The sequence below is a fragment of the Salvelinus alpinus genome, chromosome 7, assembly GCF_045679555.1.
Source record: "Salvelinus alpinus chromosome 7, SLU_Salpinus.1, whole genome shotgun sequence".
NCBI classification, from domain to species: domain Eukaryota; kingdom Metazoa; phylum Chordata; class Actinopteri; order Salmoniformes; family Salmonidae; genus Salvelinus; species Salvelinus alpinus.
Window position 1 is genome coordinate 29,190,852 of NC_092092.1, and position 72,089 is coordinate 29,262,940.

Below are 72,089 nucleotides of genomic sequence, written 5' to 3' on the forward strand. Positions count from 1 at the left end.
TTGTCACGGTCCCAATACTTTTGGAGCTCACTGTATGTCATACATTTATCCCAACAGAACATAAAGCAAAGTATTCTCTGTACTTTTTTATAATAAAAAATCCAGGTAAGTTGACTGATAACACATTCTCATTCATAGCAATGACCTGGGGAATAGTTACAGGGAAGAGAAGGGGGATGGATGAGCAAATTGGAAGCTGGGTGTAACGATCGTCGTAATGTGGAAGAGAGGAGGACCAAATCGCAGCGTGGTATGTATCCATATTTATTTGAATACTCTTCAATACGAACAAAACAATAAACAGAACGAAACCAACGACGCTACAGTCCTGAACTAGTGAACATAGAAAAAACAATGAACGCACGAACAGGAACAATCACCCACCAACAAACAGTGAAAACAGGCAACCTTAATATGGTTCCTAATCAGAGACAATGACAAACACCTGCCTGCCTCTGATTGAGAACCATATTAGGCCAAACAACAAACCCAACATAGAAACACAAAACATAGAATGCCCACCCAGCTCACGTCCTGACCAACTAAACAAAGACTAAACAAAGGAAATAAGGTCAGGAATGTGACACTGGGGATCATTAGGTGGCCATGATGGTATGAGGGCCAGATTGGTAATTTAGCCTGGACACCAGGGGTTAACACCCCTACTCTTACGGTAAGTACAAGGGTTGGAAAAATGCATGGTGTCATAATGGAAAAGGTTAGAAGCACTTCATTCAACGGTAAAAACATTAACTTAACTACTGAAATATGAATAACTATTTATATTGCTTCAACCTCTCTAGTCCCTCTTGACTACCCTCACCAGTGTGTGCTGCTTGCACAGTTTTTGCCTCTGTGTGTCACTCATGTTGTGTTATGTTGCATGGTAACACTTTACTTGACACCCAGCCTCATTACACGGTCATAACCATGTCATAATATGTCATAACGTTTGACATAACCTGTCATAATATGATCATAACACTGTCATGACACATGTTTAAACCTGTTGTGACATTGCGTTTTTTTACTGCTGGTTATGACACCTACATAAGAGTGTGAAAACCCACAAAACCTACCACGGTAGTTATTTTATGGCTGGTTATGATGCGTACAGAAGTGTCAAAACCCACAAAACCTACACACAAAGCAAAACATTCCATTACTCCATAGCCTACGTGTCAACAGTAGGTTTATGTTATATACAGTTGAAGTCGGAAGTTTACATACACCTTAGACAACTACATTTAAATTCAGCTTTTCACAATTCCTGACATTTAATCCTAGTAAAAATTCCCTGTCTTAGGTCAGTTAGGATCACCACTTTATTTTAAGAATGTGAAATTTCAGAATAATAGTTGGGAGAATGATTTATTTCATCTTTTATTTCTTTCATCACATTCCCAGTGGGTCAGAAGTTTACATACACTCAATTAGTATTTGGTAGCATTGCCTTTAAATTGTTTAACTTGGGTCAAACGTTTCGGGTAGCCTTCCACAAGCTTCCCACAATAAGTTGGGTGTATTTTGGCCCATTCCTCCTGACAGAGCTGGTGTAACTCAGACAGGTTTGTAGGCCTCCTTGCTCGCACACGCTTTTTCAGTTCTGCCCACAAATTTTCTATAGGATTGAGGTCAGGACTTTGTGATGGCCACTCCAATACCTTGACTTTGTTGTCCTAAAGCCGTTTGGCCACAACTTTGGAAGTATGCTTGGGGTCATTGTCCATTTGGAAGACCCATTTGCGACCAAGCTTTAACTTCCTGTCTGATGTCTTGAGATGTTGCTTCAATATATCCAGATACTTTTCTTTCCTAATGATGCCATCTATCATGTGAAGTGCACCAGTCCCTCCTGCAGCAATGCACCCCCACAACATGATGCTGCCTCCACCGTGCATCACGGTTGGGATGGTGTTCTTCGGCTTGCAAGGCTCCCCCTTTTTCCTCCAAACATAACGACAGTCATTATGGCCACACAGTTCTATTTTTGTTTCATCAGACCAGAGGACATTTCTCCAAAATGTACGATCTTTGTCCCCATGTGCAGTTGCAAACCGTAGTCTGGCTTTTTTATGGCGGTTTTAGAGCAGTGGCTTCTTCCTTGCTGAGCGGCCTTTCAAGTTATGTCGATATATGACGTAATTTACTGTTGATATTGATACTTTTGTACCTGTTTCTTCCAGCATCTTTACAAGGTCCTTTGCTGTTGTTCTGTGATTGATTTGCCCTTTTCGCACCAAAGTACGTTCATCTCTAGGACACAGAACGTGTCTCCTTCCTGAGCGGTATGACAGCTGCGTGGTCCCATGGTGTTTATACTTGCGTACTATTGTTTGTACAGACGAACGTGGTACCTTCAGGCATTTGCAAATTGCTCCCAAGGATGAACCAGACTTGTGGAGGTCTACAATTTTTTTCTGAGGTCTTGGCTGATTTCTTTTGATTTTCCCATGATGTCAAGCAAAGAGGCATTGAGTTTGAAGTTAGGCCTTGAAATACATCCACAGGTACACCTCCAATTGACTCAAATTATGTCAATTAGCCTATCAGAAGCTTCTAAAGCCATGACATAATTTTCTGGAATTTTCCAAGCTGTTTAAAGGCACAGTCAACTTAGTGTATATACACTTCTGACCCATTGGAATTGTGATACAGTGAATTATAAGTGAAATCATCTGTCTGTAAATAATTGTTGGAAAAGTTACTTGTGTCATGCACAAAGTAGATGTCCTAACCGAGTTACCAAAACTATAGTTTGTTAATAAGACATTTGTGGAGTGGTTGAAAAACAAGTTTTAATGACTCCAACCTAAGTGTATGTAAACTTCCAACTTCAACTGTATATATACAGTACCAGTCAAAAGTTTGGACACACCTACTCATTCCAGGGTTTTTCTTTATTTTTACTATTTTCTACATTCTAGAATAATAGTGAAGACATCAATACTATGAAATAACACATATGGAATCATGTAGTAACCAAAAAAGTGTTAAACAAATCAAAATATATTTTATATTTGAGATTCTTCAAAGTAGCCACCCTTTGCCTTGATGGTTCTATCCCGTTGAGTAAAGATGTTTACGCAAGGAGGAGCATGGGTTCTGTGTTCCTACTTTCTTTAGTAGTTGTTTTAGTCTTCTTTAAAAGGCTCTTTTGCTTTTGACTCTTGGCATTATGTATTTTCTTAGTCCAAGTAAAGTGACACAGGGTGGCCAGAATGCTTCATGACAGTTTCATAAAGTGTATCTTCTACAAGTTATTTAAAAATATTTTTTTTAAACATGACTGTAGTGAATACATTACAACAACAAAGGATTTTTAAAAGCATTTTAAGAATTTGAAAAAAAAATGGGTTTTGACACTTATGTAGGTGTCATAACCAGCCATAAAATAACACAATATATATCACAACAGGTGAAAATATATGGGTCATGACAGTGTTATGACCATTATGACAGGTTATGACAAGTTATGTCAGCTGTTATGACATGGTTATGACCAGTTGCGGTAGTCATTGTGGTGGTGGTATCTTACGATTTGTTGTGAGGGTGTAATGCTAGCGTATTGATGTTGATACAGTGTTACAGGTTTGGCATTGCATAGGCTGTGTTTGTTTTTCACTTGAGGACAGGAAGCATTCAGTGGAAAACTTAGCTGAAAATGGGTCTGTTTTCTGTTCTTGTCATCAAAACATTTGTTTTAAAAGCTGCTATTGGCGCTGGAGTCATTTAAACAGTGTCTGGTAGTTTCAATCATGTTCATGTGAGAGTACACATGCCCTTGTCTCAGCCCACTGCCCTGAAACACATACATACACACGCAAGTAAACCTGCATTCTGGGGCTGTGGGACGTGGGGTGATGGGACTGGGAAACAGAGCAGGGGGCCAAAGGACTATCAGTTACACCGCTTGGAGCCAGAGAACAGAGGGAACATGAGCGAGTGATAGGGAGGGAATGAGAGAGAAAATAGCTCTCCAAAAGAAGGGGTGAATAGAGACTTGATGAGAGAGCCGAGAGAAGGAAGAGATGAAAGAAGGCTATGATTACAACTGAAGAGGAGCTGATTAGAAAACGGTAGAGGAGGAATAGAGAGAAGATAAGGAGGAATAGAGAGAAGATAAGGAGGAATAGAGAGAAGATGAGGAGGAATAGAGAGAAGATGAGGAGTAATAGAGAGAAGATGAGGAGGAATAGAGAGAAGATGAGGAGGAATAGAGAGAAGATTACGTTAGTCATTTATTCAGAGTGACTTATAGGCGCAATTAGGGTTAAGTGCCTTGCTCAAGGGCACATTGACATATTTTTCATCTAGTCGGCTTGGGGATTCGAACCAGCGACCTTTCGGTTACTGGCGCATACTCTCTTAAACGTTAGACTACTTGTCGAAAAGGAGGAAGGGTAGGGATGTGCGAGGTGTAGTAATGCATCATGATCATGACTCATGTAAAGAGTTTAGTTGTATTCATTGCCTTCATTAGCAATCCACTTCTGGAAGTGGATTAATCTGAAGTGTGCAGCTAGTACGTTGGCCATGTGTGTTAGCCTCGTATGGCCATCCTGATCTTGCTTGCTCGCGAGATCAGGATGGTCCTACAAGGCTACATGTGTGTACCTTGTTAGAGTGAGTTTGTGTTCAACCCAATACTTCCGAGAGACCGTAGCGTCGATTAGACTTCATTGGTCCTTACACATTTCTGCACCATTGTTTGGGTTTTAGAACTACTGCAACTGACCAAAGGTGCTGCTATCACTAGTCCCCTGCCTGTTATGTGTCATTTAGTCATGTACAAGTATCCTACTTTTCAACAACAGTTTTGTTTCTTTATTCTCCTTCAGTGGTTAATCATTGTCCTGGTAAACAAATAGATGCACCACTTGTAGAATAGGGTACATCCCTTGCCATTTAAAGAGAGTCTGGTAGCCTTAGCAACACCTCTAGAGCTCTTGTCTGTGCCCTTTACTGTCCGTGCATCGGGGGAAAACACGGAAGACCTCCTCTGGGGTCTGAGATGCCGCAACGAATTCCCTTACACTGACAGCCCAGTGTGTCCTCACATACTCACACGCACTCATAAACACTCCATCAAGACCCAGTCTCTAGCCTGGTCTCAGATCTGTTTGTGCCATTGCCTACTCCATTGTCATTGTCAAGCCGTAACAATTCCATAAGGAGCTGGCAAGAGAGCAGAAACAGACTGGCACCCAGGCTAGACAGTCTCCAGATCCACAATGACTCCTTCATTTCACCCCCAGGGAAGAAAAATCTGTACATATATACTTTGTCCTCTCCTGTCATCCGGCTTTCCTCTAAAGATCTCTAGAGTGATTTCCCACTCTCTTCCTACCTGTCTCTCTCCCTTTCTCTCCCTCTGTCTTGCGCTGGGGCGGAGGCTGATTGGAGCTGACGTGAGGATGGCATTGTCCCTGTCGAGTTAATGTGGCCCCGGGGGTGCCATCATCCCTCTAATGGCCTGAACACAGCGCTTCTAAGGGCTGAGAGAGTGGGGAGCTGTGGGAGTGGGAAATAGAGGATATAGGCGAAAGAACAAGACCAGAGAAGAATGCATGGAGAGATGTAGTAGAGTTAAAGAAAGGTTTTGAGCAACAAGGAGTTGTGGTAGACATAGAGACCGAGAGGGTCCAGGTTCTGAGGCTCAGAGGTGTTCAGAGAGCGACAGTGTTTCTCTTGCACATTATCAATGTCTTGGTGATCTTTGTGGTTCAGTTATTGTACTTGAGTCATGGTGGTGGGTGGCGATGCTGATGCATTGTTGCCCTATCTTTTAACCCCACTTCATCCAGTATCTTTGAAACACTCCGACACTCCTCTGTATCCTGTACATTTTTGTATCTGTTTCTGTATCATTGTAGGTACAGAGGAACTCAGAGCTCCATTCTCAGACAGTGACCTCTGTCTTGCTGTTGGTGGAGTAGCTCTTATGCCTGGTGTGGTGGTAGGAGGATGGGTGGCCGTATGACACAGGGTGGTTGAACATCTCCGGGAAATTCTCTACGCTGTGCTGTCTCCTGGTGGAATAGGCATGCTGGTGGGCTGAGATGTGCCCAGGCTGGGAGGTCTGCCTCTGGACATGGCGTCCACTGGTGTCCCAGGCTTTCAAGGCCGAGCTAGAGAACAGGGGGTGGCTGGTGGTCTTGGACAGGCGGGACCTCTCCGGGTGGCTCTGGGGGATGGAGATGGAGAGGGGGGCGTGGAGGTTGTGGTGGGTGGGGAGCTGGTGGTGGTCCTGGTGAAGGTAGGACTTGTCTTTGGGGTGCAGGGAGATGGGCTGGAAGGCTGGAGGGGCTGCCTGGTACTGGGAGAAGTCCATCAAAGGGTAGCTCTTATAGTATCCCCGAGAGGCAGTGTCCGCTGCAGCAGACAAGAGAGAAGAGAGTTAGTGGCCTGAAATTAACTGTCAACTGTCTAAGAAGAGGCCCTGATTTCAGAAAAAAACGAAAATCCTCAACTGTAAAAATTCTGGAAGTTTGTGTTATAAATAGGGTGGGCACTGGGAGTCCAGTGTGTCAGATAGCTTCAGCTCAGGGGGACGGGGACAGCCTCGGTCTCATCAGTGAGGCCAGTGTGTCAGATAGCTTCAGCTCAGGGGGACGGGGACAGCCTCTGTCTCAGCAGTGAGGCCAGTGTGTCAGATAGCTTCAGCTCAGGGGGACGGGGACAGCCTCTGTCTCAGCAGTGAGGCCAGTGTGTCAGATAGCTTCAGCTCAGGGGGACGGGGACAGCCTCGGTCTCATCAGTGAGGCCAGTGTGTCAGATAGCTTCAGCTCAGGGGGACGGGGACAGCCTCTGTCTCAGCAGTGAGGTCAGTGCTTCCAGAACCCCGATCCCTCAGGCACACACACTCCTAACCCTGTTCTGCTCGCTTTGTGTGTATGCTCTCGTGTATTTATTGTTCTGTTTCTCTCCATGAACACGTCAATGACGTTCTGTTCTCTCTGAGCTGTGGGTTGAAGTCATAATGCCTCTTTCACACAGATGATGCTTTTGGTTTTGAATGAAGCACCAGAGTTGGTGTCAATTCCATTTCAGTTCAGGAAGGATTTTCATAAAAAATATATACTTCAATTCACTTCCTGAATTTAGAGAATTTAAATGGAATTGATCCCAACCCAACATGAGAAACACGTTTGCTGCTGCTGCGTGTGTCTGTCTGTATGTACAGTATGCGTGCATGTGTGTTTGGATGTGTGTTCCTACATACGTTTATATACGTGTGTGTGTGTCTACATATGTGTGTGTGTGTGTCTACATGTGTGTGTTTGTGTAAGTCGTCTCCAGGTCTCTGTCAGGTCGGATCAGCATTGTCTGCCAGGCAATGGTATGTGTGTGATGCCTGGATACTCATTAGAGCCGCGGAGAGACAAATCTAAGAGAGAAAGAGCGAATGTTTCTGAGAGGAATTCAGAGTGCAATACTTTCCATTCCACTCTAGTCAGTGAATCATCCCTCTATGCCTGAAAAGTAGATTGTGGAGTGACAGAGATTCCGTTCCCTGTCCATTGCTGTATTTCTCTTCAGTCTGTCGGTGTGAATGGTGTGTTCTGTCCCAACACACTGCCATAATGTTGCTCCAGACACAAAATAATACATTACTGTGAATAGTATAGAGTGTGCGACTTTAATCTTTTTTTCTCCCAAGTTTATGATCTGCCAGTCTGTACCACAACATCACTGTAGCTCCTGGGTGCATGTTTTGGTTTTTGCCCTAGCATTACACAGCTGATTCAAATAACTTACTCAACATCAAGCTTTGATGATTTGAATCAGCTGTGTAGTCCTAAGGAAATAAACTAAACGTGCACCCAGGACCGGGTTTGGGAAACCCTGGTTGACATGAGCTTCACCAGAACCATATACTGTGTATATACACTCAGTGGCCAGTTTATTGGGTACACCATCTACTACCGGGCTGGACCCCTTTTTTGCCTCCAGAACAGCCTGAATTATTCGAGGCATGGATTCTACAAGGTGTGCCATTCAAATGTTTCTCAATTGGTATCAAGGGACCAAACGTGCCAGGGAAAAATTTCCCACACCTTTACACCATCACCACCAGCCTGTAACCATTGACACCAGGCAGGATGGGGCCATGGACTCATGCTGCCTATGTCAAATCCTGACTGGCATCAGCATGACGCAACAGGAACCGGGATTCGTCGGACCAGATTGTTTTTCCACTCAATTGTCCAGTGTTGGTGATCGCATGCCCACTGGAGCCGCTTCTTGTTTTTAGCTGATAGGAGTGGAACCCGGTGTGGCCGTCTGCTACAATAGCCCATCTGTGACAAGGACTGACGAGTTGTGCTTTCCGAGATGCTGTTCTGCACACCACTGTTGCACTCCGCCATTATTTGTCTGTTTGTGGCCTGCCTGTTAATTTACACGATTCTTGCCATTCTACTTCAACCGTTCTCATAAACAAGATGTTTTCGCTGGACTTCACTGACTGGTTGTTTTTTGTTTGTCGCACCATTCTCTGTAACCTTAGACACAGTGATGTAAAGTACTTAAATAAAAATACTTTAAAGTACCACTTAAGTAGTTTTTTGGGGCATCTGTACTATTTATATTTATGACAACTTTTACTTCACTACATTCGTAAAAAGAAAATAATGTACTTTTGATAATTAAGTATATATTAGCAATTACATGTACTTTTGATACTTAAGTATATTTAAAACCAGTAATATTTGATTGGGTGACTTTTATTGAGTAATTTTATATTAAAGAGTATCATCTTTACTTTTACTTTTTCCACCACTGCCTAGACACTGTCACGCGTGAAAAGACCAGGGGGCTGGACGTTTGAGATACTGGAACCGGTACGCCTGGCACCGCCGATCATGCCACGCTCAGTCGCTAAGGTCACTCATTTTGCCCATTCTAACGTGCAATCGATGTCACGTTGTATAATGATAGGAGACAGGCACAGGAATATGAAATGAGGGCTTTTATTTCTCTACCCAAAATAGCGTATGTCATCAACATTACGGGGACGAAGCCCAAAACAAATACGTATACATATAACACAGGGCTGTAACCCAAACAAAGAGCAAGGTGTAAACCTCTAATAAATACACGAGACCCATAATAACAAGTGCACACTAACATGGTAACACGCAAGCGAATACAACACAGCACAGGTACACACAAGACCAACGGACACGGAACAATAATCAACAAGGACAAAGGGGAACAGAGGGCACATATATACAAATACTAATCAGGGGGAATGGGAACCAGGTGTGCGTAATGAGACAAGACAGTCCGGGGTTGGTGGTAATGAATCCAGTTCAGTGACGCCTAGAAGGCCCGTGAGGGCCCGAGCAAACCATTTTTGTGAACCTAATAAACTGCCACTGAGTGTATATGGATCTGACCTACACTTTCCAGAAAAGCGCTGAGACTGTATTGGCAGTAGGATATCTCCTTTCATTCATGATATGTCTTTTCCATGAACGGAGCCTGAACCACATCAGATGCCAGCTTAAAAACCTTACGATGGTTTGAAAAGGTTACAGTGCCAGTCTGGATTATGATCAGCATGTCCTGGAGTGCACAATGGGGGGGGGGGGGGTGTGTGTGTGTGTGTGTGTGTGTGTGTGTGTGTGTGTGTGTGTGTGTGTGTGTGTGTGTGTGTGTGTGTGTGTGTGTGTGTGTGTGTGTGTGTGTGTGTGTGTGTGTGTGTGTGTGCGTGCATGTGTGTCCGGATGTGTGTGTCCATATGTTTATACAGTATGTGTGTTTATGCATGTGTGTGTGTGCGCGCATGTTTGTGTCCATTATGCTTGTGCGTGTGTCTGTGTGTGTGTGTGTGTGGCCTTACCCACAGCCCTGAGGGAGTTGTACTTGTTGAGGCCCAGTCCACTGAGGTTGCTGTGAGGGTGTGGCATTCCTGGGTATAAGGCTGAATTGTTCAGGTGGTAGTGCTCTGTAGGGAGAAAGAAGGATAGAGAGTAAGAGAGAGCGAGATGGAGAGAAAAAAAGAGAAAAGTTAGTAATAAGATTAATATCACTTTATTTGTCAATTGTACGGACAGCAAACTATTTAAATGCTCCTAACATTTGTGACTGGGATTGAGAATTCTTCTTCCCTAGTCCAGATCTGTCACAGCCCAACATTGTCTGTTGCAAAGTGCTGTTTTGCCAAGGGGGAATGTGGCCCCTAGTGCTAAATGAGGTGTGACTAATTAACAATGGAACAAACAAACTAGGTAGAAAAAAACTGCATCAATGACCGCTGCTGGCCCAGCCTCTGTCATGCTGTCAGGGGGAACAAGAAAAGTGGGACACTGGGGTTGCATAGGGGCAGAGCCATCTCACACCCTGCATGACCAGTGGCCATAGAACTGGGGTCCGTTAGTAGCCTATATGAGCACATACAGTAGGCTCACATGATTATTCCTACATACCGGTACACCGCCATAAAAATCCCCAAGTGTTTTTCCCTATGATGTACTGTTACACCAACATTGCCATGGCATGGCAGCGCAGTTTGCAATATATACAGTGCCTTTGGAAAGTATTCAGACCCCTTGAATTTGTCCACATTTTGTGACGTTACAGCGTTATTCTAAAATAGATTAATTTAAAAAATCCTTAGCAATCTACACACAATACCCCATAACGACAAAGCATAACAGGTTTTTAGAAAATTTTGCAAATGTACGAAAAAAACAAAACAGAAATACCTTATTTATATAAGTATTCAGACTCTTTCCAATGAGACTCGAAATTGAGCTCAGGTGCATCCTGTTTCCATTGATCATCCTTGAGATGTTTCTACAACTTGATTGGAGTCCAACGGTGGTAAATTCATGGCGGTGGCAGCTACATGCTGTGGAGATGCTTTTCAGAGACAGGGACTGGGAGACTAGTCAGCAAAGATTAACGGAGCAAAGTACAGAGAGATCCTTGATGAAAACCTGCTCCAAAGCGCTCAGACTGTGGCAAAGGTTCACCTTCCAACAGGACAATGACCCTAAGCACACAGCCAAGACAACGCAGGAGTGGCTTCGGGACAAGTCTCTGAATGCCCTTGAGTGGCCCAGCCAGAGCCCGGAATTGAACCCAATCAAACATCTCTGGAGAGACCTGAAAATAGCTGTGCAACGACGCTCAACCCTCCAACCTGACAGAGCTTGAGAGGATCTGCAGAGAAGAATGGGAGAAACTCCCCAAATACAGGTGTGCCAAGCTTGTAGCGTCCTACCCAAGAAGACTTAAGGCTGTAATCGCTGCATAGGTGCTTCAACAAAGTACTGAGTAAAAGGTCTGAATACTGATTTAAATATGATATTGAATTTTCTTTTCTTCTTAAAACCTGTTTTTGCTTTGTCATTATGTGGTCTTGTGTGTAGATTTTTTATATATTTTTTATTTAACCTTTATTTAACCAGGTATTCCAGTTGAGAACAAGTTCTCATTTACAACTGCGACCTGGCCAAGATAAAGCAAAGCAGTGTGACACAAACAACACAGAGTTACACATGGAATAAACAAACGTACAGTCAATAACACAATAGAAAAGTCTATATACAGTGTGTCCAAACGAAGTAAGATTAGGGAGATAAGGCAATAAATAGGCCATAGTGGCGAAATAATTACAATTTAGCAATTAAACACTGGAGTGATAGATGTGCAGAAGATGAATGTGAAAGTAAAGATACTGGGGTGCAAAGGAGAAAAAAAAGTATAACAATATGGGGATGAGGTAGTTGGGTGAGCTATTTACAGATGGGCTATGTACAGGTGCAATGATCTGTAAGCTGCTCTGACAGCTGATGCTTAAAGTTAGAGAGGGAGATATGAGTCTCCAGTTTCAGTGATTTTTGCAATTCGTTCCAGTCATTGGCAGCAGAGAACTGGAAGGAAAGGCGGCCAAAGGCTTTGGGGGTGACCAGTGAAATATACCTGCTGGAGCGCGTGCTATGGGTGGGTGCTGCTATGTTGACCAGTGAGCTAGGCGGAGCTTAACCTAGCAAAGACTTATAGATGACACGGAACCAGTGGGTTTGGCGACGAATATGAAGCGTGGGCCAGCCAATGAGAGCATACAAGTCGCAGTGGTGGGTAGTATATGGGGCTTTGGTGACAGAACGGATGGCACTGTGATAGACTGCATCCAATTTGCTGAGTGGAGTGTTGGAGGCTATTTTGTAAATGACATCGCCGAAGTCAAGGATCGGTAGGATAGTCAGTTTTACGAGGGTATGTTTGGCAGCATGAGTGAAGGATGCTTTGTTGCAAAATAGGAAGCCGATTCTAGATGTAATATTGGATTGGAGATGCTTAATGTCAGTCTGGAAGGAGAGTTTATGGTCTAACCAGACACCTAGGTATTTGTAGTTGTCCACATATTCTAAGTCAGAACCGTCCAGAGTAGTGATGCTAGACTGGCGGGCAGTGATCGTTTGAAGAGCATGCATTTAGTTTCATCCTCCGAATACTGAGTTGCCACAAAGTGGATTTAACAAGTGACATCAATAAGGGGTCATAGCTTACACCTGGTCAGTCTGTCATGGAAAGAGCATGTGTTCTTAATGTTTTGTATACACAGTGTGTATATATATATATTCAGGTGAAGTCAGAAGTTTACATACACCTTAGCCAAATACATTTAAACTCAGTTTTTCACAATTCCTGACATTTAATCCTAGTAAAAATTCCCTGTCTTTAGGTCAGTTAGGTTATTTTAAGAATGTGAAATGTCAGAATAATAGTAGAGAGAATGATTTATTTCAGCTTTTATTTCTTTCATCACATTCCCGGTGGGTCAGAAGTTCACATACACTCAATTAGTATTTGGTAGCATTGCCTTTAAATTGTTTAACTTGGGTCAAACAGTTCAGGTAGCCTTCCACAAGTTTGTGGGTGTATTTTGGCCCATTCCTCCTGACAGAGCTGGTGTAACTGAGTCAGGTTTGTAGGCCTCCTTGCTCGCACACGCTTTTTCAGTTCTGCCCACAAATTTTCTATAAGTTTGAGGTCAGGGCTTTGTGATGGCCACTCCTTCCACAACTTTGGAAGTATGCTTGGGGCCATTGTCCATTTGGAAGACCCATTTGTGACCAAGCTTTAACTTCCTGACTGATGTCTTGAGATGTTGCTTCAATATATCCACATAATTTTCTTCCCTCATGATGCCATCTATTTTGTGAAGTGCACCAGTCCCTTCTGCAGCAATGCACCCCCACAACATGATGCTGCCACCCCTGTGCTTCACGGTTGGGCTGGTATTCTTCGGCTTGCAAGCCCCCCCCCTTTTTCCTCCAAATCTAACGATGGTCATTATGGCAGTCTGGATTTTTTATGGCGGTTTTGGAGCAGTGGCTTCTTCCTTGCTGAGCGGCCTTTCAGGTTATGTCGATATAGGACTCATTTTACTGTGGATATTGATACTTTGTACCTGTTTTTCCCAGCATCTTCACAAGGTCCTTTGCTGTTGTTCTGGGATTGATTTGCACTTTTCGCATCAAAGTACGTTCATCTCTAGGAGACAGAATGCGTCTCCTTCCTGAGCGGTATGACGGCTGCGTGGTCCCATGGTGTTTATACTTGCGTACTATTGTTTGTACAGACGAACGTGGTACCTTCAGGCATTTGGAAATTGCTCCCAAATTGCTCCCAAGGATGAACCAGACTTGTGGAGGTCTACAATTATTTTTCTGAGGTCTTGGCTGATTTTTTCACTTAGAAATGTCCTTGTCTTTGAAAGAAACGCACATTTTTTGTCCATTAAAATAACATCAAATTGATCAGCCATTTCCAGCTACAATAGTCATTTACAACATTAACAATGTCTACACTGTATTTCTGAACAATTTGAAGTTATTTTAATGGACAAAAAATGTGTTTTCCTTTCAAAAACAAGGACATTTCTAAGTGACCCCAAACTTTTGAAAAGTAGTGTATATACAGTACCTGTCAAAAGTCCTCATGAGAGCCGGTTTCATCATAGCGCTTGATAGTTTTTGCGACTGCACTTGAAGAAAGTTCTTAAAATTTTCCGGATTGACTGACATTCATGTCTTAAAGTAAAGATGGACTGTTGTTTCTCTCTGCTTATTTGAGCTGTTCTAGCCATAATATAGACTTGGTATTTTACCAAATAGGGCTACCTTCTGTATACCACCGCTACCTTGTCACAACAACTGATATTTTGATTTGTTTAACACTTTTTTGGTTACTACATGGAGAACCTCCTGGGGACAAACAGCCTTGCCCACAGGTTTTACTGAGTAAAACGTACTACATACATTTTGGGGCGGCTGTAGAAAACCCTCAGGACCAGGTTGTCAGGGGGTGTGTGACTTGTTCAGCCAATCAGAGGCCCACCTCTTTTGTTCGTTTTGGACTTCATTAAGGGGTTTTTCGGCTGTTCGGGAACAGAAATGTTTTTCTCGAGGCAAGCCGACGTCGGTAGCCGAAGTCTAATCTCCTTCGTCGGTGATTGGTCAACAGTATGGATTCTTCAATAAAGTCTTTGTTGTCATTCAATCAGAGACAACTTGTTTTCATGCCCATTTCTTCATTGATAAATACTGCACCAGACATACTAGTTAGATGTAAAATTGCATGACTAAGATCTCCTCGGCAAAAACATCAAAATTAATGACAGACTTCTTGAGTTATCTTAGATAAATTCTGACTATTTTGAGGAAGTGTATACTGGCTACGGAGTCTCAAAATGGACAAATGGTTCTATTGCCATTTTTTCTAGTTTTTCAAGTGAAGGACTTTTAAGGGAGTATGCTAGCACACTTGTTCGGTTCATCTGGCTGGATTTGGCTAGACACCAACTGAACTGAAGGCGAAGGGAAAACTGGCCACCACTTCCCTCCATTCTATTGACGAATAATTAGATGGATAGATCTGATCACATATATGTTTTAATCAACGGGACTCGTAACTGCAATACTCTCTGTTTTCTGAAACAATGCTTTCGGATAAGATACGACACCATGCACAGGATTCTGCTGAGGGGAGGACAGCTCATAATAATGGCTGGATATATATTCAATCTTATATCATGACTGCTGTATATATATTCCACTTCAGGACGACAACAACTACAACAAGCAGGCACTTTACGAACTGTACGAGGCTATAAACAAGCAGGAAACCATGTACCCGGAGGTTGCTTTTCTTGTTGATGGTGATTTTAATTCACATCACTAAGACACGTGACACCCAACTTTTACCAACACGTATTCTTCGCCGCTAGGGGCAATAAAGTCCTAGACTGCTGTTACTCAACTTACAAGCATGCATTACAAGGCCCTTGCTCGTCCCTCCTTCGGCAAATCCGATCATGACTTGTTTTTGTTTATTTATTTATTTATTTATTAGTGTCACTCATCTTCATGATGCTCAGCCCACATGGGCTTATAAGACATTGTATTTGTTGTATACAAATAAAATGTTCATACTTATACACTGAGTGTACAAAACATTAGGAACAGCTGCTCTTTCGTTGACATAGACTGACCAGGTGAAAGCTATGATCCCTTATTGATGTCACCTGTTAAATCCATTTCAATCCGTGTAGATTAAGGGGAGGAGACAGGTTAAAGAGCTTTAAGCTTTGAGACAATTGAGAAATTAATAATATATGTGTGCCATTCAGAGGGTGAATGGGCAAGACAAATGCCTTTGAACGGGGTATGGTAGCAGGTGCCAAGCGCACCAGTTTGAGTGTGTCAAGATCTGCAACGCTGCTGGGTTTTTCACACTCAGTTTCCCATGTGTATACAATACTACTTCATTAATCCCCAAGGGGCAATTAATTCCTGGCTGACAGGGTGCTTCAGACAGGACAAACACACACATGGTGCGATTTAAGAAAATAAAAGTTAATGGTATTTACAGCCCTTAATTCGTTGCAGGGCTAAACTATTTCTAGAATAGTCCCTAGGTCTTCCTTAATGGTCCTCGATGGCCTCGGGCACAAACGAGGCCCTGTGCCTATTGGTGGAGCACTTGAGACAGAGCAGGCGGCCTCCAAATTTATATTTTCCAACAGGGATATACATTTGGGTGAGTTTTTTTTCTCGCCTGAGTAGCCTCGTTTCACTGCCAAAAATAAAATTAAACCATCCAGTGTTCAGCAAAATAACAACACAATGTCAAATACAGGTAGCCTCGTCAAATAATTAACATCCAATCACATTAACCGTTATTCTCTCGCGGGAATTCCATTAACGGTCCGTATGTAGCCAAACGTAGCTGTTGCTCATTCCCTTTGCTCTAAAATTGATAAATGATTAAAGAAAGGAAGGACCGCGCCCATAGAGACACATACCAGCTCTACTGGTAGTATGGCTACTACCAGCAGTACTACACCTGCACCTGTCGACGACACAAGTTGTTCTGCTTCCATGAGCACATCCAATGCTAGCATCAGTAATTCTACATTTGTTGTTAGCCCAGCTAGCATGGACACTGACAGTTGTGAATCTGATGCAGCCGAAGAGCTACTGCCCCCTTACCCGGGAAAGCACCGAACAACAGACAGGACCATCGAAGAGGCGCAAATATGATGAGAACTACATTGATTTGGGGTTCACTTATATTGGGAGTAGTGCCTTTCCTCAGCCACAGTGTGGTATATGTGCAAAAGTACTATCTCAAAACTCGATGAAACCTTCACTCTTGCGCAGACATTGAGAAACAAAACATGCCAATTTGAAAAATAAGCCACGGGAGTTTTTTGAGCGAGAATTAAGATGACTTTTGAGTAGTGAGACATGCATAAAAGCAACAGATACCATTAATAAGAAGGGTCTAGAAGCGTCTTATATGGTGAGCTACCGAGTGGCTAGGACACGCAAGCCCCATACTATTGTGTAGGACTTCATTTTCACGCTGCCGCGGATATGGATGGGACAATGCTGTGGGAAAAGGCCCAAAAAAACGATACAGACAATGACTTCATCAAACAACACTGTTTCACGACGCATCAGTGACATGGCAGGAGATGTTTTGAAACAATTACTGCTTTGCATACATGCCAGTGAATTCTATGCGTTACAGCTGGATGAGTCAACAGACGTGGCGAGCCTGGCACAGTTCCTGGTATATGTCCGTTACGTTTATGGGGGGTCAATTAAGGAAGACATCCTCTTCTGCAAACCACTGGAAACCAGGACAACAGGAGAGGATATTTTTAAAGTACTGGACAGCTTTGTGACATCAAATGGACTTTGGTGGTCAAGATGTGTTGGTATCTGTACTGATGGCGCAAAAGCAATGACAGGGAGACATAGTGGAGTGGTAAGCAGTCCACATACTTTTGGTTATGTAGTGTACCAAGTTTGTGCAGGGTGTTTTCTAAGAGCTCTGTGGCTTTATCAACATTGGCACATGGGTGGATATAAACAACAACATAGAATAGTTGGGAGAATTCACATGGCCGATAAAATGGGCGGAGAGAAATGGCATGAAGTTCAATGTCAGATTCACAGATTCTTTCTCGCACTGTGTTGCACCAGTTCTTCTTTACATAAATGCAAACCCCACCACCCTGTTATTTTCCAGTACTCAATTTGTCTCTATCCAAGCAGACTGGTGCGCCAAATCCATCAATGGAAAGATCGTTGTCACCCACTCCGCTATCCAACCAAGTCTCTGTGAAAGCAAGAATGGGCGTGTTCCTACATTCATGCTGGTAGTTTACATTTGCTCATCCAGCTTGTGAAGGAGTAAGCAAACATTTCCCAGGATTACAGCGGGCAATGGAGAATACTTTTTAGTAAGTCTTCATTTACGTCTCAGTCCTCCTATCAAGAATGTTCCACCACCCAAAGGACATCCAGCCAACTTGACAACTGTGGGAAGTATTGGAGTACAACTTATCTTGTCGAATCTTCCACGCTTTAGAAATAGACTTGTCCCAGTCTGTAATACCCACATGTTTCAAGCTGACCACCATCATTCCTTTCCCCCAATTCTCTAAGGCATCCTGCTACAATGACTACCGCCCTGAGCCGTGGTAAGAGTAGGCAACAATACCTCCGCCACGCTGACCCTCAACAAGGGGTGCGTGTTTAGCCCCCTCCTGTACTCCCTGTCCACCCACAACTGTGTGGCCACGCACTACTCCAAGTGTGGTGCCAGGACAACAACCTCTCCCTCAATGTCAGCAAGAACAAGGAGCTGATCTTGGACAGGAAACAGGGGCGGGTGCACAACTCTGTCCACATCGACAGGGCCACAGTGGAGGGGGTCAAGATTACTGAGGACTTAACATGGTCCTCTCACAACAGTACAGTCGTGAAGAAGGCACGGCAGTGCCTCTTCTCCCTTAGCAGGCTGAAACGGTCTCACATCCTTAGGAACCTTTACAGTTGCACCATCGAGAGCATCCTGACTGGGTCTATCACCGTCTGGTATGGCAACTGCACCGACTTCGTCCGGGAAGGCCCTACACAGGGTGGTGCAGCTGGCCCACGCATCACTGGGGGTGAGCTCCCAGCCATCCAGGACGAACATGTCAGGCGGTGTCTGAGAAAGGTCCGAAAAATTACCAAAGACTCCAGCCACTGAGACATGAACTGTTCTCCATGCTTCCGTCCGTCAATATTAGGAAGGTGTTCCTGATGTTTGGTATACTCAGTGTATATTACCATTAGTATATTACCATAAGTATTTCTATATTCCTGCTACCAGTCACTTTCATCCCTGTTTACATGTATAACCGCCTATGACGCCTACACTGACACTTTTGCACACACCCACACACTAACACACTCGCACTAACACACTAACACTTGCATACCCACACTCAACGCCACGTACACAACCACCCAACACTTATGCTGCAGCCATACTGTTTACTATTATTTATCCTGATACCAGTTAATTTCTCCTAATCCCTGCCTACATGTATATACTGTATACCTCAAATACTCCAGTATCCCTGCACAGTGTACATTTTGTATTGGTACTGACCCTGTATATAGGTTTTTCTCATTTCTTATTTATTTTTATTTGTTATACTATTTTGATATTGAATACTGCACTGTTGGGTAGGGCTTGCAAGTTAAAATATACGTTTTCTTTTATACCACCACATGTAAATGGCATGTTATAGAAGGGTCCACACACCTTTTTCGTGATTTCACGTTTCAGAGAAACTTACCCCAAACAGCAAATCACTTCCTCATCCTCATTGTGTAGTATGAACAAAATTTCATTTTAGAAATGGCAAAGCTCTCAATGTAGTGATGCAGGTCTTTAGATGTTGTACACATGAAGTTGTGTAATTCCAAACTTTATCTGCAATGTTATATTCCCTTTTGTGCAGCAAAAAAGGTGTCTGGACCCTTCTATAACATGCCATTTACATCAAAAATAGAGATTTGGTTGTAATAAACTTATCCTTTACACATTTCACTGTACTTGTGCATGTGACAAAAACTTTAAACTTTGACCATGTAAGTGGACTCCTAACCACTATCACATCACTTCCACCATTACTTCCTGTTTCAATGCCGTGTGTGTCTGTCTTGAGTCTGGTAGTGTGAATTGTATCTCTGTCTCCTACTGGTCATTCTACGTCCTCTAACCTGGAGTGCTGGGACAGTTGTACCTACAGTATATTTTTAAACCGGCACCTCTTTTGAGTTGGTGATCTACACACAACACCTCATAACGACAAAGCAACAACAGTTAAATCATTTTTTTGCAAATTTCTTTAAAAAAACAAAACAATTATAAAACATTTACATAAGTATACAGACCCTTTACTCAGTACTTTGTTGAAGCACCTTTGGCAGCACTTACAGCGTCAAGTCTTCTTGGGTATGATGCTACAAGCTTGGCGCACCGGTATTTTGGGAGTTTCTCCCATTCTTCTCTGCTGATCCTCTCAAGCTCTGTCAGGTTGGATGGGGAGTGTCGCTGCACAGCTATTTTCAGGTGTCTCCAGAGGTCTCCAGTCTCCCCCCTGTATATAGTCTCGCTATTGTTATTTTACTGCTGCTCTTTAATTACTTGTTACTTTAATTTCTTATTCTTATAAAAAAAAAATACTGCATTGTTGGTTAGGGGCTTGTAAGTAAGCATTTCACTGTAAGGTGAAAATACCTGTTGTATTCGGCACATGTAACCAATACAATTTGATTTGATTTGAGATTTTTTTATTTTTTTATTTCACCTTTATTTAACCAGGTAGGCTAGTTGAGAACAAGTTCTCATTTGCAACTGCGACCTGGCCAAGATAAAGCATAGCAGTGTGAACAGACAACACAGAGTTACACATGGAGTAAACAATAAACAAGTCAATAACATGGTAGAAAAAAAGAGAATCTATATACAATGTGTGCAAAAGGCATGAGGTAGGCAATAAATCGAATAATTACAATTTAGCAGATTAACACTGGAGTGATAGATGTAAGATAGGGTTCAAGACCGGGCTCTGGCTGGGCCACTCAAGGACATTCAGAGATTTGTCCCGAAGCCACTCCTGCGTTGTCTTGGCTGTGTGCTTAGGGTTGTTGTCGTGTTGGAAGGTGAATCTTCGCCCCCAGTCTGAGGTCCTGAGCGCTCTGGAGCAGGTTTTCATCAAGGATCTCTCTGTACTTTGCTCCGTTCATCTTTCCCTTGATCCTGACTAGTCTCCCAGTCCCTACCACTGAAAAACATCCCCACAGCAGGATGGTGTCACCACCATGCTTCACCGTAGGGATGGTGCCAGGTTTCCTCCAGACGTGACACTTGGCATTCAGGCCAAAGAGTTCAATCTTGGTTTCATCAGACCAGAGAATCTTGTTTCTCATGGTCTGAGAGTCCTTTAGGTGCCTTTTGGCAAACTCCAAGTAGGCTGTCATGTGCCTTTTACTGAGGAGTGGTTTCCTTCTGGCCACTCTACCATAAAGGCCTGATTGGTGGAGTGCTGCAGAGATGGTTGTCCTTCTGCAAGGTTCTCCCATCTCCACAGAGGAACTCTGGAGCTCCGTCAGAGTGACTATCAAGTTCTTCGTCACCTCCATGACCAACGCCCTTCTCCCCTGATTGCTCAGTTTGGACGGGCGGCCAGCTCTAGGAAGAGTCTTGGTGGTTCCATACTTCTTCCATTTAAGAATGAAGGAGGCCAATGTGTTCTTGGGGACCTTCAATGCTGCAGAAAGTTTTTGGTATCCTTCCCCAGATCTGTGCCTCGACATAATCCTGTCTCAAAGCTCTACTGACATTTCCTTCGACCTCATAGCTTTGTTTTTGCTCTGACAAACACTGTCAACTGTGGAACCTTACATAGACAGGTGTGTGCCTTTCCAAATCATGTCCAATCAATTGAATTTACCACAGGTGGACTCCAATCAAGTTGTAGAAACATTTCAAAGATGATCAATGGAAACAGGATGCACCTGAGCTCAATTTTGAGTCTCATAGCAAAGGGTCTGAATACTTATGTAAATAAGGTATTTCTGTGTTTTAGTTTTTATAAATTTGCAATTATTTCTAAAAACCAGTTTTCTCTTTGTCGTTATGGGGTATTGTTTGTAGTAACAAAATGTGGAAAAAGGGAAGGGACCTGGATACTTTCCGAATGCACTGTATGTATGTATGCCTACATCAAATGAGTGGTATGTGATCTAGCAAAGAAGAAGCTGGGAGATGGGGAGTTGGAGTTATGCCTTGCATATGAAGAAAAATTCTCCATTAAATTATGACCAAGTAAGACCTTCGGCGTGGTGACCCACTGAAGAAAGAACAAGAGGACAGGAGCGGCCCATTATGGTTATGTAATGTCATGTCTTCCCAGGCTGGGTGATGTACTATACACTGCAGACCAGGCCATCTATGATAGATAGTGTAGATATGTGTCCTTAGCTGTCTGTTCCAGTTGGCCCTGGGCTACTCTCTCTGACTGAACAGTGGAGGGTTGTTGAGACATGATGCAGTCATTTGAGGGACAGAGGGAACGGGCTGGAGTTATACAGCAGTGAAGCAGCAGTACTATTACTAATATAATTAAAGAAGAAGACTAGGGTGGACTGTATCTTGGGCTAGGTTGAAGAGTGATATTGCCACTATGGCGCATCTGTAAGAATGCGGGAACGAAGGTTCAAGGCAAGGTTTCTAGTTCTCGTTATTTATTCACCAACTAAAAGGGCACAGCAGAAGGTCACAGGAGCACATGGGGGGTAGGATGGAGATTTGATGGCTCGTAAGGCTGGAAGGTAAGTTTGTGACAAGTTATGATAGTAGGTTGTGGTCTGAAGGGAATACAAAGAGGAGATAGATAAAATACATTAGTACACAAGACAAAGTGCCATAAGTAAGGAGAAATATAAAAGTATATCAACCATGCTAACCAAACAAAGGACATTACCAATTAAATGTAATCAAATCAAATGTTATTTGTCACATACGTCTAATACAACAGGTGCAGACCTTACAGTGAAATGCTTACTTACAAGCCCTTAACCAACTATGCAGTTTTTAGAAAATACCCCCAAAAAAGTAAGAGATAAGAAAAACAAATAATTAAAGAGCAGCAGTAAATAACAATAGCGGGGCTATATACAGGGGGGTACCGGTTCAGAGTGAATGTGTCAATGTGCGGGGGCACCGGTGTCGAGGTAATTGAGGTAATTATGTACATGCAGGTAGGGTTCCTAAAGTGGCTATGCATAGATACTAACAGAGAGTAGCAGCGGGGTGGGGGGAGGGGGGGGGTGCAAATAGTCTGGGTAGACATTTTATTGGCTGTTCAGGAGTCTTATGGCTTGGGGGTAGAAGCTGTTTAGAAGCCTCTTGGACCTAGACTTGGCGCCACAGTACTTCTTGCCGTGCGGTAGCAGAGAGAACAGTCTATGACTTGGGTGGCTGGAGTCTTTGACAATTTTTAGGGCCTTCCTCTGACAATGCCTGGTGTAGAGGTCCTGAATGGCAGGAAGCTGGCCCCGGTGATGTACTGGGCCGTACGCACTACCCTCTGTAGTGCCTTGCGGTCAGAGGCTGAGCAGTTGCCATACCAGGCGGCGATGCAACCCATCAGGATGCTCTCGATGGTGCAGCTGTAAAACCTTTTGAAGATCTGAGAAAGATCATGCCAAATCTTTTCAGTCTCCTGAGGGGGAATAGGTTGTGTCGTGCCCTCTTCACAACTGTTTTGATGTGCTTGGACCATGTTAGTTTGTTGGTGATGTGGACGCCAAGGAACTTGAAGCTCTCAACCTGCTCCACTACAGCCCCGTCGGTGAGAATGGGGGCGTGCTCGGTCCTCTTTTTCCTGTAGTCCACAATCTTCTCCTTTGTCTTGATCACGTTGAGGGAGAGGTTGTTGTCCTGGGCACAGGTACTATGGTGGTCTGCTTGAAACATGTTGGTATTACACTCAGACATGGAGAGGTTGAAAATGTCAGTGAAGACACTTGCCAGTTGGTCAGCGCATTCTCGGAGTACACATCCTGGTAATCCGTCTGGCCCAGCGGCCTTGTGAATGTTGACCTGTCACATCGGCTGCGGAGAACGTGATCACACAGTCCTCCGGAACAGCTGATGCTCTCATGCATGTTTCAGTGTTACTTGCCTCGAAGCGAGCATAGAAGTTTTTTAGCTCGTCTGGTAGGCTTGTGTCACTGGGCAGCTCTCGGTTGTGCTTCCCTTTGTATTCTGTAATAGTTTGCAAGCCCTGCCAGATCCGACAAGCGTCGGAGCCGGTGTAGGACGATTCGATCATAGTCCTGTATTGACGCTTGCCTGTTTGATGATTTGTCGGCAGGCATAGCATGATTTCTTATAAGCCTCCGGGTTAGAGTAGCCTAGTGGTTAAAGCGTTGGTGTCACGGCCTGACCATAGAGAGCTTTTTATTCTCTATGTTGGTTAGGTCGGGGTGTGATTAAGGGTGGGTTATCTAGGGGAATTATATGTCTATGTTGGCCTGGTATGGTTCCCAATCAGAGGCAGCTGTTTATCGTTGTATCTGATTGGGGATCATATTTAGGTAGCCATTTCTCCATTGTGCTTTGTGGGATCGAGTCTGAGGGGCGAGTCTGAGAGCGAATAGTAATATTGGGATAGACTGAGCGAGGAGTATTGTAGGATAGTTGAGGGGAGTGATGAGGTAGAGTGGATGGTTTGGTGTCTGGAGCAAGACAGCTGCCGTGAGGAGCGTGGGACCAGTCAGGCACCATGTTTTGCGGAGATACGCAATGTGTCTCCAGTGTGCATCCACAGCCCGGTGCGTTCTGTGCCAGCTCCTCGCACTTGCTGTGCGAAAGTGAGCATCCAGCCAGGACGGGTTGTGCCGGCTCAGCGCTCCTGGTCTCCAGTACGCCTCCTCGGTCCAGGATATCCTGCGCCGGCTCTACGCACTGTGTTGCCAGTGCGCTTTCACAGCCCAGTGCGTCCTGTGCCAGCGCCCCGCACTTGCCGGGCTAAAGTGAGCATCCAGCCAGGACGGCTTGTGCCAGCTCTACGCTCTAGACCTCCAGTGTGCCTCCACAGTCCAGTGCGTCCTGTGCCTCCTCCCCGCACTCGCCCTGAGGTGCGTGTCATCAGACCGGTGCCACCTGTACCGGTCCCACGCATCAGGCCTCCAGTGCGCCTCCACAGTCCAGTACGTCCTGTGCCTCCTCCCCGCACTCGCCCTGAGGTGCGTGTCATCAGCCCGGTGCCACCTGTACCGGTCCTACACATCAGGCCTCCAGTGCGCCTCCACTGTCCAGTACATCCTGTGCCTCCTCCCCGCACTCGCCCTGAGGTGCGTGTCACCAGCCCGGTACCACCTGTACCGGTCCCACGCATTAGGCCTCCAGTGCGCCTCCAATAGTCTAGAGCTTCCGGCGACAATTCCCAGTCCAGAGCTTCCGGCGACAGTTCCCAGTCCAGAGCTACCGGCGACAGTTCCCAGTCCAGAGCTTCCGGCGACAGTTCCCAGTCCAGAGCTTCCGGCGACAGTTCCCAGTCCAAAGCTTCCGGCGACAGTTCCCAGTCCAGAGCTTCCAGCGACGTTTCACAGTCCGGAACCTCCAACGACGGTCCACAGTCCGGAACCTCCAACAACGGTCCACAGTCCGGAACCTCCAACGACGGTCCACAGTCCGGAACCTCCTGAGACGGTCCACAGTCCGGAACCTCCTGAGACGGTCCACGGTCTGGTACATCCAGCGACAGTCTGCAGTTCAGAGCCTTCAGCTCTGGAGCCACCGGCGACGATCTACGGTCAGGAGTCCCCGGCGACAAACCACGGTCCGGAGTCCCCGATGACGATCTACGGTCCGGAGTCCCCGGCGACAAACCACGGTCCGGAGTCCCCGATGACGATCTACGGTCCGGAGTCCCCAGCGACGATCTACGGTTCGGAGTCCCCAGCGACGAACCACGTTCCGGTTCCTCCGGCGACGATCCACGGTCCGGTTCCTCCGATGACGTATCCACGAGCGGAGTGGGAAATTCGCCCCGCACCGGAGCCGCCCCCGACGGTAGATGCCCACCCGGACCCTCCCCTATTGAGTCAGGTTTTGCGGTCGGTGTCCGCACCTTTGGGGGGAGGTACTGTCACGCCCTGACTATAGAGAGCTTTTATTCTCTATGTTGGTTAGGTTGGGGTGTGATTAAGGGTGGGTTATCTAGGGGAATTATATGTCTATGTTGGCCTGGTATGGTTCCCAATCAGAGGCAGCTGTTTATCGTTGTCTCTGATTGGGGATCATATTTAGGTAGCCATTTCCCCATTGTGCTTTGTGGAATCTTGTCTAGGTGTAGTTGCCTGTGTGCACTATTTTGAGCTTCACGTTTCGTTTGTTCGCTTTATTGTTTTTTTTCCCTTTGAATTTTCTATTCCAAATAAAAGGATGGAAACATACCACGCTGCATCTTGGTCCACTCCTTATGACGATCGTGACAGTTGGAATAGTAACCGAAACGTTGCAAGATCGAATCCACAAGCTGACAAGGTAAAAATCTATCGTTCTGCCCCTGAACTAGGCAGTTAACCCATTGTTCCAAGGCCGTCATTGAAAACAAGAATTTGTTCTAAACTGACTTGCCTAGTTAAATAAAAGTAAGAAAAAAGTCCCGCTCTTTGAAAGCAACAGCTTTAGCTTGGTGCGAATGTTGCCTGTAATCCATGGCTTCTGGTGTTGGGTAATATCTATGGAACTCAGGATATATAAGACAAAGGAAGGAAGGAATACTTTCTAAGGAAAGTATAGCATCATAAACTGATTGGCAATAAACATACCGGCTAGAAAGTTAGCATTAGCATTATACAATTCTCTATATACATAAAAGGCACTTACTTTAGAGTCCGGTAAGCACAACAAAGGAAATCGAATAAGGACTTGGGCCGCCCCATGCCACTACAAACGCTGAACAAACACTGATATAAAACTAGCTGCTTATATAGGTGAGGAAAGGAGAGGAATGGTGATTATCAGAGTGAGTTCAGGTGTGGTGAGTTTGCCGGAGAGCCGGCGTGTCCAAAGGGTGATTAGGGAATTGGTGAGATGGCATGATCCTTCAGAACAGTAACAGGACTGATAATACATTGGATATTACATGGTTATTACACAAGAGGCCCAGAGGTGTGTTTGTGCCTCATTCTGAACACACTTACCCATAGTACAACCTGCTCCCAATACCCAGCTATTGTGTGTGTTCATAGCCGTGAAACACTAAGAGACTGCTGAGACGAGCAAGCAAGCACATGTGTGTGTGTGTTTGTAATGTTACATTAAAGAGTATTTTGTGCCTTAGGGAGGGTGATAAAGAGGAGAGTACATAACGGGATGTCTGACGTCTGTAAGACACGAGAGAGTGTGTGTGTGTATGGCTGGCCCTAATGCGTCTGTACTACTTTGAGAGCAGTGTAGTTTCACATTGGCCATTTGAGCTTCACTAGTGTGGCAGGCATAGCGACACACACACACACACACACACACACACACACACACACACACACACACACACACACACACACACACACACACACACACACACACACACACACACACACACACACACACACACACACACACACACACACACACACACACACACACACACACACACACACACCTTGCTACCTCCTATTACCGCCCTGTATATAGAGCCGTGCTACTCCCCATCACCCCTCTGTGCTTGAAGACTCACACTTGATCAGTCCCTATGAGAGACTGGTTTTTATATATTTAACTGGAGTGCTTCCCTTAGGGCTAGAGGGGGGGGGGGGCTACAAATCCCTCCCTGCTAAAATCTGTCATTTATAAGAATAACAAGCTGTCTGTCTTTTTTGGAGCCTGGAGATGGAGATGGAGATGGGAGGTTATCAGCCAATATGACGATACTAAGAAAGAGAGGGAAGGTAAATGTGGGTGAAAAATAAGTGTTGCAGAGAGAGAGAAAGAGACAAAGAGAAAGATGGACAGAGTAGAGAGGGAAAGAGCTATTGCGTGATAGAGGACGTGAGAGGTGAGTGTCGTGAGAAAATGCTTATCCCAAGGTAATTTCCTGTTTTCCTGATAACTAGTTCATTTTGTCCTTTTCTTCTGTGGCCTCTCTTAACAATCCATTTCTTACGTTAACCAACGTTCTACGTGTTTTAATGTTGTCTTTGGACTGAGAGAGGTTCATAAACATACACAAAAGTATCATAAGCTGCTCTACACTTAAATGAAAATGAAGCTTTTGGGCCAAACTTAAGCATTTGCACCAGGTGCAAAGTTTACACCAGTAGACACAAGTTTTCTAAGTGAATTAAATATTGAGGGAAGACCAAAAGGCTAAATAAAGGTTAAGAGGAAGTATAATAAGCTTTGTTTTTTGGGGTTTTATCCCCTATTGAAAAAGCTGGTGCAAACTTTACACCCAGAGCAAAATGCTTCGTAAATCTGACTCCTTGGTCAGTGAGCAGGCGGCATTACTTTTCCCAAAGCATCTCTTTCTTTTATCAAAGCATCTCTTTCTTTTACCAAAGCATCTCTTTCTTTTATCAAAGCATCTCTTTCTTTTCCCAAAGCAGCTCTTTCTTTTACCAAAGCATCTCTTTCTTTTCCCAAAGCATCTCTTTCTTTTATCAAAGCATCTCTTTCTTTTCCCAAAGCATCTCTTTCTTTTACCAAAGCATCTCTTTCTTTTATCAAAGCATCTCTTTCTTTTCCCAAAGTATCTCTTTCTTTTCCCAAAGCATATCTTTCTTTTATCAAAGCATCTCTTTCTTTTATCAAAGCATCTCTTTCTTTTCCCAAAGCAGCTCTTACTTTTATCAAAGCATCTCTTTCTTTTCCCAAAGCATCTCTTTCTTTTATCAAAGCATCTCTTTCTTTTATCAAAGCATCTCTTTCTTTTCCCAAAGCATCTCTTTCTTTTATCAAAGCATCTCTTTCTTTTATCAAAGCATCTCTTTCTTTTATCAAAGCATCTCTTTCCCTCCCCACTGGAAAAGCCAATACCGTTTAGCACCATAATGTGCTATAATGTCCCACTCAACTAAGTGAGAAACAGAAAGGGATGACCCTTAACAGTCAATTGAGAGGACAGAGGTTATTCAAACCACAGCATTTTAACAACATCACCTTCAGAGCCAGACCTTTTAAATTCGCCTGACAACTGTGCCAATCCCACACTCTGAGACAGAGTGAGATTAGAGCAGTGACAGAACTATAAACCAGAAGCACTGGTGTGTCAAACTGAAATCCTTTAGAAAGAAGAAAGGAGGGAAAAGAGGAGTAAAAAGAGGGATTGGTGAGCCTGGCGGAGTCTACAGTTCTCACCGTAAATAACACATCACCGACGGCCCAAATCCTCAAGGCTGGAGGAGCGCTGTGCCGTGTGTGTGCGTGTAATCCACTAAACTGCATTTGCGCAGATGATCCAAGTCCAATCTCTAGTGCTACAGCCAAGGCCTCCATCAACACACAGTTATACAGATCCTTGATGTGTGTATGTGTTTGTGTGTGTGTTTTGAGTGGGGTTCACAGAAAAGACTGTGGCTGGTCTGAGATCCAAAGGTTTTTTGGGGATTGAGTGTGAGCAGACCAGTGTGTGTGATGTGTGTACGCATTTGTGTGTGTGTGATGTGTGTGTTCTCTCTAACCTAGGTCTATGGATGCACAGTCAGCTGGAGGGTGAGGGAAAAGGTAGGGGGCCTCTTGGTTCAAACACTCCCCACCACCCCTGTCTCTCACACACCCCTCTCTGTCTCTCGCTCTCTCTCTCTCTCACACACATCCACACACACATACACACATCTGGATGTATAGAATTGACACATGCCTGTTGTGGATGGATGTGCTGGTGGGCTGGCTAGTTGAGTTTGCATGGTGATTGCTGCTGGTTTCGTTATTGATGTTTACCAGTTTACCATGTGTACCGTACAGGTGGCCTATTTACTGAGGAGGGTGCTGTCCCTGGTTTTCTTCTCCTCCCCCTAGCTCCTTATCTCCTTGATGTGAGTAGTATCTGTTGTTGCCCCTATCAGACAAGGAGCTCTCCAAATTGATGCCTCGCTGATGTTATCAACCACTAAGGCATGCTTTGTGTTAACTTGACGCCACTATCAGCACAGTGTACACACCATTGAATTAGAATGAGTCATCATTATTCTACGGTAGCTACACACACATACTGTACATGCATATTGTGATGCATACACAGCCGGAAACTAGTGAAGTATGTACAAATACATGTCATTTCTTTAGTCATTGAAAGAAGTCTCCAGAAATCATGTGGTACATCAACAGACACATGTCATATACGTAGAGCATCATTTCGTGATCCTATAATAGGATGGACTGAGTTGCGCTCCGCTCTGAATTCCTCGAATAAGTCATAGTGTGTTTGAGTGCAGGGTTATAAGTGCCCCCTGGATCCTCATCCTGTAACTACACTAATGAGTCAGCTAGGTTTTACGCAGCACTGAAACTGCAGTGTTTGGTCTGGCTGCTTTAGTGATGCAAGAGAAGAGAAGGGGCTGTTTGGTCAAGTTTTTCCACCAAGCAAAAGTACAGTGAGAGAATTTGTTGCGTGTGTGTGTGCCTGCGCAGTGGTGGAAAACTGTCATACTTGAGTAAAAATAAAGATACCTTAATAGAAAATGACTCAAGTAAATGTAAAAGTCACCCAGTAAAAGTCTACTTGAGTAAAAGTCTAAAAGTATTTGGTTTAAAATATACTTAAGTATCAAAAAATTTATATTTTCAAATTCCCTATATTAAGCAAACCAGATGGCACCATTTTCTGTTTTTTCTAATTTACAGAAAGCCAGGGGCACACTCCAACACTCAGACGTCATTTACAAACAAAGCATGTCGGTTTAGTGAGTCTGTCAGATCAGAGGCAGTAGAGATGACTAGGGATGTTCTCTTGATAACTGTGTGAATTGGACTATTTTTCTGACCTGCTAAGCATTCAAAATGTAACGAGTACTTTTGGGTGTAAAGGAAAATGTATGGAGTAAAAAGTACAATATTTTCTTAAGGAATGTGGTGGAGTAAAAGTAAAAGTAGTCAAAAATATAAATAATAAAGTAAAGTACACGTACCCCAAAAAACGACTTTAGTAGTACTTTAAAGTATTTTTACTTAAGTGCTTTACACCACTGTGCGTGTGTGCTGAGTAGCTGTGCTTACCGCTGCGGCTGCGTAGCATCCTAGCTGAGATGTAGTTGGTTTCGATAGGGGGGTTGGTGATTGTGCTGTCCACTGAGCTAACCTCTCCTCTGGGCTGCTTCAGAAGCTCTGTCAGGGTCCTGTGAATGGACAGACACACATATTACAGTTAGACTTTAGAATGACTCTCTACATGTGTGGTGATTGAGTAGGAACTGTGAGTGGGGATTGAACCAGCTGATCCCATGGTTATAGGCATTCGACCCAAGTCCTAACCCTAAACTCCTGGGCAAATAACTCCCCATAGCTGGCCACTGTGTGTGACTGTAGGCTTAGTCAAAGCCAAAAATAAGAACAGCAGCACTGCAGGGGAACATGGAAGAAAGTGATAGGAGCCAGAGAATTGGGCTGAGTGTGTGATAATATAATCTGGAGCAACCAAGGAGGGCCTACAGCAGCACCTAGATCTTCTGCACAGATTCTGTCAGACCTGGGCCCTGACAGTAAATCTCAGTAAGACCAAAATAATGGTGTTCCAAAAAAGGTCCAGTCGCCAGGACCACAAATTCCATCTAGACACCGTTGCCCTAGAGCACACAAAAAACTATACATACCTCGGCCTAAACATCAGCACCACAGGTAGCTTCCACAGAGCTGTGAACGATCTGAGAGACAAGGCAAGAAGGGCATTCTATGCCATCAAAAGGAACATAAATTTCAACATACCAATTAGGATCTGGCTAAAAATACTTGAATCAGTCATAGAGCCCATTGCCCTTTATGGTTGTGAGGTCTGGGGTCCGCTCACCAACCAAGATTTCACAAAATGGGACAAACACCAAATTGAGACTCTGCATGCAGAATTCTGCAAAAATATCCTCCGTGTACAACGTAGAACACCAAATAATGCATGCAGAGCAGAATTAGGCCGATACCCACTAATTATCAAAATCCAGAAAAGAGCCGTTAAATTCTACAACCACCTAAAAGGAAGCGATTCCCAAACCTTCCATAACAAAGCCATCACCTACAGAGAGATGAACCTGGAGAAGAGTCCCCTAAGCAAGCTGGTCCTAGGGCTCTGTTCACAAACACAAACACACCCCACAGAGCCCCAGGACAACAGCACAATTAGACCCAACCAAATCATGAGAAAACAAAAAGATAATTACTTGACACATTGGAAAGAATTAACAAAAAAACAGAGCAAACTAGAATGCTATTTGGCCCTAAACAGAGAGTATACAGTGGCAGAATACCTGACCACTGTGACTGACCCAAACTTAAGGAAAGCTTTGACTATGTACAGACTCAGTGAGCATAGCCTTGCTATTGAGAAAGGCCGCCGTAGGCAGACATGGCTCTCAAGAGAAGACAGGCTATGTGCTCACTGCCCACAAAATGAGGTGGAAACTGAGCTGCACTTCCTAACCTCCTGCCCAATGTATGACCATATTAGAGAGACATATTTCCCTCAGATTACACAGATCCACAAAGAATTCGAAAACAAATCCAATTTTGATAAACTCCCATATCTACTGGGTGAAATTCCACAGTGTGCCATCACAGCAGCAAGATTTGTGACCTGTTGCCACAAGAAAAGGGCAACCAGTGAAGAACAAACACCATTGTAAATACAACCCATATTTATGTTTATTTATTTTAACTTGTGTGCTTTAACCATTTGTACATTGTTACAACACTGTATATATATAATATGACATTTGTCATGTCTTTATTGTTTTGAAACTTCTGTTGTGTAATGTTTACTGTTAATTTTTATTGTTTATTTCACTTTTGTATATTATCTACCTCACTTGCTTTGGCAATGTTAACACATGTTTCCCATGCCAATAAAGCCCCTTGAATTGAATTGAATTGAATTGAGAGAGAGAGAGAGGGAGAGAGAGAGAGGTGGGGGAGAGAGACAGAGACAGAGAGAATGACACTGAAAATGGGCCATTTTAATTGAGTGTAATTTTATCAGGCACACAGTGTCACACTCATAAATACCCTAAAACACACTGTCACGTCATTGAGCTGTGTGTAAGGGAACACACTGCTGTACTGAAAGACATCATCTCTCTTTCTCTGTGTGTTTGTGTCCCACGGAACCAGACCTCAGGAAGGGTGGGGAGCCAGGGCTCTCCTCTTCTCCTGGGAGGACTTTCCTGAACAGATTGACCTTCCCCTGGGCTGTGGTTATCTGTACAGTACATTATGTGCCAGGAATGTGTATAAATGTGGGAAGGGTACTACGGTGAATTTGCCCTCCCTAGCTGGACAGAGCAAAACTCCATAGGGGTGAGCTGAGGGAGAGGTGACAATGTGACATATATCAAATGGGAGAGATTAATAGAATGAACAACTCTCTTGCTCTACAAACTCTGTTTCTATACAAAACAGACTTTGCAGAAACCTGCACGCACACATGCGCACATACAAAAACTCCCAAACCCCTTTTTCTAATGACAAACAGAATAAACTAATCCACCTCCCCAGCAATCTCATTCATCACTTTAGACAAACATGTTTTCTCTCTTTGAGTTTACTGAATTTACAGAGTTGACATTGATCAATTATTCACACACTGGTGCCTCTGTTCTGCTCAGTGTATCGCTCCGCTGATGAATAGTGCTCCTCCACCCTGCACATCAGGGACTGCGACCACACGGTAAGAGAACCAGCCAGAGGGGAACTCCTGTGTTAGAGCTGCCAAAAAGTGAGCCCCGGCCCATTGGAACTGCTGAGTGGGACAGTGTGTAGGTGTGATATGTGTGTGGGACAGCCAAATTCTTAGGGAGTGCTGTGGTGGCATGCTGAGAGGGAAGCAATGTTGATGTCAGACATGATAGCTGGCTGTTTTCAGATGGAAAAAATGTCTCGTCTACTTCCCAGTGGTGGAAAAAGTACCCAATTGTCATACTTGAGTAAAAGTAAAGTCACCCAGTAAAAAACGACTTGAGTAAAAGTCTAAAAGTATTTGGTTTTAAATATACTTAAGTATCAAAAGTAAATATGATTGCTAAAATATACTTAAGTATTGAAAGTAAAAGTAAAAGTATAAATCATTTCAAATTCCCTATATTAAGCAAACCAGACAGCACCATTTTCTTTTTTAAATTTACGGATAGCCAGGGGCATGTTCCAACACTCAGACATCATTTACAAACAAAGCATTTGTGTTTAATTTTTCCTGTCCTACTATTCAAAATGTAACAAGTACTTTGGGTGTAAGAGAAAATGTATGGAGTAAAAAGTACATTATTTTATTTTGGAATATATTGAAGTAAAAGTAAAACTTGTCAAAAATATAAATAGTAAAGTAAAGTACAGATACCCCAAAAACTACTTAAGTAGTACCAATCGCTGATGACTTTGTTTTGTACAACACCACTCGTGCCCCTCGTCACGACAAATGACTTCAACGATGGCAGTCTCAGCCTAAAGTATGTAGTGAAAGACAGAGCAGCAGAAGAATTGAGTGTATTCTAGGCTAGTAAACTGGTGAATCGCCTGGGGGACTTTGCAGAGGTGTAGAGCTTCAAGAGGGTTCTGTGTACAGTGGATAAAAATAGGGGCTTGGTTGTAAGTTTTTGGTTTCGGTAAGATTGTGCTCAAATTATGTAACTACTGGGCTAATAAAGGTATTATTTTTAATTAAAACATTTCTCTCTTTCAAGCCACCTAAATCTCAAAATATTCCATTCTCTCTTTCTCTCTCACCCTCTCTAATGTCACTCTCTTTTACTTTATTTCTCTTTCTAAACCTACATTATTGTCGTTCCCTCGCTACCTCATGTTGTCTCTTACTCACTAGACTGAGACTGCCTAGGGCTTGGTTCTCTCTTCTTTAGGCTCGCTACTAAACAACTTGCTGATTAAGGCTTTTAATCTGCAAAAAAACTGCTTTTATCTCTGGGCATTTAGGGCATTTATAGAGGCTAAATTGAACTTCCATTTCAGGCTCTATCTATGTGGAAGTTTTATCCTAAATGTACACTAATCAAATCAAATTAAAGTTTATGTGTCACGTGCGCCGAATACAACAGGTGTAGGTAGACCTTACAGTGAAATGTTTACTTACAGGCTCTAACCAACAGTGCAAAAAAGGTATTAGGTATGTAAAGAAATAAAAACAACAGTAAAAAAGACAGTGAAAAATAACAGTAGTGAGGCTATATACAGTAGCGAGGCTATAACAGTAGCGAGGCTATATACAGTAGCGAGGCTATAACAGTAGCGAGGCTATATACAGGCACCGGTTAGTCGGGCTGATTGAGGTAGTATGTACATGTAGATATGGTTAAAGTGACTATGCATATATGATAAACAGAGAGTAGCAGTAGCGTAAAAGAGGGGTTGGCGGGTGGTGGGTGGCGGGACACAATGCAGATAGCCCGGTTAGCCAATGTGCGGGGGCACTGGTTGGCCGGGCCAATTGAGGTAGTACGTACATGAATGTAAAGTTAAAGTGACTATGCATATATGATAAACAGAGAGTAGCAGCAGCGTATAAGAGGGGTTGGGGGGGCACACAATGCAAATAGTCCGGGTAGCCATTTGATTATCTGTTCAGGAGTCTTATGGCTTGGGGGTAAAAACTGTTGAGAAGCATTTTTGTCCTATCCTTGGCACTCCGGCACCGCTTGCCATGCGGTAGTAGAGAGAACAGTCTATGACTGGGGTGACTCGGGTCTTTGACAATTTTTAGGGCTTTCCTCTGACACCGCCTGGTGTAGAGGTCCTGGATGGCAGGCAGCTTAGCACCAGTGATGTACGGGGCCGTACGCACTACCCTCTGTAGTGGCCGAGCAATTGCCGTACCAGGCAGTGATGCAACCAGTCAGGATGCTCTCGATGTTGCAGCTGTAGAACCTTTTGAGGACCTCAGTACCCATGTCAAATCTTTTTAGTTTATTGAGGGGGAATAGGCTTTGTCGTGCCCTCTTCACGACTGTCTTGGTGGGCTTGGACCATGTAAGTTTGTTGGTGATGTGGACACCAAGGAACTTGAAGCTCTCAACCTGCTCCACTACAGCCCCTTCGATGAGAATGGGGGCGTGCTCGGTCATCCTTTTCCTACTAGCCTAATGTCTGTTTGATGTAAATTAGGATGAAATTATAATTAAATGACTACGGTAAGGTAGATGCTGGCCATCAGTACGGGATAAAAAAAACAGTTAATAAATTGAAACAGGGGATGTGAATCATTACTGCCCACTCATTTGGGACTCAGCCTGCAATGCGTTTGTCTATTAACTCAAAACAATACAGTATCTTTAAGATCATGGAGGTGAGAAACAAAACATAGGGTATAATCCTCCATTCCACTTGAATCCCAGTAACTTCATGATAACATCACAAGAGTCATTCAGTTATTAAAGACATGGCCGTCTTGCTGTCAATGAGAAACAATAGGATTATGTCTTTCTCCTGGAGCGCAGGGAAGGTCACAGCATTGAGCATCCCCGAGGACACGTAGCCCAGCCTAAATACAGTACAGTCTCTGTATGCGTGCCAAATGGCACCCTATCCCCTATATAGTGCATTGCTTTTGATCATACCCCGTGGTCAAAAGTAGTGCTCTATATAGGGAATAGAGTGCCATTTGGGACGTAGCCTCTGTATCTATAGCCTCTTATATCTGACTTCCTGCGTCAGAGCTTTCGTGATATCATCGCTAATCCTTTGTAGTGAAAGCGCATCATATCGAATTACAAGGAGAGTCTCCTAATGTTGTGTAACAATCAATTATCCCTCCTCCCATATCAGGAAGGAAGATGGCTAATTAGCAACATTCAGTCCTACTCTTCGTCATTCACCACCACAGCTTCCAGCCCAGCACAGTCCCCACTCTAATGATAAGGGAATCTAGCCCTGTAAAGTAATGTACTAGCATATCATAAATAGGACTGGTGGAGTTATGTCACACATGCAGCTAACAAAAATATATGGAAATGTCTGCTCTATCCAAAATTACAACCAACTAACTGCAGCATTAAAGCAAAAATGGAAGAGGCAAGTAGAAGGGGGAGAAAGTAAAGAACTTGTCTGTCGGCCCTGCATTAAAGACCAAAATTGGTAACATTTTTTTTTTTTTATTCAATGATTATAAAAAATTATTGCAACTAATAGAATGTTATATATACAGTGGGGAGAACGAGTATTTGATACACTGCCGATTTTGCAGGTTTTCCTACTTACAAAGCATGTAGAGGTCTGTAATTTTTATCATAGGTACACTTCAACTGTGAGAGACGGAATCTAAAACAAAAATCCAGAAAATCACATTGTATGATTTTTAAGTAATTCATTTGCATTTTATTGCATGACATAAGTATTTGATACATCAGAAAAGCAGAACTTAATATTTGGTACAGAAACCTTTGTTTGCAATTACAGAGATCATACGTTTCCTGTAGTTCTTGACCAGGTTTGCACACACTGCAGCAGGGATTTTGGCCCACTCCTCCATACAGACCTTCTCCAGATCCTTCAGGTTTCGGGGCTGTCGCTGGGCAATACGGACTTTCAGCTCCCTCCAAAGATATTCTATTGGGTTCAGGTCTGGAGACTGGCTAGGCCACTCCAAGACCTTGAGATGCTTCTTACAGAGCCACTCCTTAGTTGCCCTGGCTGTGTGTTTCGGGTCGTTGTCTTGCTGGAAGACCCAGCCACGACCCATCTTCAATGCTCTTACTGAGGGAAGGAGGTTGTTGGCCAAGATCTCGCGATACATGGCCCCATCCATCCTCCCCTCAATACGGTGCAGTCGTCCTGTCCCCTTTGCAGAAAAGCATCCCCAAAGAATGATGTTTCCACCTCCATGCTTCACGGTTGGGATGGTGTTCTTAGAGTTGTACTCATCCTTCTTCTTCCTCCAAACACGGCGAGTGGAGTTTAGACCAAAAAGCTCTATTTTTGTCTCATCAGACCACATGACCTTCTCCCATTCCTCCTCTGGATCATCCAGATGGTCATTGGCAAACTTCAGACGGGCCTGGACATGCGCTGGCTTGAGCAGGGGGACCTTGCGTGCGCTGCAGGATTTTAATCCATGACGGCATAGTGTGTTACTAATGGTTTTCTTTGAGACTGTGGTCCCAGCTCTCTTCAGGTCATTGACCATGTCCTGCCGTGTAGTTCTGGGCTGATCCCTCACCTTCCTCATGATCATTGATGCCCCACGAGGTGAGATCTTGCATGGAGCCCCAGACCGAGGGTGATTGACCGTCAACTTCAACTTCTTCCATTTTCTAATAATTGCGCCAACAGTTGTTGCCTTCTCACCAAGCTGCTTGCCTATTGTCCTGTAGCCCATCCCAGCCTTGTGCAGGTCTACAATTTTATCCCTGATGTCCTTACACAGCTCTCTGGTCTTGGCCATTGTGGAGAGGTTGGAGTCTGTTTGATTGAGTGTGTGGACAGGTGTCTTTTATACAGGTAACGAGTTCAAACAGGTGCAGTTAATACAGGTAATGAGTGGAGAACAGGAGGGCTTCTTAAAGAAAAACTAACAGGTCTGTGAGAGCCGGAATTCTTACTGGTTGGTAGGTGATCAAATACTTATGTCATGCAATAAAATGCAAATAATTTCCTTAAAAATCATACAATGTGATTTCCTGGATTTTTGTTTTAGATTCCGTCTCTCACAGTTGAAGTGTACCTATGATAAAAATTACAGACCTCTACATGCTTTGTAAGTAGGAAAACCTGCAAAATCGGCAGTGTATCAAATACTTGTTCTCCCCACTGTATATGGGAGACACCACCATTTCGCTGTGAAGAGCCAGAATCATTAGATCATTTGTTTTGGTACTGTCCATATGGGTTGTTTCTTGTTTTTAGTCACAGGTTCAGGAATGGCTGAAGAATTGAAACATTTACCTGGAGCTACCTCTGCAAATAGCACTACTGGGTGATTTGAAAAGCAATAATATTGATCAATAATATAATAATATTCTTAGCAAAAATGTTTATCTTTAATTTACAATCTGTAGAAAATATGAGAATAGAAAGGTTAACATCTTTTGTGAAACATCACAGCACAGTTGAAAAATATATGGCAAATAGAAATCAAAACTGGATGGTGTTCAGAGATAGATGGAAGGGGTTGAGTGGAGCTGAAGGGTGGGACTAAAAACAAGATAACTAATTAACTAAATATACTGTGTGTCACGTTCTGACCTTAGTTCCTTTGTTTTGTCTTTTGTTTTAGTATGGTCAGGGCGTGAGTTGGGTGGGTTGTCTATGTTAGTTTTTCTATGATTTTCTATTTCTGTGTTTGGCCTGATATGGTTCTCAATCAGAGGCAGCTGTCAATCGTTGTCCCTGATTGGGAACCATATTTAGGTAGCCTGTTTTCTGTTGGGTTTTGTGAGTGGTTATTTTCAGTCTTTGTGTGTCTGCACCAGACAGAACTGTTTCGGTTTTCACTTTGTTGTTTTGTATTTGAAGTGTTCAGTTTTGGATTATTATTAAATAAGATGAACACTAACCACGCTGCGCTTTGGTCCTCTCCTTCCACCGACGACAACCGTTACACTGTGTCCGTAAAATGTACATAGGTTCAGAATTTTTGTGAAACTGCACAGTTGGATAGTCTTCAGAGATAAAAAATACAATAATAAACAAAGTATAGCCACGGGAAGTAGGGGTGCTGAGGGTGCTGCAGTACCTCTGATAAATCACAATAATGTTTTTTTTTTAAATAATTACCCCCCCAAAAAGTACTAATGTAATTTCTCATTTTATTAACTCTGTGTGCAGTTTCAAAAGCATAGATGTCCTTTCTCCTTGACTTCATGAACCATATTCTCAATGAAAATATCTGGAAACTCTAAGTTTCAGCACTATTTTCATAGACTTCAATGGAGCACTTTGGGCTCATACCCTGGCCTTGATTTGGAATCGGTGTGAATAATGTCATGTGAATTGTTGAAATTGGCGTGCTTGTGATGGTGATGAGCACAGAGTAACGAGAGAACAATGGACAGGAAGGAGACTACAGCAAACAAATTAGGCCTTGATGAGTTGTGATGGGGTGTGTATGTGTTTTCGCGTTTGTATGTTTATGAATGTGTGTCACCTCAGCTGACCTTTTCCCAAAACAATGCTTAACCTCTCTTTCTGCGTCAGCCCCAATGCTTTGTGATGTCACTCTCACTCTGCCTCTCTCTCCCTTTCGCTCTGTACATCGCAGCCTTTCTCCCTTTCTCTTTCCCTCTCCATATTTCTCCCTCTCTCCCTTTCCCCATCTTTCTCTCTTACCCTCCCTTCATCTCTTTCTCCCTTTATCTCCCTTTTCCTTTTTCTTTCCCACTAGTGCGCTCTTAATTTCCCCCTCTCCATCCCTCTATCAACAATGCAGTTAAATCTCACTCAGAATGCCCTGTCAGTTTGGATTATCGTTACAGTGCTCACATACACCTAGTGGCACTCTACGGCCATATGGGAACATGTACACCCATTCAGAGAAACCTTGGGAACACCAATAACCAATTACAAATCGACCCCTATCCATCATTTCTATAGTCTTCATTTAAAAATAATAGATTGGTTTTAGCATTTGTAATATCATATTGGGCACGCTGCCCAATGCTACTGCCTAATGGTACGCAGATCTAAACAAGTGCTCAGAAGGTAGAAGCTAGGGTTCCATATGGAATTGATAATTAAAAACATTCAGTGGCATTCAGAAACACACAGGATTCCAGGAAATACTGTTTAAACCTGTATATTATCTATCCAATCTTTTCAGATCCAAACAAGTGCTGAGGTGTTAGAGGTTAAAAATCGATTTGGAATTGGGCATAAAACATGCAGTGGCATCCAGGCAGAACCACACGGGAAACGGCTTTAAAACTCACAAGCACACTAACCTGTCTTCTATGGACAGCCAAACACAGGATACATGGTCACTATATGCTATAACTAGCGGCAGGTCTGGGCACAGATGATTCATTAATACTACCTCAACACTTTCTCTCTTTCTTGCCTCACAACAGAGTCCCCTGATGTTGGCTTCCCTGACAGCGTGGTATCTAGCTTGCCTTACATCCAATTCTGCTCCATGTTGTGATATTCAGAAAAAAATGGTAACATGAGAATTCAACCCCTTGGAGCTGAGTCAATGAGCAGTGACCCTCATGTGTGTCTGTCCAGGGGTGAGAGGGAGAGCCCGAGGAGGAGGTCAGGGGAAGGTAAATGTCACTAAGTATCCATCACAGCTGGACTAGGATGAATGGATGGAGAGGGGTGTATAAAATCAGAGAGCACTCATAGCAAACCTAAACCAACTCTGAAGGAAAGCTGAATGATAGAGGGATAGGATAGAGGAAGAAGGAGGCCTGTCTGTCTGTCTGCATCTTCCTTTGGGTTGTGTCGTGGAAATTCATACCGAGAGAGGCTTTATCATTTCTTCAAACAATCGTCTTTATTTAATATTGATTAATTATTGCAATATTGAGACTAGTCAACACAACACTCTTGACTGTTGGGCCGAGCAGCCTAACTGATAATGAAAAAACAGGTAGCCTAGTGGTTAGAGTGTTGGGCCAGTAACCGAAAGGTAAACATCTGTCGTTCTGCCCCTGAACAAGGCAGTTACCCCACTGTTCCTAGGCCGTCATTGTAAATAAGAATGTGTTCTTAACTGACTTGCCTAGTTAAATAAAGGATAAATATATGTTTTTTTAAATATAGGAGACCTAAAAATGCTTAGTCAGGGCTAGTTCCACCCCTCCCATGCGGATCGGGGGGCATCATAAACCACCTTGGTTCATCTCCTGGTTATCCGTACGGATGTTGTTTTACCCCCAATCCGGCTTAGTTTCCCAGATGACAGGAAGATGAGACAATGAGGGATTGTTCAAAACTCTTCCAGGGTCACACACCACATCTTGTCTATGGAATGCCAGCTTTAGGTTTTTATAACCAAGTCATTGTCAGCTTAAGGTATCTCAAGGAAAACCCATTTACTTGACCATACGCCCAGACTAACTGCAGGAAGCTAGAGTGGAAACCATCCCTTTACAGAAACACAGCATTAATAGAACAGAAATGTCAAGTATATAATCGTTAACTATTAATATCAAACAAATCAGGTAAATATATGGTTCTAGGCTTAAAACAAAGAAGACACCTGTACTATGTCAGATATTACACTGTATATACTGTACATCACGGAAGACTGGAATATTACAAAGACGTTTGACATAGAAACACTGGAGTTTCGACAGGTTTTTTGAAACAATGCTTATTAATTATAAAATTATGAAAAAGATTTGTAACATTCCACCCATGAGGCCACTAGATGGCAATTTGGTCATTTGACTGCAGGAAAGGGGTGTTTTACGATTTCATCTTTTTTTTGTCTTTTTTTTTTACAACAAAATACTGAAAGTCACATTGAAACTCAGCAGCAAAGGAAAGGCGACATAAAAGGTGTAGCTCATCAAAGAAGAATGTAGAGTGGGAATTGGGAAAGCAATTACATTTGTTGAGGTTTATTTTCGGACATTTCTATTGTTTATTTGCCTTATTGAAGGACATAGCAGTATAACAAGGGTCAAGCCCTTTTAGAAGCCATCTTAGTCCCAGGTTATATAACATGATATCTAAAGGGCCAATGGCTTGCTGTGTGTCCCTCTCACACCAACATGCGCGGGCGCGCGCACAGGCACATGCATGCACACACACACTTAGATCAGATCAATGGACCACCACACCAGGCCTCTCTCTTCCCCATGTTAATTCTCACCCATGGTGGTGTAAAGTGGATACTGTTAGCCATGCTATCATGCCTGGGGCCCGTGTCCTCTGAATGTTGTGATCTGAACCATGCACTACCACAACCTAAACGTCAGTATCATCATTCTTGTTGTTAATTGAACTATAAATCACTATACAGTATGTCAGGCATGATGCCTTTTAGGATGAATGTCATTGTTGTTTGTTTTAAGTCCCTTCCAGTTGATATCTTCCATTAGATTCGGCATGCATCACCTGGGGGCGGGTAGAGTGGCACATTCTGTCCTTTGGGAATCAAGAATTGGAGCAGTGTGTGATGGACCGTACACTGCTAACTGCTGTGAGGTTTTAGAGGGGGATTGAGAGGAGTAATGAACTAACACCTGCCCTGGTAGAAGCTGACTACCAGATGTGAGAGACAGACACCCCATGCTGGTCTAATAAGGGCCCTATAGAGCAGCACTGCAGTGTGCCTGTTGCCGAAAGAGGGAGACAGAAAGGAAGAGAGAGAGAGCGAGAGAGAGAGATGGACAAAATGGTCTGTGTAGAAATGAGTTGGCCTCTAAAGCTAAACAGCTAGACCAGCCAGGAGGAATAACGACGAGTAGCGACAGTATTCCAGTAATCTGAGAGAAGTTTATTTAATCTGTGCGAGTCTAATCTGGCCAGGGCAGTTAATCTGTTAAGAAGTGTTAATCAGCCGAGGAGTGTATATAGTCGGGGAGCGTTCTATTTTTGAGAGGTGTTAACCTCTGAAAAACATTAAATCCTGGGAATATTTATCCAAACTGAAGATGTAGACGGCCTCGTACGAGAGCAACTGTTCACTCCCTGCGGGATAACTACTGCATATACGTGGATTTCAGAGAGAAATAAAAACATTACTTTGGGCTTTTTATTTATTTATTAAATGTATTTTAAAAACTTTTTTATGACAGGGGGATCATTGAGGTCATTAGAAGATTTCCATATCTCAATATTGGCTAGGTGGAGTTATATGAAACCATGGCGGAGTTATTAACTATTGGCTAATATAGACATTACTGTAAAAGAGGCAACATAAGTCAGCAGTCGAAGGGAGCGATAGAGGGGAAGTGGAGGAGAGAGGGAAAAGGACAAAGGGAGAGAAAGTGTGAAAGGGAGAGAAAGCGTGAAAGGGAGAGAAATGGGGGGGGAAACAACACAAAGAAAGGGAGTTTGAAAGAGAGAGAGAGAGAGGGAGAGGGAGAGGGAGAGGGAGAGGGAGAGAGAGAGAGAAAGAGGGAGAGGGAGAGGGAGAGAGAGAGAGAAAGATTCTGATGGGGCGAAATCTCTTCTCCCCTGCAGCCCTGCCTCCGTTGATTACCTCAAAAACCCAAGGGCTGCCGGAAGAGAGGAGAGAAAGGTGTAATACAAAAGAAAGAGAGATAAGGAGGAGGAAAGACAACAGGAAAACTGATTAAAGGAGGGAGAGTTGACACCATGTAGCACAGCAGTGTTTCAGTAATGATGTCCATGGGGTTCTGCTCCAACACTGAACCAGATATTTAACCTGACTGACGCTGGCTAAAACGCTGTACAGTGAGATGAAGCCTGAATGAGAAGTCATGTGATGTACATACTGTAGCTATTGGGGAATATGATACATTATTTGGAATACTTGAAACTTCCCCTCAATGTTTTGTTTTGATAAGTATATGCAGAATTTTTGGCTTGTACTGTAAACAGATTTTGCTTGATATCTATAGATTACTATACTGTACCTCTGGCCATATTGTGATCTCCTTCCTCTCTTTGTCTCTTTTCCTTTGTGCCTTTCTTCTCCTCGCTCTCTCTCTCTCCCTCTCACTTTCTGGAGCAGGTCATATTCCCTAAAGATTGTTGGTAAACACAACATCACCCTGCAGTTACCTTCAATATTCAACATGAATGTAATTACAATACTGGCTAAAGTGATCAGGTAGCTTCCTGAACAAGTTTGTGAAATTTTGACGCACACACACACACACACACACACACACACACACACACACACACACACACACACACACACACACACACACACACACACACACACACACACACACACACACACACACACACACACACACACACACACACACACACACACACACACACTCCCTCACCTGGAGTTGCTGAGGTCGTTCTGCGCCCCTGCCGATCCCCTGCTCTTCTCCAGACCCAGCTTGGTGAAGATGCCCACCAGCACCATGATGGCCACCACTCCACAGATGATGTAGACAATCATATGGGTGCGGTCTCTCTCCTGGTTGCCATGGCCCTCGGTCACCGTGGTGATGGGCTTGCCCGTGTTGGCCCAGATGGGTGTGTCATAGTTTGAGCAGATGCTCTGGTCGAGCCGCTGCCCTCTGAACTGGCAGCAGAAGCGGTAGAAGCAGGTGCCACAGCAGTACAGGAAAACACCCATATTGCAGTTGAAAGGTGGGTCCCACTGGCCCATCACATCGTAGTAACCTTGGCAACGGGTGCCTTTGGTAGGGATGGCATCCTCATCATCCGCGATGTCGCCGCTGGGCGTCGACACGCCACTGAACTCTGTGGTTACTAGCGTGGTGACGGGCTCCGTCATGGTGGGGATCATCGGAGCTGTCTGATTGGCTGTCTGGGTTTGGACAGTGTCCGGGTCAGTGGTGGTGGAGCTGGTGAGGTCCTGGGCCAGGCTGGGCCCCGTCAGGATGAAGGATAGGATGAGGAGGAGGCAGGACAGGGGGCAAGCTGCCATGGTACACCCCATCCTCAGTGCCAAGCTGAGGCTTTAGAACAGTCCTCTATGGTGGGTCAGACCAGAGGTCAAAGTCTCAGAGCAGGGCTTGTAGTCAGAGACAGAACAACAAGTTTGGGGAGAAACAACAAAGAAAAATCTAATAGTCCAAAAATCTAAAGTATGTGGTTCCTGTCTCTCAAACAAACGAATACTAACTGACGTTCCATAGTTTTTCAACATAATTGAAAGGTTCACCCACAGTTCAATCACTCACATATGCGATTTATGAATAATGGGAACAGACAGAGAGTGTTTGTAGATTTTACATTTTTGTTTTGGTACAAACATGCCGGTTACTCAGAACAGTGCAAAATAGCTAAAATATCTGATGCTCTGGACTAAAATCCTCTGAACCATCGTAGTAGGTTTGTCTTACCTTTGTCTTTTGAAATTGCCTTTAGAGAAAGCAGCAGTTTCAATATACCAGGGTATATTCCATGAACAATTAACCACAAACTTTACTCATCATTTTTCTCTATAGGGTAAAGGAGTTTGTATTTTTCCTTATGTTTTTTCCATTCCCCAAGTAGTTTTGTAGCAGCTTTGTCCACCACAGGCGACCTCTCCTCTCGTTAAAGCAGTGTTTCCCTGTTCCTCCTCCTAGCTCAGTGTTTGAGGGTGGCTTGGAGGTCCAGACCAGACCAGTCCACTTGTGGTTGCAATCCCACAGAGCACCGCGCTGCGCTTGCTGACAATCCTCCCTGTGTGCGCGCGCGCGCGTGTGTGTGTGTGCGCGAGTGGGTGTGTGTGAGAGTGTGTGTGTGTGTGTGAGAGTGTGTGTGTGCTGTTGAATGCGACTCGCTCTGAGCTCTGTGAAAACGTAACAGTTCAGGAGCCAAATTCAATCCCCTCTGCTCAACACAATGAACGAGAGAGCGAGAGGAAGAGAGAGAGAGGAAGAGCAAGACAGTGTGAGAGTAGAGAGAGAGAGAGAGAGAGAGAGAGAGAGAGAGAGAGAGAGAGAGAGAGAGAGAGAGAGAGAGAGAGAGAGAGAGAGGGGAGGCAATCCTATACAGCTGCTGCTCACATCATCCCCTGAGAAGGAAGGAGGGTAGTGGAAGATATAAAAAAAGAGCACAACTGAGATGTTCTTTACTTTCTGTCACAAATTACCCTGTTTTTAAGTAAGTACTGTATGTAAGTGTGTGTGTGTTTGTTCTGCTCTGTCTAAAGGTATGTAGCTAAAAGTCAGGCATTGAACAGCTAACACCTGTTTTTATCCCTCCTGTTGTTTAGTTGCGGGTGCTCTTGTTATCTCTCAGTCTGCTTCTCATTTGTCCTACACTCATTCGATTTCTTTCCACCCTCTCACACAAATGAGTGTGTGCATGTGAGGGTGAGTGTGTTCGTATGTGTGTCTCTGTGTGTGTGTGTGTGTGTGTGTGTGTGTGTGTGTGTGTGTGTGTGTGTGTGTGTGTGTGTGTGTGTGTGTGTGTGTGTGTGTGTGTGTGTGTGTGTGTGTGTGTGTGTGTGTGTGTGTGTGTGTGTGTGTGTGTGTGTGTGTGTGTGCGTGCGCGTGTGCGCGCGTGTGTGTGTGTGTCTGCCAGCTTAAGTCCAGAGTTCCAACTCTGGAATCCTCCATGTGTTTGGTTTGTTTCCAATTCCATCCTGGAGCGAGACCACAGCGATACCCTCCGCCTGTCAGCCAAAACCACAGCAGCTGGAATCCAACGACAAGAGCCTGGTGTTCCTCTCCGCATATCTGCACACACACTGACGCCAGCTCAGTGGATTATAGAAAACCTAAATTGTTTGAAATTATAAACAGGTACAGATTGACAAGGGTTTTTGCTCTCCCTCAACCGTTGCTCTACTCTCAACACTTTCACTTCCGCCAAAGCAGTTCAGTGACTGTGTGTGTCTGTTCACCTCTTCCTTTGTATGGTCTTTCTTGGTCAGAGAGAGAGATAAATAGAAAGAGAGAGAGAGAAGAGGGAATAGGGGACAACAGGGTGTGTATAGTAAGTACAACGTGAGAGTGGGGGAGGAAAAGCAGGAGAAAATACGGCTGGAGACCTGAAAGTGAAAAAGAGAGAGAGCTACTGGGCCAATGGGGAAAGCGAGAGAGAGAGAGAGGCAGCGGAACGACAGGGCTACGGAAGCAAGGGATTATGAGCAAAGAAGAACAGAGGAATGAAGCTGTAGGAAAGACAGATACAGAGCCTTCAGAAAGTATTCATTTCCCTTGACTTACTCCACATTTTGTTGTGTTACAGCCTAAATTCTAAATTGATTTAATATATTTTTCTCTCTCACCCATCTACACACAATACCCCATAACAACAAAGTGAAAACATATTTTTTTAAATTGTAGCAAATTTATTGAAAATTAAATACAGAAACATCTAATTTACATAAGTATTCACGCGCTTAAGTCAATACATGTTAGAATCCCCTTTGACAGCGATTACATCTGTGAGTCTTTTTGGGTAAGTCTCTAAGAGCTTTCTTTGCACGTTGTTCTTTTTTAAATTCTTCAAGCTTTGTCAAGTTGGTTGTTGTCACGACTTCAACCGAGGCAGGCTCTCCTTCCCGTTCGGGTGGCGCTCGGCGGTCGTCGTCACCGGCCTACTAGCTGCCACTGACTCTTTTTCCTCCCCCTCCTTATGTGTTTATTTGTTACACCTGTGTTTAGGTGATTGCTAATTAGTGTGGCTTTATTAGTCAGCCAGCCCGTACGCTTCTTTGTGCGGGATTGTTCATTTGTAGTTTTGGATTCGGGAGTGGATGAACGTATTTGTTTTTCCCGTTTAACAAATGTATTTTGGACTGGGTTTTGTCTTCCGTAGTTGGGACATTTGTTTGTGACACCCAGTAAGTCCGTATGGACATTTGTTTGCCGGTTGTGCATTAAAAGCACCGTATTGAACTCTCTGTTGTTCCTGCGTCTGACTTCACACCCCCCGACACCCAGAGCGTTACAGTTGTTGATCATTGCTAAACAGGCATTTTCAAGTCCTGCCATAGATTTTCAAGATGATTTAAGTCTGTAACTAGGCCACCGAGGAATATTCAACGTCATCTTGGTAAGCAACTCCAGTGTATATTTGGCCTTGTGTTTTAGGTTTTTGTCCTGCTGAAAGGTGAATTTGTCTCCCAGTGTCTGTTGGAAAGCAGACTGAACCAGGTTTTCCTCTAGGATTTTGACTGTGGTTAGCTGTATTTCATTTCTTTTTATCAAAAAAAACTCCCTAGTCCTTGCCGATGGCAAAAATACCCATAACAAGATGCAGCCACCACCATGCTTGAAAATATAAATAGTGGTACTCATTTATATTTTGTGTTGGATTTGCCCCAAATATAATACTTTGTATTCAGGACATGAAGTTAATTTCTTTGCCACATTATTTTGGTGTTTTGGATGCATGTTTTGGAATATTTTTATTTTATACAGACTTCTGTCTTTTCACTCTGTCAATTGGGTTAGTATTGTGGAGTAACTACAATGTTGTTGATCCATCCTCAGCTTTCTCCTATCAAAGCCATTAAACTCTGGAACTAAATCCCTGGGCGTTTTCTTTCCTCTTCGGAAACTGAGTTAGGAAGGATGCCTGTATCTTTGTAGTGACTGGGTGTATTGATACAGTGTCCAAAGTGTAATTAATAACTTCATCATGCTCAAAGGGATATTAACTGTCTGCTTTTTATTTGTTTTACCCATCAACCAATAAGTGCCCTTCTTTGCTAGGCATTGGAAAACCTCCCTGGTCTTTGTGGTTGAATCTGTATTTGAAATGCATTGCTAAACTGAGGGACATTACAGATAATTTTATGTGGGGTGCGCAGAGATGAGAAAGTCATAAAATAAAATAATGTTAAACACTATTATAACACAGAGTGAGTCCATGCCGTGTATTATGTGACTTGTTAAGCACATTTTTACTCCTGAACTTATTTAGGCTTGCCAATACAAAGGGGTGGAATACTTATTGACTCAAGACATTTCAGCTTTTCATTTTTAATTAATTTGTAAAAATTTAGAAAAACATAATTCCACTTTGACATTATGGGGTATTGTGTGTAAGCCAGTGAAACAAAATCTCAATTTAATCAATTTGAAATTATGGCTGCAACACAACAAAATGTGTAAAAAGTCAAGGAGTGGGAATACTTTCTGAAGGCATTGTAGGCGACAAATATGCATAGCCGCGTGAAGTAGGGATCCTGAGGGTGCTGCAGCACCCCCTGATAAATCACAACAAATAAATAAATATATACAGTATAAAAAATTAAAAATAAATATTATATATATATAGAGTTGAAGTCGGAAGTTTACATACACTTAGGTTGGAGTCATTAAAACTCGTTCTGCTCTTTTGCACACCAGTATCTCTACTTGCACATCATCATCTGCTCATTTATCACTCTAGTGTTAATCTGCTAAATTGTAATTATTCGCTCCTATGGCCTATTTATTGCCTACCTCCTCATGCATTTTGCACACACTGTATATAGACTTTCTTTTTTCTACTGTGTCATTGAATTGTTTATTGTGTTATTGGCTTGTTTATTGTTGACTCTATGTGTAACTCTGTGTTGTTGTCTGTGTCACACTGCTTTGCTTTATCTTGGCCAGGTCGCAGTTGCAAATGAGAACTTGTTCTCAACTAGCCTACCTGCTTAAATAAAGGTGAAATAAAATAAATAAAAAATATATTTTTTTAATGAGTGAGTGGGGGAGAGGGGGGGTGGAGGGGTGTGTGTGCGTTGAGCGCACTGGTTGATAGAGTGCTGCACCAAGGGCAGTTGAGTCACGGTGACAGAGCAGCACATTCGCACATCGTGACAACTTTTTACCAGTTGTAGGTAGGCTGTTTAGATTGTTCATTATGGAGACACCCTTTTCCCATCAAACATATTAACGCGCTAGAACTGGAATAAGGCAACAAAGCATTGGAAAACGACTTTAGGCGCACTAGAGCTCTTTAGTCAAATTCGCGCAGAGGTGATTTAAAGTAAACTGCATTCTAATGTCGACTTTTCTTATGGATAACAGCATCAAGGTAAGGGGTTGTACTCATGCTCAGTTCTAGGGTCTGGAGCACTGCGCGAGTGGAAATTTGAAATTGAAGTTATGGAACTCCTTCAAGTGCTTGTGTCACGGGGAAAAGTCCACAATGAAAATTACTTTAAATGTGGAGAATAATAGGCTACATTGGCATCTGTTGGCCATTAAGGCCATTAAGTGTAGTGTACCATTTGATACAATACATATATTGAAATTATAATACCACTGGAGACATTGCAAATCAATTTGTGCCACTGGAGCTGGCAAACGGATTTAACAAAAAGCCTGTAACTGTTGTTGTAGCCTTGTGTTATTATTAAAGTATTAAAGGCCATGTTTAGCTCATTAAATTGGAAGTTATCAATAGTGAACATGGTCATCTCTCCTATCGCAAATGAATCATTCTCCACATTTAATGTCAGTTTCATTGTGGACTTTTCCCTGAAATTAGATGTTGACATGTTGGCCAATCAGGGCCTATAGGCTACCTGCATCTACCTCAGCAAACCATGGCAAAGTTGAATTGCAATTATAAACCCAGATTTTAGTCAGTATCCTATGCCTATTAAAATAACAAGTACATCTCGCAAATAGGCCATTTATAACGGTTTGTAGCCTTAACATCTGGCACATAATAACAGCACATTCGTTTTTGGAAGTTCTTGCACAGAGATTTCAGGATCCTCTGTACAACTTTCATCACTCAAACTCTCCTGTTGGATTTATCTATAGTTATGCACTTGCGCAAACACAACTTATTTACAATTATAAACTGGGTGGTTCAAGCCCATAATGCTGATTGGCTGAAAGTATACACTCTGCATTGTTGTGCCTAAGAACAGCCCTTAGCCGTGGTATATTGGCCATATACCCCACCCTTTGGGCCTTAATTCTTAAATACAAACGGGGTGGTTTGAGCCCTGAATGCTGATTGGTTGAAAGCCATGGTATATCAGACATGTACCACGGGAATGAAAAAAAAAAAGTTTTTACTGTTCTAATTATGTTAGTAACCAGTTTATAATAGCAATAAGGCACCTCAGGGGTGTGTGGTATATGGACAATTTCCCACGGCTAAGGGCTGTTATTTGTGGTATATCAAATCAAATCAAATTTTATTGGTCACATACACGTGTTTAGCAGATGTTATTGCGGGTGTAGTGAAATGCTTGTGTTTCTAGCTCTGACAGTGCAGTAATATCTAACACAGGCCTGGGCAACTCCAGTCCTCGGGGGCCTGATTGGTGTCAGACTTTTGCCCCAGACCCAGCTAACACACCTGACTCCAATAATCAACTAATCATGATCTTCAGTCAAAACTGCAATTAGTTTAATTCAGCTGTTTTTGCTAGGGATGGGGGAAAAGTGTGACACCAATCAGGCCCCCGAGGACTGGAGTTGCCCAGACCTGATCTAACAAGTAATATCTAACAATTCCACAACATATACCCAATACACACAAATCTAAGTAAAGGAATGGAATTAAGAATATATAAATGTATGGACGAGCAATGTCCGAGCGACATAGACTGAGATACAGTAGAATAGAATACAGTATATACAGTTGAAGTTGGAAGTTTACATACACCTTAGCCAAATACATTTAAATTCAGTTTTTCACAATTCCTGAGATTTAATCATAGTAAAAATTCATTGTTTTAGGTCAGTTAGGATCACCACTTTATTTTAAGAATGTGAAATGTCAGAATAATAGTAGAGATAATGATTTATTTTAGCTTTTAACATTCCCAGTGGGTCAGAAGTTTACATACACTCAATTAGTATTTGGTAGCATTGCCTTTAAATTGTTTAACTTGGGTCAAACGTTTCGGGTAGCCTTCCACAAGCTTCCCACAATAAGTTGATGAATTTTGGCCCATTCCTCCTGACAGAGCTGGTGTAACTGAGTCAGGTTTGTAGGCCTCCTTGCTCGCACACACTTTTTCAGTTCTTCCCACAAATGTTCTATAGGATTGAGGTCAGAGCTTTGTGATGGCCACTTCAATACCTTCACTTTGTTGTCCTTAAGCCATTTTGCCACAACTTTGGAAGTATGCTTGTGGTCATTGTCCATTTGGAAGACCCATCTGCGACCAAGCTTTAACTTCCTGACTGATGTCTGGAGATGTTGCCTCAATATATCCACATAATTTTCCTACCTCATGATGTAATCTATTTTGTGAAGTGCACCAGTCCCTTCTGCAGCAACGCACCCCCACAATATGATGCTGCCACCCCCGTGCTTCACGGTTGGGATGGTGTTCTTCGGGTTGCAAGGCTCACCCTTTTTCCTCCAAACATAACGATGGTCATTATGGCCAAACAGTTCTATTTTTGTTTCATCAGACCAGAGGACATTTCTCCAAAAAGTACGATCTTTGTCCCCATGTGCAGTTGCAAACCGTAGTCTGGCTATTTATTGCGGTTTTGGAGCAGTGGCTTCTTCCATGCTGAGCGGCCTTTTAGGTTATGTCGATATAGGTCTCGTTTTACTGTGGCTATAGATACTTTTGTACCTGTTTCCTCCAGCATCTTCACAAGGTCCTTTGCTGCTGTTCTGGGATTGATTCACACTTTTTGCACCAAATTACGTTCATCTCTAGGAGACAGAACGCGTCTCCTTCCTGAGCAGTATGACGGCTGCGTGGTCCCATGGTGTTTATACTTACGTACTATTGTTTGTTCAGATGAACATGATACCTTCAGGCGTTTGGAAATTGCTCCCAAGGATGAACCAGACTTCTGGAGGTCTACACATTTTTATGAGATCTTGGCTGATTTCTTTTGATTTTCCCATGATGTCAAGCAAAGAGGCACTGAGTTTGAAGGTAGGCCTTGAAATGCATCCACAGGTACACCTCCAATTGACTCAAATGATGTCAATTAGCCTATCAGAAGCTTTTAAAGCCATGACATCATTTCTGAAATTTTCCAAGCTGTTTAAAGGCACAGTCATCTTAGTGTATGTACACTTCTGACCCACTGGAATTGTGATACAGTGAATTATAAGTGAAATAATCTGTCTGTAAACAATTGTTGGAAAAATTACTTGTGTCATACACAAAGTAGATGACCTAACCGACTTGCCAAAACTATAGTTTGTTAACAAGAAATTTATGGAGTGGTTGAAAAACGAGTTTTAATGACTCCAACCTAAGTATATGTGAACTTCCGACTTCAACTGTACATATGAGATGAGTAATGCAAAATATGTAAACATTATTAAAGTGCTTAGTGTTCAATTTATTCAAGTGGCCAGTGATACCAAGTCTATGTATATAGGCAGCAGCCTCTAATGTGCTAGTGATGGCTGTTTAACAGTCTGATGGCCTTGAGATAGAAGCTGTTTTTCAGTCTCTTGTTCCATGCTTTGATGCACCTGTACTGACCTCGCCTTCTTGATGATAACGTGGTGAACAGGCAGTGGCTCGGGTGGTGGTTGTCCTTGATGATCTTTTTGGCCTCTGACATCGGTGGTGTAGGTGTCCTGGAGGGCAGGTAGTTTGCCCCCGGTGATGTGTTGGGCAGACCGCACCACCCTCTGGAGAGCCCTGCGGTTGTGGGCGGTGCAGTTGCCGTACCAGGTGGTGATACAGCCTGACAGGATGCACTCAATTGTGCATCTGTAAAAATTGTGCATCTGTAAAAGTTTGTGAGGGTTTTAGGTGCCAAGACAAATTTCTTCCTTCTTCAGAGCGTCACTACACTGTCTGTGTGGATGGACCATTTTAGTTTGTCAGTGATGTGTACGCCAAGGAACTTGAAGCTTTCCACCTTTTCCACAGTGGTCCCATCGATTTTGGATAGGGAGGTGCTCCCTCTGCTGTTTCCTGAAGTCCACGATCATCTCCTTGGTTTTGTTGACATTGAGTGAGAGGTTATATTCCCAGAGCCCTCACCTCCTCCCTGTAGGCTTTCTCGTCATTGTTGGTAATCAAGCCTACTACTGTTGTGTCGTCTGCAAACTTGATGATTGAGTTGAAGCTGTGCGTGGCCACACAGTCATGGATGAACAGGGAGTACAGGACGGGGCTGAGTACGCACCCTTGTGGGTCCCCAGTGTTGACTACCTGGGGGCGGCCCGTCAGGAAGTTCTGGACCCAGTTGCACAGGGCGGGGTTCAGACCCAGGGCCTCAAGCTTAATGATGAGCTTTGAAGGTACTATGGTGTTGAATGCTGAGCTATAGTCAATGAACAGCATTCTTACATAGGCATTCCTCTTGTCCAGATGGGATAGGGCAGTGTGCAGTGAGATGGCGATTGCATTGTCTGTGGATCGATTGGGGCGGTAAGCAAATTGAAGTGGGTCTAGGGTATCAGGTAGGGTGGAGGTGATATGATCCTTGACTAGTCTCTCAAAGCACTTCATGATGACAGAAGTCATTTAGTTCAGTTACCTTTGCTTTCTTGGGTACAGGAACAATGGTGGCCAACTTGAAGCATGTGGGGACAGCAGACTGGGATAGGGAGAGATTGAGTATGTCTGTAAACACACCAGATAGCTGGTCTGTGCATGCTCTGAGGATGCGGCTAGGGATGCTGTCTGGCTGGCAGTCTTGCGAGGGTTAACACGCTTAAATGTCTTACTCACATCGGCCACGGAGAAGGAGAACCCACAGTCCTTGGTAGTGGGCCGTGTTGGTGGCACTGTGTTATCCTCAAAGCGTGCAAAGAAGGTGTTTAGCTTGTCCAGAAGCAAGACATCGGTGTTCGTGACGTGACTGGTTTTCCTTTTGTAGTCCGTGATTGTCTGTAGACCCTGCCACATACGTCTCGTGTCTGAGCCGTTGAATTGCGACTCCACTTTGTGTCTATGCTGACATTTTGCCTGTTTGATTGCCTTGTGGAGGGAACAACTACACTGTTTGTATTCTGCCATATTCCCAGTCACCTTGCCATGGTTAAATGCGGTGTCTCACGCTTTAAGTTTTGCGTGAATGCTGCCATCTATCCACGGTTTCTGATTAGGGTAGGTTTTAATAGTCACAGTGGGTCCAGGAAATGGTCTGGAGAGTTTAATAGGAGTGATTTATCTTTTCTCTTGCGACATATTCTTAAACTCGCAATAATTATTATTTTGATGGAAAACAGAATTTAGCTTCTTAGCCTACTTAAGAATGATGTCGATATTCGTTCTTAATTTTCTCAATAAAGTTATGGAAAAAGGGTTTATTGGATAAATGTGGCAACTCCTCTCTTGCTGTGAAACATTTTTTGGGGCTAGTTTTCAGCCCTTGTGGGTGGGTTTTCAGAGGTCATTGAGCTATACATTTTTAGCTAGACCTGGCAACCCTGTCTGAAATCTTCCTTGTGTTTGGTTTGTTTCCAATTCTAACCTGTGCTGAGACCACAGCGATACCCTCCGCCTGTCAGTCAAAACCACAGCAGCTGGAATCCAACGACAAGAGCCTGGATGGCAGCTGATGCACTGGTGTTCCTCTCCGCATATCTGCACACACACTGACGCCAGCTCAGATTAGAACAGTTTCTCCCAGTGTGGATTATAGAAAACCTAAATTGTTTGAAATTATAAACAGGTACAGATTGACAAGGGTTTTTGCTCTCCCTCAACCGTTGCTCTACTCTTCTTTACTCTCCTTTACTTTCCCTTTCACCATCCTCTCCTTTCCTCTCCTTTCTCAACACTTTCACTTCCGCCAAAGCAGTTCAGTGACTGTGTGTGTCTGTTCACCGCTTCATTTATATGGTCTTTCTGGATCAGAGTAAGAGAGAAATAGAAAGAGAGGAGGGAATAGGGGACAACAGGGGTTGTATAGTAAGTACACCATGAGAGTGGGGGAAGAAAAGCAGGAGTAAATAGGACTGGAGACTTGAAAGTGAAAAAGAGAGAGATACTGGGCCAAGGGGGAAAGCCAGAGAGAGAGGCAGCGAAATGACAGGTTTATGGAAGCAAGGGATTATGAACAAGGGAGAATGGAGGAATAAAGTTGTGGGAAAGACAGATAGGTGACAAGGGGGATGGAGTCACAGACAGGTTTGGAGGGAGATAGACAGATTACAGCAGGGGTTCCCAAACTTTTTCACTCAGGGCCCCATTTCCAGCATTGGGGAACACCCCCCCCCCCCCCCCCCCCCCCCCCGCACCACGTCTATTTATATGGGCACAAGCACTGTTCATGACAAACTGTTCACACCCCTCTTGTTGGTGGAGAGAATATTGCAGGTTTAAATCTTATTTCCTGCAATTCTATTTGTGACCCATTTCAAGAAACTATGCATATGTCACACGTAGGGCTGTGGCGATCATGACATTTTTTGTCAGCCCGTGATTGTCAAGCAAATAACTGCCGGTCTCATGGTAATTGACCGTTAATTAACATAAACACATTTAGCATCTTCTGGCTTCTACGCATAGCCTACAAACCACTGATGCAGACCTTTGGAACATCTACATTTTAAAAAGGATAATAAATCAATGTAATATAGTCTACACCATCACAATAAATCCATGATTTAATTTAGACCGGTCTAAAGAAACATGATATGAAGAAAATGTAGTGTATTTCAGAAGAACAGAATAGCATACTCTGAATTGTCCTTATTTTAGACCCTGATCTGGCTATGCCATATGGCTGTGGGCTACACTAGTTAATTTAGCAGACAAGATTTGCTTAGAATTCCTTGGCATTATTTTATAGTATGAAGAAAACAATTGAACATAGCTGAATAAAATAGAAATTATATTTTCTGTGTTATGCAGTTAACAAAGAAACAGGTACTCCTATATTCTTAATTTATAGTTATTTATGTAACTTTAGTTGTAGTACAAATGTTGGGCTATATGTTTTGATTTTTAATACATTCTAAGGCTGCATGATGCGACTCTAATGATTATTTGAAAAAAGTTGCACGATAGGCATGAGCTCTGCTTTGTTTTTTTGCGCAGGCTGTACACACTTCATCAGTCTCTCATTCACAATTTGACTAGCACTTCACAATGCCTCAAATTTCCTAGCTGCATCCCCTTTGTGTGGCCAAAATGCCCCCTGAAAAAATCAATGTATTTTGCAGCCAGTGGCCATTGTGCCCTTGGGCTGAAAATAATAATTATAATTCCCTTCTCCTGGCTGCGTGCCGAAGAGACTCTCACTCACATGGCTCTCAGTCACGTGATCGGGTCTTTCTCACAGGCAACAAGTAAAGACAGACACATCAGGGACACAACTGCGCACCTCCTTATCCAATTCCGAGGTGCATATTGAAGATATTGGAAGAATTGTCCACATTTACTTTTCGTCAGCAAACAAGGTAAGTAGGCCTATGTAACGGCTGTCGTCTTCCTCCTCGTCTGAGGAGGAGAAGTTTGAAGGATCATAGGACCAATGCGCAGCGTGGTAATTGTTAATCTTATTTAATGGAAGTGAACAACTCAAAATACAAAAACAACAAAGTGAAAACCGAAACAGTTCTATCTGGTGCAGACACACAAAGACTGAAAACAACCACCCACAAAACCCAATAGAAAACAGGCTACCTAAATATGGTTCCCAATCAGGGACAACGATTGACAGCTGCCTCTGATTGAGAACCATATCAGGCCAAACACAGAAAACCAACACAGAAATAGAAAACATAGATTACCCACCCAACTCACGCCCTGACCACACTAAAACAAAGAAAATACAAGAGAACTATGGTCAGAACGTGACAGTACCCCCCCCCCCCAAGGTGCGGACTGCGGCCGCAAAACCTGAACCTATAGGGGAGGGTCTGGGTGGGCATCTGTCCGCGGTGGCGGCTCTGGCGCAGGACGTGGACCCCACTCCACCATAGTCTTTGTCCGCTTTAGTGGCCTCCTAGGAACGGCGACCCTCGCCGCCGACCCTGGCCTGGGAACCCTAATAAATGGGCCCACAGGACTGAAGGACGCCTCTGGACTGAAGGACGCCTCTGGACTGAAAAAACTCCTCCGGACTGAGGGGCAGCTCCGGACTGAGGGGCAGCTCAGGACTGAGGGGCAGCTCAGGACTGAGGGGCAGCTCAGGACTGAGGGGTAGCTCTGGACTGAGGGGTAGCTCAGGACTGAGAGGTAGCTCAGGACTGAGAGGTAGCTCAGGATTGAGAGGCAGCTCAGGACTGAGGGGTAGCTCAGGACTGAGGGGTAGCTCAGGACTGAAAGGCAGCTCCGGACTGAAGGGCAGCTCCGGACTGAAGGACAGCTCCGGACTGAAGTGCAGCTCCGGACTGAGGGGCAGAGGGGCAGCTCCGGACTAAGGGGCAGCTCAGGACTGAGGGGCATCTCAGGACTGAAGGGCAGCTCTTGCAGCTCCTGACTGGCGGACGGCTCTGGCAGCTCCTGACTGGCGGTCGGCTCTGACAGCTCCTGACTGGCGGACGGCTCTGACAGCTCCTGACTGACGGGCGGCTCTGACGGCTCCTGACTGGTGGGCGGCTCTGGCGGCTCCTGACTGGCGGGCGGCTCTGGCGGCTCCTGACTGGCGGGCGGCTCTGGCGGTTCCTGACTGACGGACGGCTCTAGCGGCTCCTGACTGACGGACGGCTCTAGCGGCTCAGGACAGACGGGCGGCTCTGGCGGCACTGGACAGACGGGCGGCTCAGGCGGTGCTGGACAGACGGGCAGCTCAGGCGGCGCTGGACAGACGGGCAACTCAGGCGGCGCTGGACAGACGGGCAGCTCTGGCTTGCTGAGGCGCACAGTAGGCCTGGTGCGTGGTGCCGGAACTGGTGGTACCGGGCTGGGGACACGCACCACTGGGCGAGTGCGGGGAGCAGGAACAGGGCATATTGGACCCTGGAGACGCACAGTAGGCTTGGTGCGTGGTGCCGGAACTGGTGGTACCGGACTGGGGACACGCACCACTGGGCAAGTGCGGGGAGGAGGAACAGGGCGTACTGGACTCTGGAGACGCACAGGAAGCCTGGTGCGTGGTGTTGGCACTGGTGGTACTGGACTGGTGCGAGGGGCTGCCACAGGCGGACTGGTGCGTGGAGAAGGCACCGGATAGACCGGACCGTGGAGGCGCACTACAGGTCTCGAGCACCGAGCCTGCCCAACCCTACCTGGCTGAATGCTCCCCGTAGCCAGGCCAGTGTGGGGAGGTGGAATAGCCCGCACTGGGCTGTGCTGGCGAACCGGGGACACCATGCGTAGGGCTGGTGCCATGTACACCGGCCCGAGGAGACGCACTGGAGACCAGATGCGTAGAGCCGGCTTCATGGCACCTGGCTCGATGCCCACTCTAGCCCGGCCGATACGAGGTGCTGCTATGTACCGCACCGGGCTATGCCTGCTTACCGGGGACACCGTGCGCATCTCTGCATAACACGGTGCCTGCCCGGTCGCTCTCTCTCCAAGGTAAGCACGGGGAGTTGGCTCAGGTCTCCTACCTGGCTTAGCCACACTCCCCGTGTGTCCCCCCAAGAAATGTTTGGGGCTGCCTCTCTGGCTTCCAGCCGCGCTTTCGTGCAGCCTCCTCATACCACCGCCTCTCCGCTTTCGCTGCCTCCAGCTCAGCTTTGGGGCGGCGATACTCACCAGCCTGTACCCAGGGTCCCTTGCCGTCCAGAATCTCCTCCCAAGTCCATTTCTCCAGATATCGCTGGTTCTCCTGCTGCTGCACGTTACCACGCTGCTTGGTCCTTTTTTGGTGGTGGTTCTGTAACGGCTGTCGTCTTCCTCCTCGCCTGAGGAGGAGAAGTTTGAAGGATCATAGGACCAATGCGCAGTGTGGTAATTGTTCATCTTATTTAATGGAAGTGAACAACTCAAAATACAAAAACAAACAAAGTGAAAACCGAAACAGTTCTATCTGGTGCAGACACACAAAGACTGAAAACAACCACCCACAAAACCCAACAGAAAACAGGCTACCTAAATATGGTTCCCAATCAGGGACAACGATTGACAGCTGCCTCTGATTGAGAACCATATCAGGCCAAACACAGAAAACCAACACAGAAATAGAAAACATAGATTACTCACCCAACTCACGCCCTGACCACACTAAAACAAAGAAAATACAAAAGAACTATGGTCAGAACGTGACAGCCTAACAAACAGCAAAAGCAAAGCATTAGCCTATGCCTATCTACTTTCCCCCATAGTACAAAAGTTGACCTATTCTGTGCGGGAAATAAATATTCCAAACCGTCTGGGACAGTTGTGGGATGCGATAGATCCCTAATTATTACAACCACTAGCAATCAAAAAAACTTGTTTACGCAATGAGGCTGACGCAACAGATCAGAACATTTAGCTTAAAATGTTAAACTATTCGTTTATTTCTTCACATTATAAGCACAGCAATGCGCACATGGCAGTAGGCTATATGCGCAAATATTCCATTAGCAGGAAAAGACAATTCTCAAAAGATACCACAAATGTGATTATGCATGTAATGCTTTTGTTATAACGGTGTATTTTTATGGTGAAAATGATCTTCCCCAAACTTGAAACTCACACGCTGCGTATGCATGCCAGTCAGGCTCTACACCCGTTGTAAAGCGGATTAATGTGCTTCATTTTACTAAGTTATCTGGCCACTTTAGTTGTGATACAAACCTTATCAAAACATATAGGGCTATGGGCTAGGCTACATGAGGTGTGCAACTATTATTTGAAAAAATGCCTTAAGCTGGGCGTCATTCACAAGTGATAATAAATAATTCACAAGTGATGGGCTAATATTGTCACCCATCACACTATTGTTGATTTAATCTTGTCTTTACATATACTAAATAATATATGTGTGAAATTTGTTTTGATTTAGAATGTACCATTATCATGCACCTGTCTTGAAACAGGAGCTGCTTAAATAGCGAATGGAGAACGCTTTTCCCGTGGTTCATTTTCATGCCAGCCAGGTAGGCTATACTTCTGTTGTAAAGAGAAGAAATGTGCTTAATATTAGGAAAAGTTGAGAAAAAAACATAGTAGGCCTAGCCAATTGAAAATTGATGGGATACTCCTCTTTCTAATAGAGGTCATCAATCTTTCCTCACGCAATTGCATAGCCTATAGTAATTGCATCGCCTATAGAAATGTTGCGCATCATGAGCTCAAGGGCTCTCAGGAACTATTTGATTAGAATTTTTTATTTTTGATTGATGTCAGAGTCATTAAAGGGACAATAGAGTGCGAAGTACAGGCAGTTAGCAAGTTTGGTAGGCTACTAATGGCCATCAGCAGCATAAGAGCTAAGTCTAACGGTCACGTGGAATTTGACTGCCGTCATGACTCGTGACCGCCGGTGTGGCGGTAATATGGTCACCATAACTGTCACGACCTGATCTGTTTCACCTGTCCTTATGATTGTCTTCACCCCCTCCAGGTGTCGCTTATTTTCCCTGGTGTATTTATCCCTGTGTTTCCTGTCTCTCTGTGCCAGTTCGTATTGTGTGTTCAAGTCAACCAGCGTGTTTTATCCCATGCTCCTGCTTTTCTATTCTCTTTTACGTCCTCCCGGCTTTGACCTTTGCCTGTTTTTTGGACTCCATTCCCGCCTGCCTGACCATTCTGCCTGCCCTGACCTCAAGCCTGCCTGCCGTTCTGTACCTCTGGAACTCTGAACTGATTTTGACCTTTTGCCTGTCCACGACCATTCTCTTGCCTTCCCCTTTTGGATTGTTAATTAACATCTTGGACTCTAACCATCTGCCTCCTGTGTCTGCATCTGGGTCTCGCCTTGTACCCTTATAGTACGAACTGGCCATGACAGACCCAGCAGACCTGGATCAGCTCCGCCATGCTGTCTCCCTACAGGGAGCCACCATTGGGAGGCATGAGGAGCTACTTCAGGACCTTCTGAAGGGCTTCGTTCCCTGACAGAACGCCACGACCAGGGGCTTAAGGCTATTATGGAGCAAATTTAGGGAGTTAGCTTATAGGCAGCATACCACCTCTGAGAACCCCCAACCACTCAGAAACTTTTTCCCTGTGAGTGGTAAGTTTGTACAGCCTACCCCGGCTCCCCGAGAACCCCGCTTACCTCCTCCGAAGCGATACTCTGGGGATCCTGGTACCTGCCGGGGTTTTCTTTCTCAATGCTTCCTTATTTTTGAGCTACAACCATCTTCGTTTCCTTCGGACCGATCTAAGATAGCAAATATTATTACGCTAATGTCGGGAAGGGCGCTCTCCTGGGCTACGGCTGTTTGGGAGAAACAATCCACCATTTGTCATCATCTGGAGGATTTTATGGCAGAGGTGAGGAAGGTGTTCGATTCTCCGGCATCCGGGAGAGAGGCGGCCCATAAACTGCTGGATTTACGTCAAAGTTCTCGTAGTGTGGCAGACTACTCTGTTGACTTTCGCACGATGGCTGCCGAGAGTGCCTGGAATCCGGATTCCCTTTTCGATACCTTCCTTCACGGACTATCGGAGGTGATAAAGGATGAGCTAGCTGCTCGCGAATTGCCAGTGGACCTCGATTCCCTCATCGCCCTCACCATTAAAATTGATGGGCGGCTAAGGGAACGCAGGAGTGAGAGGAGGTCTGGCTTGGGTCACACTCGTTTATCCGCAGTGGCTCACTCTTCTTCGAAGGAATCCGGAAGTCCCTGAAGGCTATTTTTCCAAGAGGATCCGAAGCCTCCCGAGCTCCCTCGAGAATCATCAGCGACGGGTGAGTCAGATACTCCGGAACCTATGCAACTGGGCAGAGCTAAATTATTGCCTAAGGAACGTTCACATAGGCTGAGTTCCAACAGCTGTCTGTACTGTGGGGCTGCAGGACATTCTATAGCCACCTGCCCAGTTAAGAGACCTATCTCTGTAGTAGGCACAAGTACTCTGGTGAGCCAGACTGGGAATCTTCTTAATCCCATTAACCGCACTCCCTCCTTTGTTTTACTGCTGTGGGGAGACCAGTCTAAATCTCTACGGGTGCTCATTGACTCTGGGGCAGATGAGAGTTTTATGGATGCTACTCTGGTTTCTGAATTAGGTATTCTTTTTGGTTTGGACCGACCATAAGAATCTGGAATATCTAAAGCAAATCTCCGCGGAAAGCTCCTTCTGGCCTCCTACAACCACTTCCTGTCCCTTATCGCCCCTGGTCCCATATTTCTCTGGATTTTGGGCTTCGTCAGATGGCAACACCACCATCTCCAAGGCCGCTCATTTCATCCCTCTTCCTAAGTTACCTTCAGCCAAGGAGACGGCCCAGTTCATGGTGCAGCACGTCTTCCATATCCATAGTCAGGTTTGTAGGCCTCCTTGCTCGCACACGCTTTTTCAGGTCTGCCCACATATTTTCTATAGGATTGAGGTCAGGGCTTTGTGATGACAACTCCAATACCTTGACTTTGTTGTCCTTGAGCCATTTTGCCACAACTTTGGAAGTATGCTTGTGGTCATTGTCAATTTGGAAGACCCATTTGCGACCAAGCTTTAACTTCCTGACTGATGTCTTGAGATGTTGCTTCAATATATCCACATAATTTTCTTTCCTCATGATGCCATCTATTTTGTGAAGTGCACCAGTCCCTCCTGCAGCAAAGCACCCCCACAACATGATGCTGCCACCCCGTGCTTCACGCTTGGGATGATGTTCTTTGTCTTGCAAAGCTCCCCCTTTTTCCTCCAAACAGAACGATGGTCATTATGGCCAAACAGTTCTATTTTTGTTTTGTCAGACTAGAGGACATTTCTCCAAAAAGTATGATCTTTGTCTGTCTGTTAACAATTGTCTGTCTGTAAACAATTGTTGGAAAAATTACTTGTGTCATGCACCGACTTGCCAAAACTATAGTTTGTTAACAAGACATTTGTGGAGTGGTTGAAAAACGAGTTTTATTGACTCCAACCTAAGTGTATGTAACTTCCGACTTCAACTGTATATATTTATTTTAATTGAGGGGGGACACCCCCCCTCCCCCTGCCGACCCCTCGCGCCCCCTACAGTTTGGGAACCACTGGATTACAGGAATAGGATTGAAGAAACAACAAAGTGACAGGAGGAAGCAAGAAAGAAGCAAACATCTGGAGGGTGAAACACTTAGAGAAGAGCAGAGAGACAAGGTGTGTGTGTGTGTGTGTGTCAGAGAGAGACAGAGAGATAATGAGCGCGTATGTGCGTGTGTATGTGTGTCTATGTGTGTGAAAGGAGGGGAGGGGGCTCTTGTAGTTGTTGTGAATTCTGAATAGTCCCCTAGAATTAATGTTATGCTTGAACTAGATTCAGTAACAGAAATGCCAATGGGTCTCCACTCACAAGCTGAATGCGCCCTCTCATCAGAATACATGGCAAGGCTGTGAAGTGATGCTCCTGAATATTTTATCCTGTTTCTTATTCATTGACATTAGGCTATCTTTGAATATTCATTTTTTTGCTCTGTGTTTTCTTCTTAAGCATTTTGAAACAAAGATTGCATCCATTTTTTCCCTTTGTGTCTGTCGTCTGTCTATCCTTTTATTTGTTCTATTTCCCCTTATATCCTTCGTTCCTTTCTGTCATTATCCTTCTTCAGGTCACCCTCATCCGTCTTCTCATTCATGCTTAAAAGAGAACCTAGATACAATAGTAGGAAAACGTGTCATCAGTTGCTAGGTCTCATACGAAGTTGGCGTAGCGTGAAATATTGTGTGTTCAGTAGGGTTGGAGAGGTATAATATACTCCACCAACCCAGATTAGGTTTAATATGAGAAAGGGAGCGAGGTCACAGTTTGATGAAAGAAGACAGGGCTATCGGAATGAGGTGGAAGAGGTGGAGAAGAACACAGTAATTCTCTCTATTATAATAGACATTCTGATGAGAGTTGGGGTGATACTGTCATATCACTATGAATAGGATCTATATGAATCAATATTTGATTAAACATAAATTACACCATAATATTCAAACAGTACTTTTCAGATCTCCTAAATTACAGTACCTCCACCACTAGATTGTATTGTTGTACTATTCACATTGCAACTTACAACTTTTGCAAAGAGCTTAACCGTTCCTCTCTCATTCCTCTCTAGTACAGTATAGTAATACTCTGGGCAGGCTGGGGCAGGGTGGTTCAGTGTGGTGGGCTGTGATCATAGGATCACTCTTAATGCGTAGATTCAGGCTCTGCTTTGATGCTCTGATGCTGCAGGGGGTTCTGGGAGACAATACATGACCTTTGACCCCTCTGATATGGAGGTAAAGCCCAGTTCTCAAGTACTACTATTGGTCCCTGGTACTGCTGGCAGTAAACTGGTCCAGATGTTCACTGAAAGTGGAGGACAGATAAGATGAAACTCAGTAGTTTCCAGTCATGGGTTTGTGTGTATCTGTATGTGGCTGTAAGAAGCATAGATCGACTTTATTACAGTCATTTCTTTATTAATTTCTAGAATAACCACACAGACTTTCCTCAGAGGCGGCATCATCATTCCTTATTTCAACAAGCAGCCATAGGCCATTCTCAGACGTACAGTGGGGAGAACAAGTATTTGATACACTGCCGATTTTGCAGGTTTTCCTACTTACAAAGCATGTAGAGGTCTGTCATTTTTATCATAGGTACACTTCAACTGTGAGAGACGGAATCTAAAACAAAAATCCAGAAAATCACATTGTATGATTTTTAAATAATTAATTTGCATTTTATTGCATGACATAAGTATTTGATCACCTACCAACCAGTAAGAATTCCGGCTCTCACAGACCTGTTAGTTTTTCTTTAAGAAGCCCTCCTGTTCTCCACTCATTACCTGTATTAACTGCACCTGTTTGAACTTGTTACCTGTATAAAAGACACCTGTCCACACACTCAATCAAACAGATTCCAACCTCTCCACAATAGCCAAGACCAGAGAGCTGTGTAAGGACATCAGGGATAAAATTGTAGACCTGCACAAGGCTGGGATGGGCTACAGGACAATAGGCAAGCAGCTTGGTGAGAAGGAAACAACTGTTGGCGCAATTATTAGAAAATGGAAGAAGTTCAAGATGACGGTCAATCACCCTCGGTCTGGGGCTCCATGCAAGATTTCACCTCGTGGGGCATCAATGATCATGAGGAAGGTGAGGGATCAGCCCAGAACTACACGGCAGGACCTGGTCAATGACCTGAAGAGAGCTGGGACCACAGTCTCAAAGAAAACCATTAGTAACACACTACGCCGTCATGGATTAAAATCCTGCAGCGCACGCAAGGTCCCCCTGCTTAAGCCAGCGCATGTCCAGGCCCGTCTGAAGTTTGCCAATGACCATCTGGATGATCCAGAGGAGGAATGGGAGAAGGTCATGTGGTCTGATGAGACAAAAATAGAGCTTTTTGGTCTAACTCCACTCGCCGTGTTTGGAGGAAGAAGAAGTATGAGTACAACCCCAAGAACACCATCCCAACCGTGAAGCATGGAGGTGGAAACATCATTCTTTGGGGATGCTTTTCTGCAAAGGGGACAGGACGACTGCACCGTATTGAGGGGAGGATGGATGGGGCCATGTATCGCGAGATCTTGGCCAACAACCTCCTTCCCTCAGTAAGAGCATTGAAGATGGGTCGTGGCTGGGTCTTCCAGCATGACAACGACACGAAGCACACAGCCATGGCAACTAAGGAGTGGCTCCGTAAGAAGCATCTCAAGGTCCTGGAGTGGCCTAGCCAGTCTCCAGACCTGAACCCAATAGAAAATCTTTGGAGGGAGCTGAAAGTCCGTATTGCCCAGCGACAGCCCCGAAACCTGAAGGATCTGGAGAAGATCTGTAGGGAGGAGTGGGCCAAAATCCCTGCTGCAGTGTGTGCAAACCTAGTCAAGAACTACAGGAAACGTATGATCTCTGTAATTGCAAACAAAGGTTTCTGTACCAAATATTAAGTTCTGCTTTTCTGATGTATCAAATACTTATGTCATGCAATAAAATGCAAATTAATTACTTAAAAATCATACAATGTGATTTTCTGGATTTTTGTTTTAGATTCCGTCTCTCATAGTTGAAGTGTACCTATGATAAAAATTACAGACCTCTACATGCTTTGTAAGTAGGAAAACCTGCAAAATCGGCAGTGTATCAAATACTTGTTCTCCCCACTGTATGTGACTAGATGGCCATAGACATCACTGCTGCTGGCATGTCCTTAATGCTGTGAGTGAACACAACAAAGTCCTGGGAATGTGTTTCTGGGAATGGTAATTTCATGTACAGTCGTGGCCAAAAGTTTTGAGAATGACACAAATATTAATTTTCACAAAGTTTGCTGCTTCAGTGTCTTTAGATATTTTTGTCAGATGTTACTATGGAATACTGAAGTATAATTACAAGCATTTCATAAGTGTCTAAGGCTTTTATTGACAATTACATGAAGTTGATGCAAAGAGTCAATATTTGCAGTGTTGACCCTTCTTTTTCAAGACCTCTGCAATCTGGCCTGGCATGCTGTCAATTAACTTCTGGGCCACATCCTGACTGATGGCAGCCCATTCTTGCATAGTCAATGCTTGGAGTTTGTCAGAATTTGTGGGTTTTGTTTGTCCACCCGCCTCTTGAGGATTGACCACAAGTTCTCAATGGGATTAAGGTCTGGGGAGTTTCCTGGCCATGGACTCAAAATATCGATGTTTTGTTCCCCGAGCCACTTAGTTATCACTTTTGCCTTAAGGCAAGGTGCTCCATCATGCTGGAAAAGGCATTGTTCGTCACCAAACTGTTCCTGAATGGTTGGGAGAAGTTGCTCTCGGAGGATGTGTTGGTACCATTCTTTATTCATGGCTGTGTTCTTAGGCAAAATTGTGAGTGATCCCACTCACTTGGCTGAGAAGCAACCACACACATGAATGGTCTCAGGATGCTTTAATTTTGGCATGACACAGGACTGATGGTAGCGCTCACCTTGTCTTCTCCGGACAATCTTTTTTCCGGATGCCCCAAACAATCGGAAAGGGGATTCATCAGAGAAAATGACTTTACCCCAGTCCTCAGCAGTCCAATCCCTGTACCTTTTGCAGAATATCAGTCTGTCCCTGATGTTTTTCCTGGAGAGAAGTGGCTTCTTTGCTGCCCTTCTTGACACCAGGCCATCCTCCAAAAGTCTTCGCCTTACTGTGGTTGCAGATGCACTCACACCTGCCTGCTGCCATTCCTGAGCTAGCTCTGTACTGGTGGTGCCCCGATCCCGCAGCTGAATCAACTTTAGGAGACGGTCCTGGCGCTTGCTGGACTTTCTCGGGCGCCCTGAAGCCTTCTTCACAACAATTGAACCGCTCTCCTTGAAGTTCTTGATGATCCAATAAATGGTTGATTCAGGTGCAATCTTACTGGCAGCAATATCCTTGCCTGTTTGTGCAAAGCAATGATGATGGCATGTGTTTCCTTGCAGGTAACCATGGTTGACAAAGGAAGAACAATGATTCCAAGCACCACCCTCCTTTTGAAGCTTCCAGTCTGTTATTCGAACTCAATCAGCATGACAGAGTGATCTCCAACCTTGTCCTCCCCAACACTCACACCTGTGTTAACGAGAGAATCACTGACATGATGTCAGCTGGTCCTTTTGTGGCAGGGCTGAAATGCAGTGGACACGTTTTTGGGGGATTCAGTTCATTTGCATGGCAAAGAGGGACTTTGCAATTAATTCCAATTAATCTGATCACTCTTCATAACATTCTGGAGTATATGCAAATTGCCATTATACAAACTGAGGCAGCAGACTTTGTGAAAATGTATATTTGTGTCATTCTCAAAAGTTTTGCCACGACTGTATGTGTAATAATAGGTATGGTTCCCAGAATGTTCACAGCTAAAAGGTTATCCTGAGTGTTGGTCAATAAGGTGCCATGCCGTCTCGTAGTGATCAGACACCACTGTTTGAAGCTTCAGGTCACAGGATTATGAGGTCAAGTTCTTTGGGATCTACTCTCTCCCAGGAGAATCAGGAGATCAAACCAAATCTAAGTGATCACATTGATCTCATCTAAGAGGGTGTGATGTCAACACAAATTTAGACCAAATAGGAGATAATGGGCCAATTAGGAGAGATACCTGAAATGTGAAGGTCCAAGAATGAGAAATGGATTCACTTCATTGCACTTAGATCAAAATGACTCACCAGCACTCACATTACATCCCTCCAAAAATGTGTCTTTCATTTCAGTTCACAAATAAAAATTGTTCCCAAACCAGATGTAGGATCTTAATTTGAGCCAGTTTTCTACAGCAGAAAAATGATCCTGCAACAACAGGAAATGTGAATTATTATGTGGATTATAATTAGGGTTGGGTGGTATACTGTATATACTGTATACCGGGTATTTGGAAAAAGCCAGGGGATGGTTTTTCAATAGCGTCAATACTATTTCTTTGAAGTATTTCAATAAATGTGAATATTTGTAGCTACTTTTTAAGTTAGTCCCCACAGTCAAATGAAATATTTCTGTATTTAATTTTCTATAAATTAGCAAAAATGTCTAAAAACATGTTTTCACTTTTCCTTATGGGGTATTGTGTATGGATGGGTGAAAGAAAATGTCTGTTTAATCCATTTTGAATTCAGGCTGTAACACAACAAAATGTGGAATAACTCAAGGGGTATGAATACTTTCTGAAGGCACTGTAAATTAGTGTACTTTGAGTCTTTAAACCTGTGAGGATAATCTCTGACAATGACAGACAAACACTACTGACACATCTGTTTGACTAACTATAGTAAATAATGCAGCTGTTTTGACCGAGTCATCAACAGAGATTTCACAGCACAGTTCTAGTATAATTACGCAGAATTGATTGCAGATATATTACTCTATTCTGTCTCTAACTTTCTTCTTCTCTGAATGTATCTTCTAAAGAGCTCTCAAGGTTAGAATTTCACTGTACTGGTTTATACAAACTTTGAAACTTGAACTGTTTATTTAATTTAACACTTGAATCCTTCTCTCTCATTCTCCCTCTCCACCATATCTGTCCTCTGTCCTTGCTTTCCGAACAGGAAACAAGTACTAATGCACGCATTGCAGTATTGATACAGGCAGTCATTCGTAATGTTTAAACCGGTGAAGCTTCTCTTTATGTCTATAGCCCTGTGTGTTAATGTGTGTTAATGTCAACCTACATAGTACAGTCAGGATGTCCCAATATACTGACCCTGCGTTGACCCAGACTGTCACTCTGTCATCGATTATTGTCACCATAGAGATCCTATATTTCAGTGAATCTCTATGGTTGTCACAGAGTAGTTGAGTGCCGTAGCGTCATAGATGTATGGACTCAGAGGTCATATTCAGTACATGTATGGAGGGGAGGCAGAAGTAAGAGGAACGAGGGGAGGTAAGGACACAGAGAGGGAGAGAGAAAGAGGATGAGAGAGAGAGAGTCAAAGAGACAAAGAGAAGAATAGGGAGAAAGAAGGAGAGTGAGCAATCCTGATTTGTGCACAGTAAAGAGGTAGAGTGGGATGATTATGTGAAGGATTATTAGCTAGCTATGCCCGTTGCCTCTGCCCAATGTGATAAAAAGACACAAGTAGGATGATACACCGAATGAACACACCACCAAAACTCCTGCCCGCCATTAATTCACTGTGAATAGTAATCTTAAAGAGATTAAATAACGTCGCTAAAATAATTATTTAATCTCTTTTTCTAATGCAAATAAAGATAATGTGATAGAGGGAGGCAGATTTGTTTTAAAGGTGGAGGGTAGTACACAGTACATTAGGCATAAAGGTGTTGTTGTTAATGTGGATATTACTTTGTCTTTTAAGTCTTTTTAATGAGGGTCATTCCTATTCATGACATGGTAATTGGTTTGTGTTGGGGGAAACAATTAAAACCTTTCAGAGCCTCATTCGAGGATCAGAAGATAAAATTATAAAAGTGAAACGGAGATGAAACACTGACTTCCAAATGACACTCTATTCCCTATAGTGCACTTCTGACCGCAGCCCGTACGTAAGGAACAGGGATAAATAAAAGCTCCTGTATGGACCAGACCTTGGTTTGATTCTTGCAGTGTGTTTCAGTCCATTTTGTTTAGCTTATTGTCTCTTCTCTCTCACACAATGAGTTTACTCACTTCCTGGAGGATAATCCTGCTTCTCAGGACAGAACAACACACACCTGCTGACTGGCGGCAGAGAGAGAGAAAGAGAGAGAGAGAGACAATGAGAGAGAGAGAGAGAGAGAGCGAGAAAGAGAGAGGAAAAAGAAAGAGAGAGAGATGCACACACACACACACACACACACATACACACACACACACACACACACACACACACACACACACACACACACACACACACACACACACACACACACACACACACACACACACACACACACACACACACACACACACACACACACACACACACACACACACACACACACACACACACACACACACACACACACACAGAACCTGGCTGGTGGACGCACAGAGCCCCATTATGGAGGGAGAGAGAGATTAGGGGAGACGAACATGCAATATGGAGGAACAAAATTGTGAAGCGATACAGCGAGAGAGGAGGAGAGGTACAAGAGGAGATACCGACGGAGGGAAGGAGGACTCATTTAAAAAACAGTGTGACTGAAATATGTACAGAATCGTGGGAATAAAAGAAAGAGTGAGAGAAAACGGAATGCAAATACAGGAATAAAAGAAAGAGTGAGAGAAAACGGAATGCAAATACAGGAATAAAACTGCAAAGGAAGAAGAGAATGAGTCTGACAAAATAAGGAGCTGATTATCAAAGCAGTCAGTTCCTCCCCTGATTAGAAGAAAGACCCAAGATAGGCCTTCAGTGCGGCTAACACACTGGCGGACTTACCATTAGGCAGAACAGGCCATTAGATCAGGCCTAACATCATCAAAGGGCTTCATGAGCTGGGCATAAAAAAATTATGGTCTACTTCTTCAGTCTACTGTAACCCATAACCCGTAATCCATAATGACAAAGCAAAAACAGGTTTCTAGACATTTTTGCAAATGTATTAAAAATACAAAACTGAAATATCACATTTACATAAGTATTCAGACCCTTTACTCAGTACTTTGTTGAAGC

At 43.9% G+C, this 72,089-nt stretch overlaps 1 protein-coding gene across 1 annotated transcript; it reads right to left on the reverse strand.

Annotated features, from left to right (window-relative positions):
* Positions 1 to 248: 248 nt before the first annotated feature.
* On the reverse strand, positions 249 to 45,186 carry LOC139580163 (protein shisa-9B-like). The gene is made up of 5 exons (XM_071408711.1): positions 44,466 to 45,186; positions 44,082 to 44,189; positions 30,607 to 30,725; positions 9,851 to 9,955; positions 249 to 6,375 (listed from the first exon to the last, which is right to left on the reverse strand). The coding sequence occupies exons 1-5, from the start codon at positions 45,092 to 45,094 to the stop codon at positions 5,903 to 5,905; spliced, it is 1,434 nt and encodes a 477-aa protein (XP_071264812.1). The 5' UTR covers positions 45,095 to 45,186; the 3' UTR covers positions 249 to 5,902.
* Positions 45,187 to 72,089: the final 26,903 nt, after the last annotated feature.

Bases quoted from the DNA above. Each gene is read 5' to 3' on its own strand.
- LOC139580163 (XM_071408711.1), bottom strand. From the start codon at position 45,094: ATGGGGTGTACCATGGCAGCTTGCCCCCTGTCCTGCCTCCTCCTCATC. The intron at 30,726-44,081 runs GTACAGTATAGT...GTCCATTCACAG, and splicing joins AGATCACAATATGGCCAGAG to GACCCTGACAGAGCTTCTGA. The intron at 6,376-9,850 runs GTAAGGCCACAC...TGTCTGCTGCAG, and splicing joins CAACTCCCTCAGGGCTGTGG to CGGACACTGCCTCTCGGGGA.